This window comes from Rosa chinensis, chromosome 4 (assembly GCF_002994745.2).
Source record: "Rosa chinensis cultivar Old Blush chromosome 4, RchiOBHm-V2, whole genome shotgun sequence".
Taxonomy (NCBI): Eukaryota; Viridiplantae; Streptophyta; class Magnoliopsida; order Rosales; family Rosaceae; genus Rosa; species Rosa chinensis.
The window spans coordinates 45,277,315-45,335,783 of NC_037091.1; the positions used below are offsets into that span (position 1 = coordinate 45,277,315).

Genomic DNA, 58,469 nt, shown 5'->3' on the forward strand with positions numbered 1-58,469 from the left:
TACATTGACTAACTTAGGCATCGGAGAAGAGAAGACTGCCCAGCGCGGTCTCCCTCTGACGCCGCTTTGTATTTCACTTGACAGGTAGCGGAAGCTCTGAGAACATTGTAAGTAGTGGTTCGCCCATCGGACTAGCGTTAACAAAGATTAAGCTACCGCTCAATCTTAAATATTAAAACTTAGCTTAGCTTACTTTACTTTCTCTAGTTGTTTCAATTTGAATCAAAACTATTCCCAACATCAAATCAAATCACTACACACCATCTTGCACATACTCAACATGAACTTGGGTTCACTTGTGAGCCTTTGTTTGTGATTGTACATTTGCATATTATTTCTAGTTTTCCTCTATGTTTTCTCTAGCTAGGAAAGGATTTACCAATCCTCGTGGATTTGACATCCTTACTTAATCTCCTATTCTATAACTTGTACCTCTTGTAGTTAGCGGTGCCTCTGATGCTAACAACCCTCATCCTAAGATTTGCAAATCTTAGACACCAGAACTCTCATCTACACTCTAATACTACTCTACTAACCAAGGCATCAGAGGATCTTTAACTGGCACGGTTACACCACACCATTGTCACCCTTGATAGGTTTTGTTTGTCTTACAGGTTCTAGTAGATGATCAAGGTGGTCACGTCAATCTGATTCGGAGGATTTGTGGACCTTGATCTTGAACTGGTCACTAATTCATTGACAATAGTTTTGGATGTCAACAACTAGAAAGTGACATTGATTGTGCCACACTTGCCTAGTTAGTAGCTTGATGTTAGACATAGTTTTCCTCAACAAGGATGAGCGCATGCTTTGCTTTTCGAAATAGGATTTAGTGTTTTTAGATGGAGAGTAAGTGAAATATCATGGTTAATTTTGTTTTGGTCAGGGTCATGCATTTTTTTTCACCGTTTCATTCAAGGATTCTGCCTCGTTTGCTTTGATGCTCTTTATCTTCATTTTCCATATATGCGTTTAAGCTTCTCAGTTTATCAATCACCTCTACGAGTAGTAGCTCCAAGATTTAGAACAATCTACTAGTAGCCTCGTCCACTCATTTGCTAAGGTACACACAGATTAATCATTTTGAGACTCAAATATTGCAAGATTTAGAGACGTATTGACGGATTCTCAAGACTTGTTCAAGGGTGCCTTTGTCCATCAAGTCATAGTTTTTAGTGCCTTCGATGCAGAAATATTGGCGATCATTGAGGTCTTATATGTTACTTCAGCTAGAGGCTGGACTTGTGTTTGGCTTGAAACAGATTCCACTCGAGTAGTTAATTATTTCAAGTCGTGTAATTTTAACTCTGTAGAGGTTGGTTTTAATGGTCTACAGTTGACACGATCTATTCACTTTTGACCTCTCTTATTTTTCATGAAGGAAATTCCTTAGACGACAAGTTGGCTAATCATGGTGCTACAAATGAAGACTCTATTAGGTGGGAATTGTTGCCTTAATTCATCGCTGGCTTATATGGGCGTGATCTCTCCTCTGTTTTACAACACAGGTTTTCAAAGCTTGCTGATTTTTCATATGTGTATGTACTACTTGCAGTTTAAATCTAGTTGTGTACTCTGCATGTTGTTTCTTATGAGGCCTAAGGTCCATTTTACTTTCTACTTTTTGTTTGCTCCTTATGTGAGGCTTTTGGCTGGCTTAGTATCTCTTGCTATTTGTACCTTTTTCATCCATTTTATAAATTCAAGCAAGAAAAAGCTCTTGTCTTGCTTCAAAAAAAAAAAATAGTATTGGACTATTGGCAGTAACGAGTGGTATTTGCTTAGCTTAGTATCTGATAGAGAAACTTGTTTTTTTTTTTGAATCAAATTCACAACGATTGTCATTATCTCAGGCCAGAGTGGCAACGCTACAGACCTTTCCACTACATAGTTTGCAAATAGGAAATAATGGCACATACATGGCACCGCTTATTTAACATCAAATGCTCACTTATTCAAAGTGAGCCTATGAACTATGAATAAAGCATAGTAAATTGGCTAAGTCTAAACAAAGAAAAAACTTAAATTTTCTCCTTGCCCTTAATGCTAAGTCTAGGAGGTTTTGTAAGATAGGCATAGCAGAGTTCCTGCGTTTTAGTCACCTTCTTTGTCTTAGGCGAGTTCTTGTTTTCGGATCCCAAAGGTCTTCCTCTCTTCTTCTTTGGAGCAGCATGCTCAGCCAGATGCTTCTTGGGTACCTAAATGCTACCTGGTGCCTCAATCATTCCCAGCGAATTAGCCGAGAACCTAGTAGTGAATTATGGCATCTTCACTTGGCAGGTGGTATAGTAGGATCAAGTTGCTAAAAGAGCTCAGAAAGGAGAATCTTCAATTTTTTTTTTAGAGGAGTAAGGGGAAGGGGGTCTGCTTCTCTTGTTTCCATCCTCCAATGGTAAAGATTCAAGTTCAGTTTGTTTCTCCGAGCTTGATGGATCAATAGGAACAATTGCCAGAGAATTATCAGGGATAGCATTGTTGCTTTGTCCACGACGCAATATAGGTTTACGACCACTGCTACTCTCCTTTCCAAAGAGATTCTTCCCACTGTCGGTAGAATAGAGGTCTGCAGGCCTTGAAACTTGAAGGTTCCATCAAGGTTCTAAAAAATACTAGGCGCTAGTCGGGCAGTGACCCAGGGACTAGCGTCTAGGGGCCTAGGCGGTTTTTTTTTTTTTTTAATTTTTAAATTATTTTAATGACATATAATAATATAAATGACAATATTTAAAGTCTAAAAATTAATTATAAATATAAAAATAGTCAAAATATAGAATAAATTAGGGTTTATGACCGCCTAGGCTCCGCCTAGTAGCCCAGCGCCTAAGGGAAACGCCTAGGCCAAAATCGGAGCAGTTCCTTACCACCTAGCGCCTAGGCGCCGCCTAGGCCGTTTTTTAGAACATTGGGTTCCATTAACAAACTGATGTGTTGTGAGGCTAATAGAAAGGCTTGAAATTTCCAATCTTTTTTTTCCCCTGGATTAGGCCTTGGTGTAACCTAAGCAATATTTGCAGAACCCGCACATCTATCATTCTCATTCTCATGTAAGATCAAATGGCACACATTACACTTCCCCACCAGATTTTTGAAGAAGTATGAAATCTCAGCCTCCACCCTAGGTGCTAACTTTAGTTATGTAGAAAAAAGGGTTTTGATATTTCATGAGAAACCCTAACGCTTACCTTGCCAAGATTCGCGAACAACTTTTCATCATATTCAATATATTCTCCAGCCACCGCAGAAATGTCAGGGAAGTTATTCGGTACCTCGAACAATGGTGGAATGTTGGAGATATGAACCCAGAAGAAGAGTGAGTTCAGATCCAAAGAGTTGAGCGGTGCTACTCCATCATATTCCTACAGCACAATGGGTGATTGATTGAAACGTCAAGGTCCTCCCTTCAGTACCTTGTTGCGGTCACGTAACAGATCAAAAGCCAGAATGAAACAATTGTTGTCCCTTTCCTATATCTTGAAACTACAATCAAGGACCCATACACACTTGAAGAAGCATCTGAGATCGTTCAGAGTTGTTAGCTTGGAAGCCAGAAGTCGTGCCACAAGGTAGGATTGTGTCGCACACCTCTGTGCTCCTCAATCTTCCGCGAGATATTGACGACGTTGGAGCCAGCTAAGGCCAAGGAGGTAGCGAAGGAAGCCGTTACATCATCTATCAATGACATGGTGAAATTGGAGATGTGAGGTCGGCGTAGATTGACGCTGTTTTAGGGTTTTGGTGCGACGCAAGCAGAGCAGCGCGTTAGGATTTATAAAAATAAAAAATAAAAAAATAAAAAAAATAAAAATAAAAAAATAAAAAATCTCATAATTGACTAGGGATTCATAATGCAATTGATAAATTGTTCAAAAAAAAAAAAAAAAAATGACATATCCATGTATATTTTGCTTATGAACAAAGAAAGAAACATATTCACCAAAAAAGAAGAAGAAGAAGGATGGCACAAGGATTTAGTTCTTTTCCCTGTTTAAAAGTGCTTGCCTTCAAGTCTTCAACAGATAATAAAGCACTGAGATTATTAATTAATTAAAATTAGAATGTACTTTATCCATCCATCCATCAACTCCTTTAATTACCATCAAAAGCTAAAAGATTAAGATGGAAACAAAAGCTAAGCATCAATATTTGAATGACAGAATATAGTGGGACTTGCGTTTGGTCCCCCATATTTATCTTGAAATTTGAAATTGTTTACTAAACCCTAACCTTTTTTTGAGTAAGAATTTTTATTGCTAACAAAGTTCAAGGGAGGAGATGAGATATTGTCCCATCGTAATTTATATATTCTCATAAGAGTTGAAGGAGAAACTTCCAAATTAAACAGATAAGGGATGCAACTAATCTTACCTTATATATTTGTAAGGTGATGACTGATTAAGTGTAGGATAGCACCACAGATTGGAAACTTGACTTTCATAGTTTCATATATAGGAAAAAAAAGAACATGAATCACCATTAATTGACCAAATATATATGCTTGAATTTTGAACTTGGCCTAACTCAAAATTCAAGTCAATATGGACATGCTATGACTTGTCCTTAACACGTTATTCATCATCATATTTCAAAATTACCAATTAAAGAACAATTTAAAACATAATTAAATTCAGTTTCAATTTAAAAGTTCAAATCATAATTTAAAAATTATATAAAATATAGTATATATGATCAATTATAATGTCTTCAATACAATTTCAAACTTATTTTTAACGAATGTATAATGTAGCAGCCGAAATGTGACAGAACTGAAACTAATATTGAGAATAACTTATTCATATCTATCATGAGTAATGACCGTTCAGAATGGAAGATCATATTTGCACATCTTTTTAGTTTTTTGTACATGAAAGCCCAAAAATAGAAGAAAATCTGGCAACATGGATAATGCAATAAGATGCCTAATTGATTTATTAAACCTTTCACATATAGTCTTAATGTCTTATAGATATAGTGATGTGATCATAATTTCCAAAATATTATCATATAGATTAGAATAAATTGGCACATTTGAGATTAAGGGAGGGTGTATTCATTTAAGAGTCCACAAGATTTTTTTTGTATTTTGAAAGTCTATAAGTATTCAATTGAGATTTTAAATAATCCTTTAGAATCTTGATGTATTCAATTAAGATTTAAAATTATCCATTCAAATATGCAGATATTCAAAAATATACGGATTTTTAAGGATTTCATTAAATGTTGGATTTTGGAGGATTTTATAGTGCTTTTTATACATATCAAAACTCAAAAACAATCCAACCACTTTCCAAGAGATTTTGATGGATTCTTTCTCACTCAAAAAATGAAGAAGCTCTCCACCAAAAAAAAAAAAAAGAAGAAGGAGAAGCAGCTCTCAATAGGTGACACTCATCCATTTTGTCTTCCCACTATCCTCCTCTGCCTCTGCCTCGGCTCTCATCTAATAATTTTTTTTTATCAATATAACTCTGGAAGCCTTAATCCTTCTAGCTAATTAAGCTCACTTTCAATGGTATTGTTAAGATGATACATACACACATTTTTTTTTTTTTAATCAAACCCGAAGCTGGGTGCCGATATATATACATATATTCATCTAAAACCAGAATAGGCCGTTACATACACACATGTTTCTTTTGTAAATTAGATATGAAATAAATTATGTCATTAGTTTACTACTTTATTTTTTGTGTAAGATTTTGTTGATTAGTTTTCTCTTATTATTCATATATCATTATACACAACATAAAGAATGGTAGATTGCCACATATATACATATACACACACACGCACATTTTTGTCATTGATATAGCATTATAATTGGATCCATACATCCATTGCTTTTAAAGAAGAAGAAGAAGAAAAATTAATCTACCAAAAACATCATAAGGACTTGTAAAATCTAAACAAATATTAGTAATCAATCCATTAGAATCAATCAGAGTCCATATAGAATTTAAACAATCCGTGGATTAAGTAAATCTATGAATTATAAAAACTCAAATAAAATCTTTTAAAATCTGAATTGAATACACCCCTAAATGACGAAAAGGTGAGCACCTTTCCCTTCCATGGTTTGGTTGATTTCTTGGAACATGGGTTTCTTTCAACACACACACTCCCCACACCCATGCACACATAGAATCCCATACCTCTCTCTCTCTCTCTCTCTCTCTCTCTCTCTATAGAAAGAAACCCCATTTTCGTCACCATTTTCAGAGTCACAGACACACGCAGAGACCCCATTCTATTTTGGACTCTTGTTTTTTTTCCATTGGGTCGCTCGCATTTTCTTGAACATTTCTTGTGCTCTGTTCTTCTCGAGCCCTGTTCTCTTTTGCCCATAAAGAGAAACAAAGCGGCCAAGTTTCTTTGTTGCTTTCTGTCAAACTTCTGTGCAAACCCCATCGCGCGTGTGACCATCAGCGAAAGACCCACAAAGCCTCAACCTTTTTTCAGGTTATTCCTCCTTTTAGGGTTTTGCGTTGGATTTCGTTTCTGGGTGCAGCGATTTGTTCTTGCTCAAATCCATTCCCCCAAAACCCTCTTTTCTGAGGGTGAAGACCAAAACCCACAAAGCAATTCTCACCTGGGTCTCTCTTCTTTCTCCTACTCCAAAATTGCTTTTAGGGTTTCGTCCCAATTCCGCTACTGTGCTCAGAACCACCGCCTCTCATGGGCAGCAATGTCGAATTCGAAGGCTACCCATTTCACTACTCCCACCCAGAATCTCATTTCATTTAGGCATTTCGTCGAACACCTGGTCTGCACTTGAGCTCGAATTGGATTTCTCACATGGGTTGTGTCCATGGCAAGTGTTGCGGTCGTTTTCCCAAGTCCTCCGACGGCGATCCCCGGGAATTCAGAGACTCCGGACCCTACAGCGCTCAGAGGAAGCAGCACATACTCACAGAGAGGTCATTGGAGTTGGTCCCCGTTCCTTCACACAGCTTCAATTTGGAGTACACTGTCCTAACGCAGAGGGGTTACTATCCCGACTCGCCGGATAAGGATAATCAGGACAGTTTCTGTGTTAAAACACAGCTTCAAGGTAACCCAAATATCCATTTCTTTGGTGTGTTTGATGGGCATGGTCAATTTGGTACCCAGTGTGCTAATCTTGTTAAGGATAGACTGGTAGAGGTATTAGCAGATGATCCCACATTGCCTGATGACCCTGTGGAAGCTTATAATTCTGCTTTTTTAACCACGAATAGCGAGCTGCATAGTAGTGTAATTGATGATACTATGAGTGGTACCACGGCGATTACTGTGCTTGTGGTTGGGAATACGCTGTATGTTGCGAATGTGGGTGATTCGAGAGCAGTGATTGCAGTGAAAGATGGTAATAGGATTATTGCGGAGGATTTGTCTTGTGACCAAACGCCGTTTAGGAAAGATGAGTATGAGAGAGTGAAGCAGTCTGGAGCCAGGGTTTTGAGTGTTGATCAAGTGGAAGGGCTTAAGGATCCAAGCATTCAGAGTTGGGGTGATGAAGAGAGTGAAGGGGGTGATCCTCCAAGGCTGTGGGTTCAAAATGGTATGTATCCTGGGACTGCATTTACAAGGAGCGTTGGTGATAGTACTGCTGAGAAGATTGGTGTTGTTGCAACTCCGGAAGTGTCAATGGTTCAGCTGACTCCCAATCATCTTTTCTTTGTCGTTGCAAGTGATGGGGTTTTTGAGTTCCTCTCAAGCCAAGCTGTTGTTAATATGGTACGTAACTTGACCCATGACATACTGCTTTAAAGATCTACTTCCATCTTCTGTTAAGCATATGAACCAGTGATTAATACAATTCAACTTTTTGTACATTGGTATATCAATTTTTTGATTCACTAGTTGTTATTAAAGTTCTCATTATGCTAAGAAGACCTTAATCACTTGCTACTTCTGGTGGCTTATTGTTAGTTCATGGTATTTAGAGTTCTTATAATTTTGATGGGGTAGATCTGATAGCCCGACATTCTCAATTAACAAGGCAAACAGTTGTTTGTCTGCATTGATGCTCATATAGTTAGCTATCTATATGACAAATTAGGATTCGCTAGCTCCCAAATCCTGACATAATAAATACGGAAAATATGGAAAAGATTGCCATAAAAAAATAAGTGATTATTTAGCATTTTAGATTTGTAGATTTTGGATATGAATATCTTTGTGGATGGCCCTTGAAAAGGCTATCTTGCTGTTGATGATACGACTTTGGTCTTTGAGTCTGATCTCCAGATAAACATGTATTCTAGGTTGTTCATTAATAATTCATCTAATGCTCTGTTGCTATATTTTTATAATAAACATATACCAAAAGCAGCAATTGCTTATATGTTTTCCACTTTTCCCTTTTCAGCATGTGTCAATTGCTTGATCTTTCAATCATGTACGGTTTAAACCTTTCCAGCAGTTAGCATTATTAATTGTGTTTCTTTATCATCGTAGGCCTCACTGAAAGAAATAAAAATTAACAATCTCTTGTCCTTTTACTTTACTCAATCTGCTGCTTTATTACTCTTTGTTTTTTTCCTGCTTACAAATTGGATGCCATTCTTCATACAGGCAGCAAAATATTCAGATCCTCGGGATGCATGTGCTGCCATTGCTGGAGAATCATATAAGTTATGGTTGGAACATGAAAACCGAACAGATGATATAACAATTATCATTGTTCACATCAAAGGCTTGTCTAATGTATGAATTATGTAAACCTTCTTCCAGTTTTAGTTTTTGTTATCTTCCTTTTCCTTTTAATTTGGACTAAATCCAGTATCCTTATTCACTGTGAATCTCTTATGCCCATTATGATACTATGTGGCAAGAACTCATGGCAGTGTGATATGTCTTCCCAAGATGGGCATTGGCTGGTTATATTTACATGTTATATGTTTCAGTAATTACCAGCACTAGTGGTTGAAGAATATTGTTCTTTTTGTTTTGACTACCATAATAAAATTTGACATTTTAATGGTATTATCCTGATCATTTGATTTAGTGGGATTAAACCTCATGTAGGACACATGCCACCATGTCCAAAAGACCAAATTTACAAGTTTAGTTAACTTGCTAGTATCCGTAGCATGAAGAACAATTCATGTTACACATATTGTTTACCTGTTTGTTGCTCCTACACACATGCCACCATGTCCAGAAGCAGTTCAAATTTACAATTTAACTAACGTGATAGTATTAGCTGTAGCATCAAGGGATAGACAAATCATGTTACACTGTTTTCCTGTTTGTTGTTCATACACACATGACACTTGCAGAACCTAATATTAGCTACAGAGGATATTCTTTCCTGACTGCACATGCAGGAGCCAACATCTTGTTTACGAAATTTCTTTTGTGTGTTATAGTCAGCTGGTGGTGCTACAGATGGAACAGATGGGAGCACTAATAGAGCTGCAAGGAGGAGGAGAAAAGGGAATTCTGGGTCATCATTTAACAGCGGTTCGGAAGTTTTCCGTTCAGTGAGAAGTGATTCCTCAGAGATACAGTCTTGTCAGCTTGTGCTTTCGATGAATCGAAACCCAGCTATTGTTGTTCCATCTCCTACATGTCAAAGCCCTAGAAATAGGTAGGTCTGTTAAGCTGGCTTATATCATTTGGTGACTAGTATGCTATCAACTAAGCACCATTTTCTCTCCATATTCTGCAGTGTTTGAACTGAAAGGTGTTGCAGAAGTTGCCACACATCTTCTTGTTATTTTTCTCAAGTGGTACTTCCCTACTTTCTTGATGTTGCCTCTACTCTTTCAATCTCTTGTACAATCACCATCAATCTTGAAGGCACATGGGTTTTATGTTTCTATCTTTTCTGGTCAAATTATTATGGTAGATGTCACTTTGGAGAGCTTTTGTTCCAATTCCTAAATCAACTTTTGCTTATGGCAGGATGCGGGTTAGTGGTGCAATTCAACCAACAACAGAAGCAGTTGGTTCTGCATATACTGTATAATCTTGGACCCTAATCTTTGGGTTCTCTTGCTAATCTCACTAATGACACTGTTTCTGACCATATCATATCGAACTTGGAGGAAAACGTATTCTTCTTGAGCTGTAGCTGTGCATCTGCTAATCCAGAGAGGGAGGAATGGGATTGAAGTAGGAGGATCATCATATATAGGAGGTCTCTTTACACGTATTTGCAGGAGCATATTCCTTGTACTTAATATCGTAGAAGTTTTAGCTTTGGTTGTAACTCTTCATCCTTCAAAACCTTAAAGTGGATGAGTAAGTAATATATCGTCAATCTTGTCTGCACTATCCATTTTATGATTTCCCTTGGGCTTTGAATTGAATTGTCTATGTTGCTAGCTGATTTAGGCAATTATCGATTGATGAGCAATAGTACTAATGCAGTAGTGAGAATGATGCTTCCTGTTTAATTTTGTCGAAGATGAGCAGTTGCAGCAATAATGGGGAGGTATGAAATTGTCATTGAATGTGACCTTATCGTGCTCTTTCCTTCTTCATTTCCTTTTGAAGTGACAGAACCTTGAGTCTGAGAGTGGCTTTGTTGTCTCACCTTTCTTGGCCACCTGAGAGACTTGTCCAAATAATGACTACTTCCTTTTGAAGTGACAGAACCTTTGAGTCTGAGAGTGGCTTTGTTGTCTCACCTTTCTTGGCCACCTGAGAGACTTGTCCAAATAATGACTACTTGGCTACTTGCCCATGACTATTGTAGTGTCACCCAATTATTGAAAAACAAGTTGGAGCTGCTCCTTTTTGGACCATTTCCATGGACTACTCTGTTGGCCAAAGAATAAAAAAGGATAGAGAATTAACAAATAAGCTAGCAATGGTGTATCACAAGATTGAAGGCATACACTATTGCCCGTCTATTGGTGGTTATGCATGCGGTTGTGGAATTATGGGTAACGGATGAAGATGAAGAAATACTCGTTAATTTTTTGTACTTGAGGAGATGAGGATTGAATGGAGTAAACCAAAACCTCAGTTCAAATGATCCAAGGCTAACTTAGAATTCCTAAGATCGGTCTCAACATTTGTTCAAAGACGGTAGTCTGAACCTGAACTATTAAGTAGCAGGCTCTTCATGCACCCAAAACTTTTGATTAGTGCCTAATTGTAAAATAAATGAGCCACACTTCAACTCCACGCTGGTAATAACTCCTTTGCTCCTTCACTGTTCCCTCTCTACTAGAGAGCATATAAAATAGGCAAGGGATCCCAAATTGACATTCATAAAACAAAAATAAAAAATGGAACACACTCCTTAATTGTAAGGCCAAACCGAGGAATAGAATGGGCATTCCATAAGAATAGCATATGTTAAGCAATGTTGATTTCAATCCATTTCATAGAAATAGAACATGAAGGACTAGATTACCAAATGTTCCTCTTTTAATCACTCACTTGAAACAAAATAAAAGTAGAGAGAACATATCCAACCAAAACACTGTAATGTCAAAAACACTAAATTGCCTCATGCATATTGCTACAAGTCAATTGAACAGGAATACTTAAATCTTGTTGAAGGCAACAATGTCACAGCTCTGGATCCACTCATCACACGGCTCAACAGTAAGACGCTCCTCGATGAGAGTATCCACAGACACCAGATCATCGACAATAGTGAGCATGATCTGGAGCTTCTTTATCCCATAACCAACTGGCACCAGTTTTGCTGTATCAATTCAATGGGGATTTAAATATATCAGGAAACATTCGTGTATATGATTTCATTTAGGTAAAGCAAAACAATATATTGATAAAAGGCCATACATGCACCCCAAAAGAGACCCTCCATTTCAATGCTTCTAACAGCCTCTTCAAGCTTCTTCATATCTGTTTCATCATCCCAAGGCTTCACATCCAGAAGAACAGAGGATTTTCCACCTACACAATTTGATTTAAAATTAATATAGTTAAAGATATAATAGCAATCATACAAGAATTGAACAGAATTTTGTACAGAATCTTGGAAGTTAATTTTTTTCAGCACTAAAGAGAATTCACTCTACACTCAGTTTGCACTTAAATTGCAAGTACGGAAGTACTACAACATTAGCACTGGAGTGCAGATTGAATATTAGGTACTGAAATGATGACATCCTATTAAAATAGTCTAGATTACATCTGACTGTATTCTTAAAAAATTAAATAATAAAACAACTATGCCAGTGCCAGTCTACATGAAGGTAATTAGCTTACTCTCTTTCTTCTTGGCGGAAGGTTTCTTAGCTGCCTGAATCTCCTCTGCTGCCTTCTTGTCCTCCTCTGTTTCATCACCGAAGAGATCAAGGTCATCATCATCCTCTGCTGCAGCCTGAACAGGTACAAAAGAAACCATTCTAAGTAAAAGCTTCAAGGATACACCCCCCAGCGCAATCTTGAAACAAACTTGGCAGTTACTCTTGCTTCTGATTTTCATTAGTACGATAGCCCATTGATTTACTACAGTGGGTAAGAAAAATGCTTGGGATTGCAAAACATGTACGATAAAATTCATAATTACTACTCCATTATAACGACCTAAATCCTGACCAAGTAAGTTTTCATAATTCAAAATAAGTTTTCACTACCATAGGAAAGTAAAACGTCATCCAAGTGTAGCAACTGAAATGCAGAACTTCGGTAAATTTCATAATGACTAATTGCAGCCCAATGAACTAAATCTAGAACAAAAAAATGGGGTAACCAACTTAAATCTAATCGGGACAGATTAATTTTCGCTTTGTTTTACAGTTACTGAATCCAAGAAATCAAAGAATGTAAACCAATACCCATTTTTGACTTGTGAAACAAAAATCATATCGAAAATTTGAAAAAGAAAGAAAGCGCAAACCTTTGGTGCCGCGGCGGGAGCAGCAGCTCCTGCTGGAGCAGCTTGGTTGCTTACTCTGACACCAGCAGCTTTACCGGGGAAGCTATATAGCAAACAAACAATCGCAATTACACACTACTTCGACTGAATCGAATTTACCAATGTTTGAATTGAGCAAAGTAAACAGTAACAATTGAAAAGCAATCAAATTTACAATGTTCAGACAGTAACAAATTGAAAAGGCAGACGAACCTTTTGGCGAGCTGGGACGAAACGCAGTCGTACCACTTGCTCACATTGGGGAAGGAACTCGCTGGCTTCTCCAACACGGCTGCGTACACCTTGATGTCATCCTTCGTCAGCTGATCTCTGCGTAGTGAAAAACGTTGATCAGAAAACCGAAAAAGAAGAAGAAGAAGAAATCGAGCGATGAAAATCTGAAGGGAAATCGGAAAGTTACCCGGAGATGTAGGTTTTGCCGGAGAGGTAGGCCTCGAGGGACTTGAGGCCGGCTTCGGTGTAGAGATCTGTGAAGGTGACGGCCATGGTGGTTTAAGCGAGGGAGTGAGAGAGATTCAGTGAAGGGCAAAAGAAAGAGGAGTGAAGGCAGCTGATATGGATCTATATTTATATCACACCACAAACCCTAAATAAGCAGAGACTTTAGGCCAGACTGTTTTTTTTTTTTTTTTTTTGGGGGATCCAATAAGAAGACAAATGGAATATTGGGATATTCTCTTCTTTTTTGAAAAATTTATTCTTTTAAGTTGAAAAAAAAAAAAGATGAAAACAATTGGAACAAGATAGAAAATATTCTCATGCATCATATAACAGTCCTTCTCTGCTAAGGATATCCTTACCTTAGCTTATGGAATGGATTTCCATATTTTAACCACTTTTCGATCGCATATTCACATCTTAATCGTTCAATTTTTAGGTCTTAATGAGTAGGTCATCTCTGCAAATTTTCAGCTAAATTGATTATCGTTAAGGCATTCAAAACTACAATTGACAATTATGAACATAAACGGTTCCCGTTGAACAAATTCGGTTCGTTCATTGCTTTAATCGAGTTCGATACCTTAACGATCATCAATTTGGCTGAAAATTTGCATAAGTCAAAATATGGAAATCCATTCCATAAGCTAAGGTAAGGATATCCTTACCCAAAGAATCACTTGCCCTTCCTCGAAGCACGTTTTACTTCATGACCTTCCATTGTTGACTTCGGCAAATGGTGGAGCTCCGAACGAACCCAACCACGCCATAGTCAAAACACATCGATATCCAGAGTCGAGCCGTTTGGTTCACGAAATGAAGTAGCCTTGTTTCCTCATATGTATGTCAATCTCGACGTTTAGAGACTCGAGTCAGTTATAGCCATAACTGACACGGAGTTCTCACCTTACATACGAGTGGTTTGAAGAAACATAATTCGCAAAGCCGCTACAGAGGTCGCATTGTGGACACACACCTCTTCTCTTTCTTCCTTTATGATAGACTTTCGGCCTCTGTTGAACGTGCACTAACTTGCTAAAGCATTCTCAAAGGGGTCTACACTCTACCAGGTGTACCATAAGGTGACTTTAGTCAAACCTATAAATTCTCTAATCACGTAGCTTCCTTGGCTACCCCAGAGCAACGCTTATTATGGTACCACTCGCCAAAGTCATGCTTAGATTCCAGGACGAAGGCCGATCAAGTAGTGGTGTGCACTCTTCTCCGTGCTTTCGGAGTTTACAATCCTAAGATTCCACAAGCAACGTCAATTAGCAGGTATTAAAACACAGTTAACTTCTCTCACTTCACCTCAGAGTCGAGACTTCAAAGCGGAACTTGATTTTGTCCTGTTCAGTGGATGAAGTAGCTGAAGATTCAATTTTTCAAAACTTGCACCTCAAGCAGAAGGGGTATCAACGAGTTACGCTCGTCATGATCTTCTTGAGGTGATTCGAACTCTTCGGGATTCCTTCCTCAAACGACATTTTAATTTCGAAACAAGAACAACAATCAACACCACTCAGACAACCAAAAGAAACTCACAAGACAATTTCCAGGTCCAAACATCAACTTTTCTTATGGGGACTCAAAGTTTGTCGTTCACATACGTTTTCTTTTTTTACTTTTACCTCATACTGGGCCCACGTAATCTTTGTCGCAGTCTGTGCACTGTGGAGGAGATTTAGGTGGCAATACTCTTTCAAATTTTATAAACAAATAAAAGGATGAACAGTAACTGGACTCGATAAAGATTACAAGACAGACGCAACATCGAGTCCTACCAACAATATTTCAATGAACATGATTCACGTGCATGTGCACAATTTGAAAGTGAATCCATAAACCAATTCAACATAATGTATAAACATATAACAGTTGGACCTGAAAAGAATTTAAGACAAATCACAACAATCGAGTCTGTGGAAGCAATCAAGTAAACTAGACTTGATAGGATATCCAAAGAAGAATCAATTACCAAGTCCAACAACAATAGCTCAATTACCAAGTCCAACAACAATAGCAACAAGCACAATTTTTAACAAACCGGACTGTGTCGAGCTTAGCGAAAATCGTGCGATAAATTATTCATCTATCTCGATAAATGTCAAGGTGCTCGAGGAAATTTTCATACAGTGAAATCCTCAATCTAAGAGTTGGGTAATAAAGTACACAACACGACGAGTTTGTGAGAATTTTCAGGGAATTTTTCGGACACCCGGAGTGTTTATAATGAATTTCCAAAAATTTGGAAATTATGGAAATTCATTTAAATAAAAAGAAACTATTGTGGTGCAATTATAGCCGTTGATCTATCCACTGCTTCATCCTAGCCCTTGATTACGATATAAGTTGGGGCATTTATATTCCTTGATCAGATCAAGGATGGGAATAGTTCCAGAAAACACGAGAGAGAGAGAGAGAGCTGGGAGCTCTGACCCGGACGCCACCGCGACCAGAGAAGGAAACCCCACCAGGGGGACGCCGTCCGGACACCCCACGACGGCGCGCGGCCACCAGCGGCTTCGTCTCGGTGTCTTCTACGTCCCTGTGGTCCCAAATTTTATATGCAGCAACTGGGAACGGAGAATTGACGATCCAAAGCTTGAAGAACCTCCGGCGAGTTTCAACTAATTCCGGCGACTCCGGCCACTGTTTGGGGTGTATTCGGTATGGAAATGCATCCCCTCGTGATGCTCTACATGTTTATGTAATTATTTTTGAAATTGGATCATGTTTTGACAACTTCGTTTCTGGGTTCATCTGATCTTGGTTGCCCCTGAGGATGCAGCGTCTGAAACTTCCACTACGGTTTCCCAAATCCATTTCCTATGGTTACAGAGCCTTCCACGATAAGACGCAGCTGGAGAATGTCGGGCCGCTGGCTTCAATCCTCAAGTCCCGGGCAGTGGTTCGGTTCCGAGGTCCAGATACAGTTAAGTTCCTTCAGGGGCTGTTGACGAATGATGTAAGGAGGTTTGGTGAACCCTTGAGTGAGAAGACCTCAGCATTGGTCACACCCAATTTATCCTCGGCGTCCATACCACCTATGTATGCCGCGCTATTAACGCCTCAGGGAAGATTCTTATATGATTTTGTCTTGTATGGCCTGCCTAGGCCGGATGCCAAGCTTAATAGGGCTGGGTCGGGACCTGGGGCAGACCCAGATGAGCCGTTGGAGGTCTTTGCTGACGTAGATGCTTCAGTCTTGGACGAACTCTTGAGCACCTTAAAGAAGTGAGTTTGTGTTCACTCTACAGCTGTGCTTTCACTTAATTAAACTACTTTTATTCGGGTTTTTTTTCCATGCTTTGTGGTTTGTCATCAGTCTTGATTTGTGTTCACTCTACAAAGCAAAACTTGATTTGTTATACTGTAACCAAAAAAAGTCTGTTAAGAGGGTTTGTCATCAGTCTAATCTCTTCATTGTTAAGTTTTATTGAATTTCGCCTCATCCAATATAGCTTAGAGCTAAATAATGATTACTTTTAGTACTGATTAAGTCATGCCCTATGCTTAGTACTCTAGCTTAAATACTTTAGAAATATGATTCAAGCCAATTCACATCCGTTTGATGCTTCTGATTTGTGAGCCTCATATGCTTCCCTATCTTTTGCAGATACCGTTTGAGGGCTAAGGTGGACATTGAGAATGTGGCAGACGAGTTAGATTGCTGGCAGCGTTATGGGGGAAAGCTATCTGAGAAGGACTCCTCTGTAGAAGAACCAGAAGCTGCTAGTGTTGGCTGGGGTGCTGGTGTTGATCGCTTAGGCATGTCAACTTCACGTGGAGAGCCTTGTGGATGGCAGTGGTTTAAGGATCCGAGATTGGATTGCCTTGGTTTCAGGGGGATCTTCCCGTCTAATACAACACGTGAGCTTTGTAAACCTTGATGCTTTGTAGAGTTGATGTTTTTAAACTTTATAGCATCACAAGCTTGCTTATTGGCTAAGCTACTCTTTTTCCCTTTCATTACAGCACCTTTCGTTGAAGCTGACAAAGAAACAGATGAACAAAACTACCTTCTATGGAGAATAGAAAATGGTGTTGCAGAAGGATCAACCGAGATCCCTAAAGGTACATTTTTCACTTTCTGTTGAGGATGTTCTTGATTTTCCAATAACTGCAAGATCTCTAACTTATTGTGCGAAATGCAAATATACTATCATTCTCAATTTGATTGCTAACTGTTTGGTCCATGTTCTGTGTCTCCTTGACATACTGTACCTGGGATTATTCTTTTGTGTTTGAAATTGTCTAGCTAAGTTCGTCTTAACTACATATCGATATGTTTGCTTGTTACCAGTTTCTGCTTCTACTTCTGTTTGCTATGCAGTCTGAATTTGTTATCATCATGATTAGGTGAGGCAATTCCTCTAGAATATAACCTGGTGGCTCTAAATGCAATTAGCTTTGACAAAGGGTGTTATGTGGGCCAAGAGCTTGTTGCTCGAACACACCACAGAGGGGTCATTCGCAAACGCCTGCTTCCTCTAAAATTTCTCAAGGATAGCGGAGAAGGTAATCAAACTTCCTGTAAAAAATTTCAAATTTTTATTTTGTCCGAATATCCCAGCCCTTACCTGTATATGTTATATGTTCTTCAGAAGCAGAGCAGAAGGTTGCCCCTGGCTCTGAAGTGATTGATAGTGTTTCTGACAAGAAAATTGGTACTGTCACAACTCAACTTGGATGTCGTGGACTTGGTGTCTTGCGTTTGGATGAAGCTTTTAAAGGATCAAGTACGCTAACCATACGAAGCCAGGACGATGTGAAGGTCGAGCCTATTAGACCCAATTGGTGGCCGCCTGAATGGTTGCAAGGACATCAGCGTCGAAGTGCAGCTGCTTAAAATTAGTCGCTTTGTATGGACTTCCTTGATCCTGCAAGTCGTTGTTGTGGTTCTAATACCTTCATTGATTTTGTTGAAAGAAAATAAGGGACATGTTGTCATGTTTCAAGAAAGATGATGTTGTATATTTAAGCTTACTCATCTTTAGAGCTTACAACAATGGAGTTTTGCTGTCGATATGCCACTAGTCAGTTGATTTCAACTCCTTTGTTGACTACACGAGGTTGTTAATGTTCAGTGCTGTTAGTAGTTTGTAAAATGCTAGTTTGAAAACCCTGATTCTCTATTTTTGTATGCAACTTCATATAAAGTGGTATCTGTACATTCTGATCAAACTAAGCCACTACCTTGATAAAAGCATGAAAAATTATCCCACATACAGTAGGAAAAATTTCTCCGTAGCTAGCAGATCACGATTCTATTAGTAATTATTTAAGCACAGTGATGCATACAAATTGGGCCATAGGAGCACCATCATCCACACCGATCCTGGTGCATCTGGCCAATTATGCGATTGCAAACGTTCCCAAGCTTTTTCATCTGGTCCTCATATTCTTTGCATTCAGCAAGTCGGTTTTCGTTCTCGTCAAGCCACCGGCAGGTCTTTGCAACCTCATCCTCATATTTCTTCTTGTCCGCTCGGTTGAGCTTTCTGAGACTAGGAATTTTTTCCTCCATGTCATGTGTATAGTCCATCAATGCAGCCTTAGCCTCCAATTTCTTCTTATTCTCCTCATCTTCAAACCTGTATTTTTCTGCCTCCTTGATCATCCTCGCAATTTCCATCTTAGATAGCCTGCCTTTGTTGTTATTGACGATTGTGATCTTGCTTTTCTTCTTCGTTGATTTGTCCTTGGCAGGGACAACCATAATTCCGTTGGCATCAATGTTAAAGCAAACGTTAAGCTCAGGCACTCCCTTTGGAGCACATTGGATGCCTTTGAGCTCAAATACACCCAACAATCTGTTCTCTTTGGCTATTATTGATTCACCCTCATGCACAGGAAACTCTACACATTGTTGCCCACTTTTGACTGTTGTGAAGACACTCTCTTTCGTGGTGGGGATGGTAGTATTTCTTGGGACTACAACACTCATATGTCCATTATCAATCTCTATACCAAGGGAAAGCGGAGTGACGTCCAACAAGAGTACGTCTTGAACCTTCTCAATATATATTTCCCTCACCGCCCAAAATTGCGGCTTATACAGCGGCACCATATGCCAAAGCTTCATCAGGATTGATGCTCTTGCAAAGCTCTTTGCCATTAAAGAACTCCTGCAATAGCTGTTGTACTTTGGGAATTCTAGTAGATCCACCAATAAGAACAACATCATGAACGCTGCTCTTGTCCATTTCAGCATCCTTCAAACACTTGTCCACAGGCTCCATGCATTTCTTAAAGAGATCCATGTTCAGCTCCTCAAATCTTGCTCTAGTTATTGTGGAGGAAAAGTCAATTCCATCATAAAAAGTATCAATCTCAATAATAGTTTGAGTACTGGAAGAAAGAATTCTCTTCGTTCTCTCACAAGATGTTCTCAATCTCCTCAGTGCTTTGGGATTTTTACTAATGTTCTTTTCGTGTTTTCTCTTGAACTCTTGTACAAAATAGTTCACCATTGTCTTATCAAAATCTTCACCCCCGAGATGAGTATCTCCAGTCGTAGCTTTCACCTCAAAAATTCCCTCTTCAATTTTGAGAAGGGAAACATCAAAAGTTCCACCTCCCAGATCAAAAATAAGAACGTTCTTTCCTCCAACAGTGGTGTATTTTCTATCAAGGCCATAAGCAATTGCAGCAGCTGTAGGCTCGTTAATAATACGTAAAACATTCATACCTGCAATTATCCCAGCATCTTTTGTAGCCTGACGTTGAAAATCATTAAAGTATGCTGGGACTGTTACAACAACATTCTTTACTGTCGATCCAAGATAAGCCTCTGCTATTCCCTCATCTTAACAAGAATCATGGATGATATCTCCTCAGCAGCAAACCGCTTCTCTTCATTATTGTAGTTGACCACAATCATTGGCTTGTTGTCGACACCACGAACTTTGAAAGGCCGAAACTTCATATCACTCTTGACAGAAGCATCGTTGAATCTCCTACCAATCAAGCGCTTTGCATCTAAAAAGAAAAAAAAATTATTAAGAACAAGAAATTACAAAAAGTTGGATAACGCCAGAAGTTAGTTTAGTTACATCAGTTAATGCAGCATGCAGGTATGCGAGGATATCAAAGGTCAATGCATTCACACAATCACACATGGATATTAACATACTACATGAGTACATGCATATCTATCAAATCAATGAACCTACGTTGATTATATTAGTTTACATATAGTACTTAAGAATATGAAGAAACGTACCTACCGATAAAAGTGTTAATGGGGTTCATGGAGGCTTGGTTCTTGGCAGCATCACCAATCAAACGCCCAGTATCCGTAAAATAAGCAACGTAAGAAGGCGTTGTTCTGTTGCCTGGTCATTGGCTATGAATTCAACGTGACCGTGTTGCCAGACGCCAACACACACCAATAGCTGGACCTTCTCCTTTTCCAACCATTGACATTGTACGTATGAAAAAAAAACGCTTAACAAAGAAAAAACGTCTTAAGTTGTGTTATTATGTGTGTGATGGACATGATACAGGAATTAATGAATATATACACAAACACACACGTTGAAAAAGCATGCTTAGTCCAAAGGAATCCTAATCGACATTGGGGCAGGGGTTTTAGGAATGCCTTTTTTTTTTTTTTTTTGAGAATGAAAAAAAAAATTTGATTTACATGTTAATCAACTCCCAATTAACATGCAAGTGTTGAGAATTGGGACACTTTACAAACTTCCAAGTTAATTGGGAGTTTGTAAATTGTCCCAAACTCCCAATTAACTTGGAAGTGTTGAGATGCTTTCTTGGTTCGAATTCTTCATGATTGCAGAAACATTTGAATTCACTTGATTATATGTAATGTACCTCATTGTTTACAGTTATTCATGTTCTTTGGTAAACCGTCCAGCACAAAGCTACTGAAGGTCTCAACTCTCAAATCTCTTGGGGCCACCCCTTAGTCCTCACAGTGACAACTCACACGCACCATACATGAGATCTGTTTTAGCTGGCACAGCTCGTTGCTTCAGCTGGAGAATAATTCCCTGACTTCTTTCAGTCACTCGATCAGGAACTGAAGCCCAGGAATATATGTTTCCGAAGGATTTTGTACTGCCAAGTTTACTGAGATTTTATGCTTAATGCATTTTACTAACCAAACAAACACCAACGGAGGAGCTATAGTACGTGCGGTAGTAGAGTGAAAGACAAAAAGTGACTATGATATATGCTAATCTCGGAAGGTTGTATTATCTGCCTGCTTAATAAAACCAGGACTAGCTAGCCTCTCTCGCTCTCTCGGCCTCTATTCTCGATCTTAACCTACCGTACTCCACTTGTTATCATCTCTCTCTTGACAAAAAGCAGTGCAACAAAGATTTGAATTCACGTACTGGAACTATTTGAAATGGAGACTGGTCGCTATCCTTACTCTATATAGTCCTCTTCCCCTTCTTAAGATCTGATTTGACGCAGTTAGCACAGACGAAGCTCTCTAGAGAAAATTTTTGGCACATAAAACCCATAACTTTTTCCAAATTAATTCACTAAGCTGTGATCAACCTGACTTCACAATATATTTTTCAAAAAACTGTGCTTACTATTCAATTCATGGCTACTGGCTAGAAATCGAAACCAAATATCACCCCCTAAGAAATATCAAGCTACGTACTAAGAACATCAAAATAAACGTACACGTACTAAGAACACCATAACTCATTAAGACTACTTTTATCGTCATCCAATATCCATAAGCAGCCTAGCTACTACATATTCTTTGCAATTATTCGATTGTAAGTGTTTTCGAGCTTTTCCCTCTTATCCTCATATTCTTCACATTCAGCAAGTTGATCCTGATTCTCTTCAAGCCAATGACGAACCTTTCTAACCGCAACTTCAATTTTCTTCTTGTGCCCTCGACTGAGATCTTTGAGCTCATCAGAAGAAACCATGTCCTTAATTGTATGCATATAGTCGACCAATGCAAACTTAGCCTCCATTTTCTTCGTATTCTCCTCGTCTTCTTACTTGTACTTCTCTGCCTCCTGCATCATCCTCTCGATCTCCTCCTTAGATAGGTTGCCTTTGCTGTTATTGGTAATTGTGGTCTTGCTCTTATTCCCTGTCGATTTTTCCTCAGCTGACACAACCAGAATTCCATCGGAATCGATCTCCATGCAAACAGTGATCTGAGGTACTCCCCTAGCAGTAGGTTGGATCCCTTCGAGCCTAAATGTACCCAACAATCTGTTGTCTCGGGCTCTTGGTCTTTCACCCTCGTACACTCTATAATTTATACATGTTTGTCCATCTTGGACGGTTGTAGAAGCTCTTTCTTTCTTGGTGGGAATGGTACTGCTTCTTGGGATCACAACCTTCATCTCTCCGGTAAAACGCTCTGTTCCAAGTGAAAATGGAGTGACATCCGACAAGACCAAGTCCTGTACCTTCTCAATATTGCCTTCACCGCTCAAAATTGCAGCTTGTACGGTGGCACCATATGCAACTGCTTCATCTGGATTGATGCTCTTGCAAAGTTCCTTGCCATTAAAAAAGTCTTGCAATAGTTTTTGTACCTTCGGAATTCTAGTAGAGCCGCCCACAAAACGACATCATCAATAATGCTCTTGTCCATTTTAGCATCTCCCCAATTTCCTGATTTGTAGAAATTTTGTATTCAGCGTTAGAAATAATGTCAAGTAGCTACAAGGGAAGGGAAGAAAATATGTTACTGATTAAAGAAATACAACGAATACACCATGCATTTGTCCAGAGAAAATCTATCAGAGAGAGTTACGAGGTGTGATGTTATCCCTTGTGTATAAAAAATAATCTCAAGGTAACGTTACAGAGCCGTTTCTTATGCTAAAATACACGAAATACAAAATTGTTACAAGATTATCAACAGGTTAGAAATAAATGGACAACTTCTTATCTATCACATTTTGTAACATGTTACAGTGCTCCAACAATGTACTCAATTTATCATCTTCCTTGGTCTCTTTCCCAGCCACCACCAGTTCTCCGCCACCATTTTCTAGTCCCCTATTTACGTCAGGCACGTCCTCTATATCATCGGTTAAGCGTGTCTCATCATCCATAAAAACATCTGTGTTCAGAGTCTCAAGAATTGAACCATTTGGTGATGTCTCAGGAAGAGTCGGATCAGTTTCTTGCAAGGACTGACCTCTCTGAAACATTAGAGGGCTGCGGCAAACTTCAATGACTTCATCCAGAGTCGGCTGATTGAGATGATAAGCTGAAGGTTCACTATCTTCAAGCGTCAACTTACCCAGGTTTCCAAAAGTTGCATTGAGATGAGGGCATTCCAGGATATAAGCTGAAGAGAATGTCCCATTAGCCAAACCCATCAACCGCCAATTGAAGATTCGTCGAAAAATCATAGTCCATTTGGGCACAATGTAGCAGCATGAGTCGTGGCACTCAAGTCGACAACTTCTTTGTAGCATTACATATGCCTCCTTTATAGCAAGTTCAAGTCCCATCATCTTAGAATCCGCAAGGTATCTGATCAAGCCATTTTCAAGTTCAACTTTCAGGCTCTCAATCTCCTTCCTTGCATATGAACATCTGGGCAACCATGAAATAGTATTAGGAAAAGTGGGAAGTCTACAATTCCCCAGAGCTGACATTAGTGGTTCTATTTTTGCTACTGAGCTCCATCCTATGCTTGGCAAGCACCACTTCACCAGCCTGTGTTCTTCACTGTACTCCTCTAGCAAAGCAATTTCAGGGCAAGGGAAACTAGCAGGATTTGCTTCGGCAGTGGCAGCAATTTCCCTCTGTGACTGATCCAAAGCTTCATTGAAGGATAGGATACAGTTGTTTGGACCTACTTCATAATCTTTCATTTTCTCTAGTGCCTCCAATGAGGAATTCCAGTGGGTCAGAATCAATTCATGTGTTTTCACATGATGAAGAATGGGTTGAGGAGGTGATTCACTTGCAAGCCATCTGAGCCCCTCCCTCAGTCGGTTGTCACTATAGAACCCGTCCAATTGCTCTCTTTTCTGGTTTTCAACAAGGGGAACAATCCGAAAGCTGCTTATTCGGGACTTATCCAAGTCATGGAGACTCATATTATCAACTATAATGGAGGAAGGATCTGCAATGTCATTCTTGAATGAACCAGCTAGGATCAGAAGAGGTAAGCAGGAACCATAAGGTACTGACATCAGAAGGTTATGGAGCTGGGCTTTTTGCAATTTCCAAGGGATGCTTTCTGATACAAGAAACAATAGCGCACTCATACCAGATACACACTCAATTAGAATATCACTATTTGCATCCTTAACTACAGACAAACAGCAGGTAAGGTCTGAACCAGATTGGCCTTGAACCCATTTCTTCCATATGGACACGCCAGGAGATGAAATTAAGAGATCTTCATGATCTTTTTTTGAAGGCATGATCTTTGAAAGCAACCAGGGTGCTGCTTCCAGGGCATGGTTCCTCTGCCAGTGTTCATCACCTTCTACATCGTTCATCTGATAACATACAACAACTTTCCAACATAGGCATCTAGCATCCGGGTTTCTTGTGCTTAATGTATCTGCTATTACATCTGAAACATTAAGTCTGGACCAGGACTGGCCGTGCTTTTGATGTCTTTCTCTCAAAATAAGATCAATGTCAAAGTCACCAGACATGCGTGGTTGCTGCAAAATACAGCATTGAAAGATTTTAAAATCATCAATTAGATTTCACAACCAGTAATACATTAATTTCCAATAGGTTAAACTACTCGTAGGTAAAGAACCAAAAGTAAAAAATTGTACATAACAACAAACATGGAAGAATTATAACTAAACAAATTTTCAGGTTGAAAAAAGGAAGAAGGGGGACAATTGAAAACTTGTCCTCTGATTTTTAGCTTTTACAGTACTCCGTAAAGATTGAAAGACCGAAGTGAACTGAAACCTTTTCACCTATACAAGAATGACAAGAGACACTAAAATTGAGGCATCAAAAAAGAAGAAAATCACAATATAGTCTTCTTGTATTATATATATATATATATATATATATATATATATATATATATATATATAAAACAAGAAAACACATTGTCTTGTTAAGCTTCAAATTTTTTTTTTAATTAAATTTTTTTTTGGAGAAGAAGTTAAGCTATTTTCTTAAAATTACAAAGCACACAAAAATTGGCATATCAATGTAGGCAGGTATATTAATTTCAAATTATTTGAAAAGGCTTACATCTCTCTTCAGTTGAATTGGTGGTCCCAGTGATAAAGAACTCAATGCAGCATTTGCTGCCAACTGCTTTTGCTCTCGCAGTTCCCTTAGCTTCATAGAACGCCGCCTCCATAACCTAATGAGAAAAGAAGTGGGGACGTCAAGGGATATAATAACAATATTCTTAACACGCAGAAAAAAGTGAAACAACAAGATAAAGTACCTTAACATCAACTTCAGTTTTGCCTCGGCAATTTCCTCATGTTGATAATCTCCCATAACATCATCATTTTCATTGTCCTGACAAAGATCTGTAGGTTCCTCATTTTCCAAGTTATTAGACACAATTTGGCCTACTGAATATTGCGCATCATAACTATATGTACCAACTGGAGATTGCGGAGATGTTTTTGATCCAATCTGCAATGGCGTTGCTTCCACGCCAAAATGCATGCTTTTCACTGGAGAGCTACTGTAAGGAGCATCTTTGTTGGGCTTCTCATTTAAACCAACTTTATCAGGCTGGGGTTTATATGATGAGAGATCCCACGGGGAAGGAGACAAAAAAGCCATCTGACTATCATCTTCATGGCGTGGACCAAGAATTGGCATGTTAATCACCTGCTGCTTTTGTCTAATACCCTTTGGGGACGGAGCTATTGGTGTTTGAATCATATGCTGCTTTTGTCTGACATCCCTTTGGGGTGAAAAAATTGGTGTTGGAATTATTTTCTGCTTTTGTCTGACATCTTTTGGGGATGAAACGACTTCATAATTAGCCATTTCTTCATCAACTTCATGAATGGAGTTTGCTACTTCTATTGATAGCACATCATGGACAAGACTTCCCCTTTCACCATATGGAGCAGTTTTTGCTCCAAGCTTATTTGGTTTAGTCAGCTGAATTCCTTTTGAAGCTTCCGCAGGCAAGGATACGACTTGACCAGAAGCTAAAACATCCTCGATTATCCTTCTTGATTTTTTCATTTCAACAAGTTTAGAACACTTGGTAGGATATTCCTCATCACCATTTAGAAATGGACCTTCCTTTACCATATATGACTCTTTATTGTAAGACTTCATTTGGAATCCATGATACTCTGAAAGGCTTTCAATTTCCTCTTCCTAATTTCAAGCATCGAAGTGTAAGCATAAGAGAAGTAGAGAAGTTCCTCTTTCTGCAGAGGGTGCAAAATAGAATTCTCATCAAAGAAAATGAAGGTACCTCCATAGCTAGCCACTTGGCAACATCCGCAATAGGAAGACCTTGGTTATTCTGGAGCCCTGCTTGTAGCGAAGCAAGTGCCAGGGTTCTTAACTGGTCAAAACACAAAACGTTGTTAGTTAGATGTACCAAATTTCGATCAGAAAATCTTAATATTTGCGCTAAATCAGAGACCCTATGGTCAAATCTAACTATCTCCCACTTGGTTTCAGATTTTGTTCTCTGGGCTCACATTGAGGGTCATTAGATTCCATACAAGCGAAGGAATGCCGTGAAGGAGGGGAGAGAAGAAAGCACAGTTACCATTGAATACATGTATACATCAAGACATGCAATGAGCGTGCTTCAATTAACCAATACTCAAAGCTCAATCCAAGCTTCCATTGACCAAAGCATTTCATGTGAGTACAGTGTGTTTCATTTGAGACTACTTCCCTACTTTGAATTATAAAACTCCAAGCAAACACACTGTGCTGGCATAAACAAAACGCTTTGAAATTTGAATACTTAAAATCCAAGACAACAATAGAACCCCCCTAGGAAACCTTTTTTCTTTACTATGTAGCCCTGAAAATCTGTACAGGTTTAGTTTTATTTTAATTATCAGACCGTACAGGCTTAGTTGAAAATTAAAATTCACCTGCAAATAACAAAGCCCATAATTCTTCAAATAATAGCTGAAATTCAAAAATTTTCTACGCCCTAGACACACTAAGACACATTGTTCATAGTTTTGTTCACGTCATTTCTCTTGGATATCACATACATAACTAATCACATGCATATATATGTGATGTAAAGGAGCAAATTCTTTAATACTGTTCTTCAATCCTAGAATCACTGCAAATTGTCTACTACTTGCTGCCTTGGCAACTGAATTCATTGCTGATAGATAGAGGCAAGTTTATAATTATTAATTATGAGGTCAGGATCCTAAAGGTAGTTGTAAATTGGAACACAAACCACAAGCAGCAGTTATTCATACCTTTGCAAAATGAGCATGCATTAGGCATGCTTGAAGATAAGTTGCTTTCCTTGCAAGTCGAAAGAAGGCAATAAAATTACCAGTTCTACAAGCTCTGCAAGACGAAATCAATTTAATATTTATATTGCAGTCAAAACCAAAACCAAAAATTATATTCAATAAGAATACCTCGCTACATCACGTGCAAATAGCACCTCTGAAGTTTGTCTTATTTCTGGGGTCATCTTTGCAAGATCAAGTGAGAGCTCTGCAGGTTCAACCTGACAGGAAAACCTTATTTTCATAGATGGCACAAAAATGAAAATCTGTATGACAGTGAAAAATCCAGATGACTCACCATATGCCCAGGATGTTTGTCCAGCTTGAGAAGCGCATAATAACCCCGAAACTCTTTTTCTGTAGGAATGCTTATTCCTTTCTTTCTGTGATCATCATACATTTGGAACAATTCTACTGATGTTTTATTCATCTGCTCAATATTAAGGTGAGCATCAAATCCTTCCGCAAACCCCTCTCCTTTTGAGTATTCACATAATTCATGCATGGCAATTATGTGAAGTCTTATCTGAAATAAAATACGTAATTATCAGCCATATTATTCAATCTTGAGATGATCAAACCGAGCTTTGGATATATCACCAACCAGATGCATATCTTTGAAACAACAATTCAAGGAATAACTTGAGTTGCTGAGATAATTTACTTGAAACAGATGGATGGTTAAAGAGTTTATAAATTAGCAAGATTTGCACTCCACTTTCAGAATTGTACTTCACTTTTAACTACCTAAAAGTGAAGTGCACGTGGTAAACCATGTTGAAGAGAGGTGCTAAAACCTCTCCAAATAAATTGTCCAAACAAAAACCAGATAAGAATATAAAAGTAGTAATATTTAATAAGCGTTCAAATACAGCGTGAAACTAGAAACTGTGACGAATCTGAGAAGACCATAAGCAACAAGAAAAAGAATCATAGAAGTTCTAAACTACCATTTATTCCCACCTAATCATATACCTCATCATATAAACAAACTCTCAAAGTCATGTTCATGATAAATGATGATGTAATTATGTAAATAAAAAAGATAAATAATGCAAACAGGAAAAAAGTTCAGAAGATTCACCATTTGCTCCAACATATTAATAGCCTCTTGGTTAAAAATGTGTTGCATTCTTAGGTCCATTCGGATCGCCCGCATTCTATCCCACAAGAAGTTATATATGCTAAGAAACCTATCGCTATAAGGTGTATCAAGCAACTTGAGCAAATAATCCATTGTCTTCTGCAGGATCGGCATCGGTCTTATCAAGTTTGCATCCCGCTCAGCTGTCCTGTTATACTGTACAAATTCATATTAGCATCTATCATTCTTGATGTTAAAAATGGATTAATTTCTAGGGGACAAAAGGGAATGGCCTCATTCATGTGTAATATATACCTTTTTAACAGCAAGGAACAAGCTGGTTTGATTTCTATCCCCATCCACACGCTCATGCCGATCAAGATCCCCTTTCCTTTCTCGCTCCGCCCTTTCTGAATCTGAAATTAAGGAAAAGTCTTGGTCAGATTGAAGGATTCCACGTCTTATACTCTTTGAGCATAAACGAGGAAAACCAAAAAATAGAAGTTACTAAAAATAAAATGGATAACCCCAATTAGCTTTTCTCTTAGGAAATAAGTTTATAGTAAATAGTATACAAAGACAAGAGGAGATGGCAAGGAATCCATGTACACCGAGAGACAACATGCAAAATCAAAGAAAAATAGTAGATTATTGATCATATAACTGTCTCAAAGTTTCATACAACACTTCCACCATTTCTCTGAATTGTAGTGATGCTAATATATTGTTGATATTTCCTCAACTATGGACCATCAAAATTTTCATAACACTAATATCTAGTATCTTGGATGAAGGGCGTACCTGGACACATATCTGGGCATACACCAATAATGATACCAGACGATTCTACACCTTCACACTCAGATAAGGCATTGCCATCAGTAACATCCCTAGCCAATTGAGTAGAACTATACGCAACTGATCTGTTCCTCTCAACATTAGACTGTTCATTTCTAGTCGCAGAAACCCCCCGCTCTACAATATCAATACCACTTTGTGGACTTTTACTTAATTCAACCTTGAAGCGGGCTAATCGCTTTGCTTTGGCTTGCATTTCTCTGAAAAATTACATCAGGAACAGATTAGAAAATCTCAAACTTTGAGTAAGCATGTAAGAATATAACTAATGCCCCCTAAAATTTACCGTTCAGTACCATCTTGAGTGGCATATGAGTTTCCCTTGAAGACTTGATCATCAGGAAGTAAAGGAGGTGACCTCATTCTTTTGGCAACCGGTATGGTGGTCAAATTGTTTGCAGCAGCTTCAGAAAAAGTATTGTTTGAAGACTGCAAAGACTGTTGATGAACCCGAGAATCACGAGTACTGAAAACTGCACTTGAAGTAGCATTTGACCCAATAGGAGATACAGAAGGCCTGAAAGGGAAGCAGATACCAGGCTCAGTGGCTAACTCAGATCTCTTCTCCCTTGTTTTGGATATGCTAATGCCATTAAGAAAAGTCATATTTTTTTTTTTAAGTGGATCCAATTAGAGTTCTCATTTCACGAACCTGAAGCTAGCTGCTGTAACACCCCTCTTAGTTAATTTCTACATGATTGTATTGACAAAGGCCCTTTTATACAAGAAACAGAAGCTAAGAACTCCTTTACTTTCTCTGCTTGGGCATTTAGAAATACACCTTCTTTGCCCCTTTTTGGCTTCCCAGCAATACAAAAGCTCACCCCCAATGTAACTTAGGAATCTTAGGTATCTCCAAATATTATGTTATTATAAACTTTATAGTCATTCTGACGAAAATAAGAACTGTCATGGATAACTTCATTAAAGGATTGTAGAAGTAGGAACCTAGTTCGTTTAAGGACTTGAACATCATCATAGTTGACCAGAGTTCTTCTACCAGAGTCAAAAGTGCTGACAGAAGGTGATACTCGAGATGGTTCTTGATAAGCCTGCAATCTGGTATGATCAACTATCAACTTCGGCGAACTATTCAGTCCAGAAGAGGAAAATGCATGCCTGTATAGCAAACAACAGCATATTACAACAGAAATCACTACAGATAAAATGGGGGGAGCAGAATAAAGTTAAAACTGTCTATAGATTGAAGCTATGTAGAAATGTGACACAGAAACAGCAACCACGCGAGCAGTATTAATGGAAGAAACATGCGCTTCAGGAAAAACTGTTCAAAATAGAGTTTTATATTTTATGATGATTCCATAACAATGTACAGACACGAAAAGACATAAAAAGATCATTATATTTGAAGATAGTGTAGTCCACATATGATATGATCACATCAAGCCAAAACCAAAGATTTAGTTTCCAAGTACCAACAGAAGATCAAGAGTGTGAAATAATTAGATCGCTTGACACACACAGAAACACAGAGTAGTACTTAGAACCTACCTTTCAACTCCACCAGAATGATCAAAGTCCTCAACAGGATGATGGTTATAGGAGCCTGAGGGAGGTGATTGTGTTCTTGAAGTAACCAAGTGACTGCAGATATTTACAAGAAAATCTGAGCAGCTATTGGATTTAAAAAAAAATGAAAGCATCAAACACAGTTTAACTTAGAACCCACCCTTCAACTCCACCAAAACGATCCAAATCCTCAACAGGATGATAGTTATAAGATGCCGAGGGAGGTGACCGTGTTCTTGGAGGAACTAAGTGACTGCACATATGTAGAAGCAAATCTGAGCGGTGATTGCATTAAGCAAATTAGAGCAGGACCTTTGAAGATGCAACATAGTGTAGCGCAACTATAATGCACTTGAATCAAAGTCTCGACCGAAAAGACACAGTTTCCAAGTACCATACATGGTGGTAGTGTTATGAAAGCACCCAATAGAATATCTCTATGCAGACGATTGATAGTGTAGAAGTCACTAGCTCATTTGAGACTCACAGACAGAGTTGAACATAGATCTCAGAACTTACCCTTCAACTGCACCAACATGATTGAAATCCTCAACAGGCTGATAATTATATAAAATCGAGGCAGGTGATTGCGTTCTTGGAGAAACTACGTGACTGCACTTAGTTGTTGGAACAAGAAAGTTAAAGCAGAACTAAGAAGGCAAAAACTCAAAGATATAGTTCAGGAGTTTATGTTCATGGAAAAGTTTTAAAAGAAGTTGAAAAAGAAAATTCCTCTTCTATTGTGATGTTTAATCATAATTGCCTACATGATCACAAGAAGGTAGAAAGTACATATTATGAATGAACAGACAGAACAAAATTCATCGTTAAAATTCAAACCACTGGGCCAAATCAAAGATTGAAGTCATAATACAGTTGTAGATTCACAGTTAAATAAGCGTAGTGGACAGATGGAGCAAAATACATGGAAAAAATCAGAAAATACAGAGAGAGAAAAAGTAACATATTGCTGTGTCATTAATACTATACAATAGAAAGACCATACCTTCTAGGAACACTTTGAGTGGAATTTCTTATATTTACATCTCTTGATAATAAGGGAGGGGATCTGGTGCCTCGCGTGTCTTGGAATCTGGCAACCTTGGCTGTAACACTAGTTCCAGAATTACGAGAAACAACAAATGATGTGACGGCAGATGGCCTTTGATGAACCTTGGTATCATTATTTTTTAACAAGGGTCTCTGCCCACCATTCCAACTAGGAAGAGATTCAGGGGACCTGGCAGAAAACAATAGTTAACTATACGAGTTATGACAATTACTAAGCATGAAGACCTGAAAATGCAATAGAAAATAAACGTAGATATGGTAACAAAGACCGATAATAAAGTACCTTGACCTCACAAACTATTCCACAGACTGCCTATTAAGGGCCTGGGAATATGATGTAGACAGATACTTATTTATCAGAGTAAAAACAAAAAACATCTAAACAGTGATCTTGAGGTGTTTGATGCTTGAAAAAAAGTGCACAAACAAGGTAGTCAAAAGCCAAAAGGCAATCTTAAGGTGCCTGAGGTGCTAAGTGCCACAAAGGCACTTGCCAAAGTCAAGAAAGATATGTTAATTGATGTCTGTGTCCAAAACTGAAAGCAAAATTAGTATTAATATGTATAAATACAGATGTGATTGCAACTAAAAGCGAATTAACAACCCGAGATTCTAGATCTAATTTCAGAAATCATCCCATAGGACGTTCAATGATTTCTTTTTCCCTTCAAAGTAAAAGATCCCATTTGTCAACGTCTCCTGCTGGCTCACCACTTCAACCAATATATCTCCTTAAATAAAAAATAAAAGCCGAACAACCTTGTACATTAGTAGACCAAACATGTGCACATACACATATAGCCCTTAGGTTCTAATCTACAGGAACCTTAGTAACTACAAATATGAATTGGGCAAATGTCTTGGGTGCTCAGACCTTTTCTCCAGCACAGAAAAATCACAAAATCAGGAGTGCAAGAGACACTCATTGGTTTTCTTTCCTCATCTCACTCTACACCTTTTCTAATACACTGAAAACAATGACCACAAGAGATGAAAGAAATCACATCTAGGAATACATTCCCACAATTCCGAGCATAATTTGGGAAGTTACAACACTAAATTCTCAAAAACAATGTACTCAGGACAGGTATTAACATTGGTTCTTATGCCTACCAAGGAACATCTGTAAACAAGAAAAAATATTGCAGCATCAGATAAACTCTGATCTCCACAAAACAAAACGAATCCGTGGCAGCATTTCGAACGATAGCAATGGCATCAAAAACCATATATACAACATGAAAAAACACAGAACAACTGTATTGACAAAGAGTTGTCTTTACCTTTGCACTCCTGCCAATCGATACGAAGGAGTTCCACCGGGATGAGAACTTTGAAATGCCAAATGCGGTTGCCCTAGAGCTTCAGGTCCACTGTGATTCAAAAGAAAATTGTCAATCTTGCACCCAAACCCAACTAATTACTCTTACACCACAAAAACGCAAACCCCAATGCTCAATCACAACCTAACTCAGCTTCGAAAACTACCCTCTAAACCCAAAAATGCAGTAACTAAACATAGATTCAATAGGCTCTCAATCAGAATCAGAATGAGAATCAACAAGTATCTAATACGGGCGCAAATTCAATATCTGAAATTCTAAAGGAGGAGGAGGAGAAAATACAAAGATTGAGACTTTGAGAGAGGATCGAACCTGGAAGGAGATCGCAGAGGGGCAGAGTAGGGAAAAGGAGGGGTAGTCGGAGAAGGTGAAGGAGGGCGGCGACCGGAAGTGCCGAATTGAACTGGAATGGGTGATTCTCCGGCAGGTCCGGTGGGTCCTGCCTGACTGGAGAAGCTTGAGAACATCTGTTACTTGCTCTGCTCTGCTCTGCTCTTTCTGTTTCAACTTTCTCGAGTCGCAGAAAGAGAGAGAGAGCCAGAAAATATTTGAGCTTTGGAAGCTGTAAAGTTTCAAAAACTCCAAGACGAGGGCTTTAAACGCTGTCGTTTGCTCCGAATTAGGGATTCAAACGAGTCGGGTCGGCGTGGTCTTGGATATGTCGTTGTTTTATCGGGTATTCGATTGTACCCGATAAAAAACCATCTTTAGTTGATAAGAATGGGCAACGATGTGTACACTGTATTATTTTTTAGAGCAACACAAACACACAATTTAGTTTAGTTACTACGCATGATTTAATTTGTTGATAAACTAAACTGTACCGATTTAATCAGGAGGGTGCGGCTATTGTCATCCTACTAACTACTTTATTCACCCTATAAATTTTTGATTTATTAAAATACTAAAATATCCTTATATGAAATTACAATAAGGGACAATATCTTATTAAAAATTACAATTAGTTTTTCTTATGAGTTTTTTCCGTATACCCAGAAAACTCTTGTATTGTGCCCACTAACACCAACAATTCTGTATTCTACTATTCTCTTAGGAAAAGACTAAAAAGGGTAGTCTCTTTAGAGTAATGCACTTGTATCTTATGTTGACCTTTGGGTTTTGGACCTAACTGTCTACCTTAGGAACTTCATTTCGAACTTTTGAAAAAAAACAAAACTAGCTTTCAACATGTCCAAGTTTTTCACCTAACGGTTACTTTAACAGGCGAAATCACTACTGCTTGTCTTAATCTTAAGTTGAAACTAGTTCTGCTAGTGAACAGTAAATCTAAAACTTTGGATTTCTACAGGATGTATGCATAGAACAGATAAACAAACATGGTATATATAGCTTAATTTGATAATTTTGACGAAGTGAGCAATCTGAAGTATTTATTCAAATATAAATACATACTAGACATTCAGAGCCTCATTCTCAGGTAAACAGCAAAAGGCTGTTTAGCTATCCATAAGAATGATTACAGATACTTACTTGAAAGGAAAGCATACTACTTCACACTAGACAGGAAGAGAAGAACACACTGCTACTATGGCTTTCTTACTTCTTGAGAGAAGACTCTTCTACTCAATTTTCTGATGCCTTACAAATAGAACTTAGGCTCCTTATATAGGGAGCGGACTCCAAATTGGAATTCAAAACATAAAAATGTACAGAAAGACTTCATGATTTTCTGCTTTTGTGAGTGCTCCTGATAATGGAGGTCGGATGGGCAAAAGCAGATTCTTCTGGTGAAATGTTTCACCTTCCTTTTCCTTTTCTCCTTTTTGAAAAGCAAAAGTAGCTTTTGGAAAAGTCTACAGTTGTCATTTGGTGTTTTCCTACACCTTTTGTTTTACATATTCTCGTCAGTTTCTGAGTTGTGGCCAAGGATGAAGGAGTCGCTATCCATCTCAGCCATTCTGGCAGTGGTTGCATTATCTTCTACATCTGTATCTACATACAGTTTGTAGTGGTTGTCCTTTTCCAACTTTTCCACCCAGCATAAGCATGCTAAGGTATAGTCGATTTCTCTTTTTGTGAGAGACAGGAAATGGTTACTGCTGATTACTTCAGAATGGTCGTAAGTAGTGATTAGTATCTTCTCTCCTGCTGCCAGGAATGTATTTCTGGTATCTTCTTTAATGATCTTTTTGATGTATTCAAGGGACATGGCTTTCATCCATGGAATGCTTGAATTTGGCTGGCCATTGTAGCCAACACAGGCGGGCTGAAGATATTTCCTTTGAATGATCCTGACATAATGATATGGAGAGATATATACTATTTCTCCGTTTTCTTTTTGAATCCATTCAGGAGGAGTGGATCTGAACTTCAGTCTAAGAGTGCAGTCATTTTTTCTGACATTTTTTACTGTGTTGACGATGATGGGAGCAAGGCCTTTTAGATCATCATTTGTTTTGGTCCATAGATTATGGACAAAGCCATTTTCAACAAGCCAGAACTTGTGTTCTTGAGGATGTTCACTCTGAACATTTACACCATATCTTCCAACATAAGGTCCTGCAATAATGAAGAGGGTTGGAGGAATGCAGTTTTCAGAATTATGGCTTCCAATCAGATTATGGAATTCAAACCAATCTGATTCTTTTAGTGCTATAATAGGGACTTTGGCACTTTCTGGATCTTCAAGATAGTGAATTTTTTTCACTTCTAACAGCACTCTGCTGTATTTGCATTTCCTCATGCTGTGGTCTAGCATTTTCATGGAGTTCTTCAGCTAATGCGAACAAAGCTGGGAACATAATTCCATTGTTTCTTTCCTGAAAGGCAAATAAGAGGTTGTCCAGGATTGCCTTCTAATGGTAAGCTAGCCTCCTGCCAGTTCTGAACACAGGATCAACAAAGGTTCTTAATTCATAATTAAAAACATTTATTACTCCAGTTGGAGTGTGTTTGCTTTTTGGCAAAGCAACAGCCATCAACGGTCTTGATGAGCCTTTACCGTCTGCCGTTTTAGACGGGTTAGCCAATCATTTACCCTGGGATTGATCAGTTGTGGCTAGTCCTTTTGGACTTAGCAAGAATCTTTTGAGGATTTTTTCTTTGGGATCCTCGTTGGTTTCATGTTCTTTCCCAATTCTTCTGCTTCTGGGATTACGACCTTCGTCATCTTCTTTTCGGTAGAACATTGCTATTTCTCTGGTTAGGGCGTCTAGAAGATAGTTCTTGTTTCCTGCAATTAATTCCACTTTATAATCATATTGGTTAAGAAATAATTGCCAGTTTGCTAATCTTCCTCTATCAGCAGCTTTATCAAGTTTAAAATTTTTGAAATTTTTTACTCTGGCACAATCGGTGTGGACAGTAAAGGGTTTTCCAAGAAAAGCTGGAGAATTTAAAATCGTTCTCTTGCACTAGGCCAATAACCTCAATATACAACACTTTTTACACAACGAAAAAAAAAAATATTGTGTGATGATGGAAAGTCAATCATACAACACGATTAAGGACCTTACGTTGTATAAGGCCATAAAAATTTTGAAGTTTTTATGTAGAAGTTGATTGCACAACACTAACAAGAATATTTTGTTGTGTGAATGATAAAAAAAAGAGCGGCAAATTTTCCTCTTAGCTTGACTCAAATTTGGCTCCAAATTAGTACTACATTGTACAACAGAATAGTTATATCTGTTGTATGAGAGTAGCATGGAAAATATCATACAACTGTTTTTTACTTTGTGTTGTCCAAGTGAAAACGATATATTGGGAAGGTTTGGATGTGCAAAAAAATGACACTCATTCCCCACCCCCAATGCGAACAAATTTTGATTGACATGTATGTAATGATACTAAGCTCCTAGCCTCCAACAACCAAATTATTTATTTGTGTTGTCTGAATGAGAAATGTCTATCTCTACCGCCAAAATTGATACTTTGATTGCACATAGGCGGGGAACTTTCCCTCTTTGGTCCCTCAGCTCAAATTTAAAGTGTACATAATCAGACAACATAACTTGATCTATGTGTTGTCTGATCCATGAATACAAAAGAAAAAAGAGCACGTCTTTGACAACTTAATTAGGGCTATTGACTTTGTCTCCAGTCACTTTGACAAAAAAGCCATTTCCAACACTTGCCAAAATAACTTCTCTTTTCTTCGAGCAACTCCTCAAAGCACCTTCTCTTGAAAATGGTCATCTCCTCGAACCATCACCCAAACAGCCGTCACTCATCTCACTCAAACCATCACTCAGTTGAGATTAAGGTTCTATTATCTCGACTCAAATCATCACTCAGTCGAGGTTAGGGTTCCATTTGTGGAATTTGCACACTAGGAAAAAGGAGGAGGTTCTTTAATCTGCTCAAGATTAGGGTTCTTCACTCTCTGGGTTATTCCATTTGTAGGCTTCTTGATATGGGGGTTTTATGGATAATCAATTCTTCACTTCGACAATTCAATCTTGATTAGATCCATTCACTTTACTTTGACATCCATAGTTGGTGAGTTAAATTCGAGATTTTAGATTAGGGTTTCGATTATTTGCCAAAATTTAAGAAATCTGGTGTTTTTGTTTGTGTTTTATCCGAGAGTGGACATTGGGGTTTGCTAAATGATCAAATTAAATAAATTTTGTCGGGGTTGTAAAGGATGGCACTGCTTCGGCTACTGCACGAATGGGTAATCCTTCTCTCATTCTTAATTTTTCTATCTTTTGTGCATAATGGGTAAAACCAAATTGGTTTTTCTTTCTGATTTTGATTTTGGGTTTTCATTCTGATTTTGATTTTGGGGTTTCTTTTTTATTTTGATTTTGGGGGTTCTCACTCTAAGGATGAACACGCACGAGGTGTTCTAGAGCCTTGGGACTCACCATCGTCAGGCTTGTCGTTTTTTCTAAGAGGCTTTCAGGCTCGAGCACTTCCGCCACCGCAACTTGATTGATTAATCAACCCAGAAGCGAGATTTATAGGTTAGGCCCTTGATTCCACTTTTTCATTAATTTCAATACGAACAGGAATCAGTTGATGCAATTTTCTAATTATTAGGGGTTCTAATATTGGGTGCTGGTGAAAGGTAGCTGAATTAGCTGAATCTGAGGGCATAGTCATGTCTTTTTAGATGTAGTATCTGAGGAAACACACAGAGGGCAAGTAGTTTTGATTTGATTGCTCTTGAGTGGTTTTGTTTTTAGTTTGGGATTTTCATCAATTGGGCTTGTGCTTATTTTTTTAATACTATCAAGCAATTGGCAAGGGATTTGTAGTCCGGCATACTAAGTTTACAGAGAATTACAGACTTTACTTCTGCACTCATTTTATCCAAGGGATTGATTCCTGTTCTTTCTCTTCGCTCTTCTCTTTTTGACAAGTTGCACTATATAATGGTGAATTATGAAATTCTATATTGCTATAGCATCTGGGAAGGTTGGGAAGTAATAAAATTTGGCAGATATGTTGGGCTATTTCTAATTTTTTACTTTCAAGTTTATTCAAGTATAATCTCCCAGCAATGTTGTTTCACAACAGACATGATCAATTATCATGTGCAGTTTAGTGATATATCAAGAGATAATGCATTAAAAAAAAAGGTATAATCCATATTTTTCTTTGTTAGCAAAGAAATATGTGCTTCCTATAAAAGAAAATTGATTTAGAGGTTTTGTATGTGTACTGATCATTTATTTTCCTTCTGGTTTGCAGGTTGGAAGTAGTTCTTAAGCTTTAGTGTACCTTGCTTATGGATATGATGATGGCAGTGCTCTATCATACATTCTTCTTACAATGACCAGTTGGTTCATGGCACTTTCTTGGCTTTTTGCTCCCTATTTGTTCAACCCATCTGGGTTTGAGCGGCAGAAATAAGTGTCTTAAGAGGATTCCTATCATTTTAAGGGTTTCAAAAGAATCCCATTTTGGGCAGTTTGGTAATCAAATCTGGGAGTTAACACTGAGTACTAATGGAATTGATATATTTGTCTTAAGCTGAAAGATTGGTGGGCATTTGGGTGGAGTTTGCTTAGTCTACGTTACGTGTAAGTGATCTTCATCTTAGTTGGTGTTTGCTTTTCAACTACCGATCGGTAAACTGCTCTTAATTGCTTCTTTGATTTGCTACTGCGTTTGATTTGTAATCCTATTTTGTAATGACATTCTTATCCCTCAGTTTTTCCTTAAAGCCAATCTAACTGTATGTTTATGTGATACCCCGAACCCAAAACAGTGGGGTTTTATTTTTTATTGTTGTTGTTGTTGTTTTGTTTTAGTATCACTTATCTAGTGCTACTTTAGTCTTTTCTTCTTTTATTATTACTTTGATATAAATGTTTCAGATATGTATACATACATATATATATATATATATGTTTTTCTATATTATATTTTTATCTATATTTAGATATTGATTGGAGGAATTGGGATAAGTGTTTGGCTGGCCAACTAAGGAAAAAAAAAAAAACAGAGGGAACACGGGGGAGAGAAAAGAAAAGAAAGAAGGGAAGGGGAAACAGCGAACAGAGGAGGAGAAAGGGGAGTGAAAAGAAGAAGGGATTTGAGAAAGGGGGAGAGAGAGAAAAGAAGAGGGAATTTAGAAAAAAGAAAAAAGAATGAAGACGGGGGAGAAGGAAAATTAAATGTTTAGGAAACAAGGGTGTGGGAAAGAGAGAGATTCGTAGCTGTGAGAAACCGAGAAAGGAGAAGTGCAAGTATTATCAGGAAGTTTGGGAGAAGAATTTCGAGTTGGGGTGTTGTTGATGTCTTGCGTTTTTGAAAGAGAGAGTTGGAGAGTCTGAGGGCTTTTGTCATAGACTGCAACCTGGGTACTTCCGGTTTTGAGGGAAGTAAAGCAAGAGGGTTTCGATTATTATTCAGAAGTGAAGGGCTTCCTTTTGGGTTGTCTACTGTCTTGATTGTTTTGCCTTACAGTGAGTGCCTCTTCTGATTACAATTTTTCTGCAAATTTGTATTTCTCTATTGGTCTTGTTTGGATTGCTTGGATTTTTAATCATGGTCTTGTGAAATGGTTTCCGTTGTGTATTACTTTTCATAGTGAAGTAAATTATTTCCAGAAACTTGATGCTTTTGTTAAATTGTATAGTGGTCATGTGACTTCCTTATTTGATCTTATTTTTCTCTTGTTATCGATTGCTATGGAAATTAGGGAAGTTCCTATTGCGAAATTGTTCATATTGTTATCTTTGGTTGTTCTTGCTTTTTCTTTTACTTTGGCAAATGTTTTAGACCTATTATCAAGTCCTCTGATACCTAACATGGGGTAAAGTTGGTTAGACTTTCATTTTGTTTAAATGTCAGTTTACCAAATGTGTGTGCTGTTTTATGGAGGGCAATTTATGTTCTGTTATTACTTGGTTGGTCATACTATCGATTTGATTGTTTTGTCAATTGGTTTTGGGTAGTTCAATCGTGTTAGTTTTCCATCTTAGTCTTTGATTTCCTGTTATTGTGACTTCTAGGTTTCTCTTTGAAATTGGTATCCTCGTTGTTATTATGTCTCTTGTTTTCACAATTCCTGAACTTTGGCCTTGGCTTGCCTACTTGATGGACTATGTAAATTAGGTTGAGTTTTATCATTGGTGAAATTCGAGTTCTTAAGTGTGGTTTGATTCCTGAATTTTTGTTTTTGATGAAACTGGGTTACATTGCTATAAGAAATTGACCCTCTTTGTGATTTTTGCAGTGTTCTATTAATGCTCTTTGGTGCTTGGACGAGCTGAGCTTTTGCAAAGGAGGTGAAGAATTTCTGTCTCTATTTTGGTTTTGCTTCTGATTTGGGTTCATAAACAATGCTTATGTAATAGAACCGAAACCCTTTTATGTTCATTGTTGGTGATGCTACATATGCTATTCTTTGATTAAAGTTGCTTTCAACTAAATACATAATTCTCTGAATATATGTGCCATGAAATCTGATGCATTTATAAAACATGACAAGTCTTGCTGTGATGTGATGGATTTTGGGTTTAAGTTGATGTACTGTTGTACTTTTGTAATGGTAATCTGTTTCCTTGGGAACTCATGATGATTGTACTAGAACTTTGAGAGAGTATTCACACTTGTGTTGGGTGAGCAGTTATTGGGTGTTCAAGTAAAAGAGTTAAATGCAAGAGCATTGGAGTTTGGATTCTATGTTTGATCACATTGCTTTTATAGATTGTCAATTGTCTTAATTATATATTCTATCTTCTTGCATGTGTAATGTTTCTGTTTCCTGGTAGGTTGTTGAGGAAATCATATTGCAGAATAAGAAAAAAGACCAACTGGAAGCCCAAGCAAGGGTAGCTGAGCAAAAAATCTAGGGATTGAAATTAAAAGCAGAAGATGTAAGAACTCATTTCTTCTTTCTTCTAAGGCCTACGTTTCTATTTTTGTTTTAGTTTTTTTATTGTATTCTATAAATGTACTTTGCTTTTCAGTTTCTCTGTTAAGACTTTCATCTATGTTTTGCAACCATAATTTGTGAAATGCAGAAAACATAGCTTTACTTGTGAAGGATTCTTTTGTATGGTTGCAGCTTTATAAGCAAAATGTGCTTTTGACTTTGGTTTCTGTTTTTTTTATGATAGACTTTGGTTTATGTTACCGGTTCATATGTTTTTCAATGCTGCATGTACCATCATGTTGTCACATGGAATATTGGAGAAGAGCTCTTATTAGGGATAGCAGCTTTTCTAGCCATTATAAATTTGATAGTATCTTGGAATTGATAAGAGAAACTTCTGCTCAGTATTACAGATCTCTGCCTTTACTGGGCAAGTTTTTCCACCAAAATTATGGAACCTTAATTGTTAAGCTTTCAGGGGTTCCATTAACCAATTAATAAACTCAAATCTGAAATATTATAAATTTAGGTTATAGCTATAGTGCTTTTCATGTAGTGGGAAACAAGTATGGCAGGTCTGGGACACATCTATATATATATATATATATATATATATATATATATATCTCCCAAAGCTATAAAAATTAGTCCCAAGCACCTCGCTTCTTCCCAAAATTAATTACTTGTGGGTTTGGTATTTGGTTTTCTTTGTGGATTGAATGAAGATGGTGATGGTCCTGATGGATATGTACATACAGGTAAATTTTCCTATGTTAAATTCTAATTACCTTTATGGGCTTGTGTTTAGGAGTACATATTAAAGGAGCTGACTATTGTTAGACAGAGTTTTCTTGTTGGCTGTGCTGCTATTGCTGGAGTTGTAAGGAGCTAGCTTGACTGGTGAGTGTTGCTTGACTGCTACTCTTTGCCTTTGTTTTGTTGAATGCATTTGTTGAAGCTGGAATGCATTTGCTGATATTATGAGTTGTTTATTTAGTGGGAGAGGAGAGGCAACAGTCAATATACCCAAGCAGACATAGATATGATGCGAAATGAATGGGCAAAGTATGTCGTGAAGGCGTATGTGTAGGAGCTAAAGGAAAGCATAAGAGGAAGTAGGTTGTTGCTGAAGGAAAGCATCATTTTTGTGCTTCTCTACTGGTACAATATTGATGCACTGTGTGGCATGTTTTGTAACAAATAGTTTGTATTTGTATCAGCTTTTGATGTCCCAAGTAGATGGGCATGCATTTGAATGCTTTTCTTCTCTCAATGTTGGCTTGGATGATTGGGAAATCTTCCCTTTTAAAATTTGAATGCTTTTCTTCAAATAGTATGAGTTGGATTACTCATTTCATAGATTCCAGTGTCTTTTCTTTACAATTAGTCACTGTTCATTAGGTAAAATGGAGCATTATTATCAATGCACAAAATCCAGAAAAGACGATTATCACACAACAGAATTTCTAATGTTAATAATGTTGTCTGAAGTAACAATTTGGATGTTCACACAATGAATCCTTATATAACATGCAACGGTTCTAATAAACATACGTTGTCTTATTTACAATCACACAACTGTAATAACTAGAATACGTTATCTAAAACTAACACACAACAATAAAATTTCCAAAAGTGAAGTGTGAGGATAACTCATACAACAGAGAAAATAAAATGCTGTTGTCTGATTTGCCTTTCATACAATGGCTCGGAAACAACTTTCGTTGTGTGAATGATGCCAATGACATGTGCAGCATGACTGCGCGGCAACTATGGCTGCCATCTGCCGAGAGAAGGCACAACAGTTTTAACCAAATAAGTGTTGACTGTTGATGATTCACACAACGGGTTTCCACCGTTGTGCCATTTTTCATCACACAACGGAGATCGTCCAAATCACACAACGAATTTGGTCCGTTGTTTGTTAGCTTTTTTGGCCTAGTGTTGATAGCCAAAATTTCCTTTTCCCTTGTGGGATAATTTAGTTTTGCAGGGCTGAACTTGCCACTACAAAATTTACAGATCTTTTCAATGTTGGTTCCAGGCGTTTTTGCCAGAACAACACCGGACCAATAATTATCACTCGCATCTGTTTGGAGGATAATTTCATCATTTTCCTCTAGTTGTTGTAGAGGAGGGAGGTTTTTGCAGAGATTTTTTATCTGCTTCACAATTTTCTCATCATCTATAGTGAAGTTCCATTTTCTCTTGGAACTTGTTTTAGGAGATAATATTGCTGTTAATACTGAGATTTTGGGAATGAAATCTCTCCCATAATTTATGACTTCTAAGAATCTCTCTATACTCTTAGCATCAGGAATTCTATCTGGAAACTTCCAGATTTTCTCAACGATGTGAGGTTGGAGTTTTATTACTCCATTTTTAATATTTATTCCTAGGAAATCAACTTCATCGAGGATAAAGAAGATTTTCTTTTCTCCTAGGATAATTCCATGCTGAACTATTAGCTTTACAACCTCATAGAGGTGTTTCATGTGTTCTTCTCTGTTTTTGGAGAAGACCAGGATGTCATCAATATAGACGACACAGAATTCAGCCACATGTTTGAAGATGTTGTCCATCTTTTGTTGGAAGATTGAGGGGGCTTGTTTTAGACCAGAAGGCATTACTAACCATTCGTAATGGCCTTGTGGTGTTCCGAATGCAGTGAGAGGAACACTCTGAGGATGCATTTTGACTTGCCAAAAACCCGACTTTGCATCGAATTTTGAAAAGACTTTAGCTCCTCTGAGCTGGTTGATCAGTACTCTTACTTGAGCAATTTGATAACCGTCTTTGACAGTCTTCTTATTCACATCTCTGTAGTCAATCACCATTCTAGCTTTGCCTCTGAGGTTTTCTGCATGCTTTCTCACGTAAAATGCTGGAGCATGATGAGGGCTAGTGGATGGTTGAATTAATCTCTTGTTCAGGAGATCTTCAATATCTTTTTTGAATTCTTTCTGGTCTTCTTCTTTGTATTGAGGAATAACTTTTACATGACAGATGGCATTCATATCATGTAGTCTTAATTCACAGACCATTGGGTCTTTTTCCCAAAACTTCTGAGGGTCTACATCGATATTCAGCTCGAGTAGTTTCTTGATTTTATCAAGAATGGGAATTTGCTGAGACTCAAGCTTATTCTGGAAGTGCTTGAGGTTATGCTCGTGGATGAAACTAGCTTCTTCATCTGCGCTAGTTGTTTCTTCTTCATCTTCATCTTCAGATGATTCTTCAACAAGTAGTTCTTCTTGTTGTTTGATTTGGATGATGGTTTCAAATTTGGGTTTGTAGGGGGTAAGATCACCACTATTCTGTTGCGATCTCTGATATTGTGTAGTCATTGCTTCTTCATCCTAGATGAATCTTTGTTGGAGAATAAAATCATTTCCGAACAAGAGATCTGATCATTGGCCTTCAGATTGCCAAAGAGTATGGATGATAAATGTTCCTCCACCAATGGTGATATGAACATTTTTAGCTACCTTATTCATGGTTAGGTGGCTTCCGTCAAACTGGACACCATTAGCTATTCATTTCTTATCTTCTTTCCAGAGTTCTTCTAGAATTGCAAATCTTTTTGCAACTGTAAATCCTGATCCATTATCCACAAAGGCATGTAGATGATATTTTTTGTGATCAGAGAATTTGAATCCTATCTCTATGTAGTTGCTGTATCTACTAGTAGAGACGACTTTCGCTTGTTGTAGCTCATTTTCTTGAGCTTGTTCCTTAGGTATAAATGGTTTACATTCTTCTGGAACCTTTTCTGGTATTTCAACCAGTTCAATGGTTGCATCGAGTTTTTCTTCCTCGATGTTTTCTTCCTTTATTTTTGAGGAAGATGGTTCCATAATTTCTTGGAACTTAGTTTCTAATTTTTTCTCCTTTTTCTCAAAGAAATATTCTTCATACTCTTGTTCTACCAATTGGCTGACAATGCCATTTTTGGTCTTTCTTCTTGCTTCTGCTATGAAGTATTCTTTATGATAAGTCTTTTTAGACCTTTCACAGAACATAGGAAGTCCATTCTTTTCGTGACATAAGCAGTAGTCACAAACGAATGTATCAGGGTTCACCTGATAGGAAGATGTTATTGCTTCCATCTTACTTTCTTTCCAGTTTTTGACATGTAGAACATTCATCTATCTAGATTCTAAGTACTCTACTTCAGAATCTATTTCAGAATCAGATTATTCCTCTTCTTCAGACCAGGCAGAGTAGACTGACCTGTCGTCATCTTCATCATCAGAATAGGCTATTTCGTAGCCCTTCATGTTTGCCGTTTCTACTATAGGCTCATATTCTTCAAACAGAGATTTAGTAGATCTTTTACCCTTTTCCGGGCATTCATTGGCATAGTGCCCTTCAGCCTTATTACATAACCAGCACCTGCAAGCTTTCTTGCCTGATTGAGTATTCTGAGTAGGGTTGGGAATCGGAGACCGAGAAACCGATACCGATACCGACCGAACTGTACCGATACCGATCGGCTCGGTTTTGTTTATGGTTTCTGTAGTACCAAACCGAAACCATACCGAGTGCATTGGGCTCGGGTCGGGATCGGATTGGACTTTTTTAATACCGGGATGTTACCGACCTGGCCCATTAACTTGGTCCAAATCGATGTAGGGATGCAGCTCGGGTAGGTGACCTAAACTCCTAAAGTCCTAAAGAAGCCGCATTCAGTCCTTCACTCTCAAAGACTCAAACAACCAAACCTCCTTTGTTCGATTCAGCACCACGATTCCATTGATTGATTTGATTCCATACAAATCGAAGACAAGAACTCAAGAAGTTAAAGCTCCGATTCCAATACCGGCAATACTTCTGCAGCTTTCACGAACTGAAGAAGGCTCTTATTTGAATCATTTGATTATCAATGGGAAAGCTAGGAGTAAGTCTAAGTATTGGGTTTGATTCTTTTGAATTTCAAATGATTATCAGATTATGAGATGCTTGTTAGTATGTGATTATCATGGATGATGGTTGACTGGTTGAGTCGTTGAGAACCATCCACAGATTAACTAAATGCCATTTATCATGTACCTTTAATGAATTTATCATGCATGGCTAATGGCTTACTTGCAAACTTGAGCTTGTTTGAGATCTGTTGGTATCGTTAAAAAGTTGAAGAGGCTTTTGAACATTGAAATTTTTTTTAAGGCTAATAGCCTAATACTCTAAATCTCTAATAGCTGGAGACCTGGAGTTTTAGAGGACATGCCGGGAGGAATTAGTTTAATTATGAATCTATGATTGTCAGATTATAATCAATTTGGGATTAGTTTACAGTTTGCTTGTTTATCAGTTTATGACTTTATGATATTAGTTTACTACTTTACTTGTTTTTCAGATTATAATCTATGATTGTCAGCTTATCAGATTATAATGTATGATGTACTGAATTGTTGTTTTACACTTTTACTTGTTTATCAGTTTATCAATTTATGACTTTATGTGCTCACTGCTCACTAATTATTTTTAATTATTTTTATTCCAGTTTAGAAGAAGTAAGAAGAGAGGTGAAGTAGGCAAAGAAGGAGTAGACCGAGCAGTGTTACCCCTCCCTCAGTCCAGCTTGGCTGTTTCGAGCAGTGGGACCTCTCCCTCAATCGAAGATGCCACTCAATCAGCAGCAGGGGCAGCAACTCCACATTCGTGTGAAAAGGTACATGACGATCCTCGAGCTGATAGGAAACGTAGTTGGGTTTGAGAGCACTTTGAGGAATACACTGATACGAAAGTGATTAAAGTTAAGGGTACAGAAGATATTATACAAGAGTTTAGGAGGGCTAAGTGTATATATTGTCCTAAGGGTGCTGTAGGAGACTATGCTTGTGATTCTTACAAAAATGGGACTCAGGGTATGATTAGGCACATAAACAACTCATGCAAGTATTATCCAGGAAGGAGGGTTGTCGATAAGAATCAGAAACTGCTTGTTGGTGATAAAAGTAAGGGTAATTCATTGAAGGCTGTAGCTTATAATCCTGACGAAGTGATGCAAGCTTGTGTTGAAATGGTTGTAGTTGATGAGCTTCCTTTTAGCTTTGTTGAGAAGCAAGGGTTTAGGAAGTTTTGTTATGTTATGCAGCCTTTGTTTAGGGTCCCCTGTAGGAAAACTTTGGTGAAAGACTTTCTGAAGTTGTATGATAGGACAAAGAAGAAATTGAAATCTGATTTGGCACATTATAGAGTTTGCCTAACTACTGACACTTGGACAAGTGTTCAGAATTTCAATTACATGGTGCTAACAGCACACTTTATAGATGATGAGTGGGTTATGCATAAGAGGATTTTCAATTTTTGCACTATCCATAACCATAGTGGAAATTCGATAGGGATGTTGATTGAGTCTTGTTTGATTTAGTGGGGAATAACCAAGGTTTTAACCATTACAGTAGATAATGCAGCTGCTAATAAGTGTGCTCTTGAGTTTGTTAGGTCCAAACTTAACAAAAGGGAAAACTCGGAATCAATCTTAGGGGAAAAGTTCATGCATGTTAGGTGTACTGCTCATATTTGTAACTTGATTGTTGGAAGTGGGTTGAAAAGGTTGAATAGGGCAGTGCTAGCCATTAGAAATGCTGTAAAGTTTGTTAGGTCTTCGGCATCTAGGCTGGATAGTTTTAAGGCATGTGTAGCAAAGGAACAAGTCCCTTGCAAAGGCTTGGTGGTTATGGATGTTCCCACAAGGTGGAATTCAACATTCTTAATGTTGGAAGCTGCCTTGAAGTTCAAAAAAGCCTTTGGAAGGATGCTAGAGGATGCTGACAGTGGCTTTGCTGCATATTTCAAGGAGCCTGAGGAAGAGTATGATGAGGAAGGGAATGTGGTTCCAGTCAAAGGCAATAGAAATAGAGTTGGGCCACCGACAGATGAAGAATGGGATAAGGCAGAGGTGTTTGTTCAGTTTTTGCGGGTTTTTTATTAAGTTACTTTGAGGGTCAGTGCAAGTAATCATCCTACAATTCATACTACTTTCCATGATGTGTTGTCCATGGAAACTGAGATCAACAAGCTGTTTATTGCTCGTGAATTGCAAACAGGGAGTGAAACTGAGAAAGTGTTGATTGATATGGCAGGACACATAAGTTCTAAATTTCTCAAGTATTATGGCTGCTTCAAGGATCTAAATCCTTTGGTGTTTATGGGGCTTGTTCTTGATCCCAGATTCAAGCTACTTAATATCACCCATTTGTTGAAAAAAGAAGGGTATGATAATGACATTGTGGAAGCAAAAGCCAAGGAGTTAAGGGATGTGTTGATGTCATTGTATGAAGCTTATGCACCAAAGGATGCCACTGTAAAGAAAAAGGAGGTTTTAACCTCAAGTTCACAAATTACAGGAACAAGCAGTGACAGCAGAGGAAGAGCATCAATCTTGAGTGATTGGAGAAAAGTTGTTTCAGAACTTGATGAGCAAGTGGTTGCACATGAAGTGGACAAGTATCTGTTGGACCCTCTTAATACACAAATTTAGGAGAATCAGATTTCCCTATTTTGTTATGGTGGAAGCTGAATGGAGCTAAGTACCCTGTTCTTGCAGCAATAGCCAAAGATGTAATGGCTGTTCAAGTGTCCACAGTTGCATCTGAGGCTGCTTTTAGCACTGGAGGGAGAGTAATCGACAACTTTAGGAGTTCATTAACTCCTAAATCTGTAGAAGTTTTGATATGTTTGCAAAGTTGGTTGAGAGGGAATGATATTAGCTGCATAGAGGATGCTCCAGGCATCAAGGAAACAGAATTCTATGAGAAATGTGAGAAAGGTAAAGTTTTCTGATTTCTACTCAACTGCTTAGTTATTTTTTTTATCATTACATTTTTATGTTTTTCAATTTCTGATATTGTGAAAATCATTGTGTTTGGTGTAGATCATATAAACTCAGTATCTTCAAGTGTTAACTCATGTCCTCCTCCAAAACCAAAGGGAAAGGATGCAATTAAGTGATGAAGTTGTGGAGGTGATTGAAGATGAATCTTAAAATTCTAGTTCTGAAGACTCATAAACAAGTTGACTGTCCTCATTGAGTCATTTCTATAATTTCATGAACTGTCCTCATTTCTCAATCTCAGTTTCAGTTTTAAACTTTTTAATTTTTTATGGTTTCAGCCTTTGTGCAATACTTCTATGAGTTTATTTGGGTTGTAAACTTGTAATAGTATTAGTAAGCCTTTGCTGTAATGCTTAGTTGCTTACTGAATTACTCAGTCATGCCTTGATCAGTTGATTGCTTTCAGTTTACCAGTTTGTTTATGAGTTCATTGCTTACTGTCCTACAGTCTTAAGGGATCACTGGATCAGTTTGTCATGCCTAATGCGTTGATTGCTTATTGTCTTACTTAGTCATGCCTCCAATGCTTAGTTGCTTACTGTCTTTACTTTCTAGTTTCTATCATGATGAAGGACTGCATTGCTTTGAAAGTTGTAAGTTGAAACTTCACAGGATTTTTGAAAGTAGAACTGGTGTACCGAATGGTGCCAAACTAGTTCCGAACCGATCGGTTTCGGGTCTGTTCGGTTTTGATAGGCATTTTGATGAGTACCGAGCCGTACCGAACCGAGTCAAATAATCGGTCTCAGTTTCGGTATACCTTATTTACCGAACCGTACCGAGCCGATCCCAACCCTAATTCTGAGGGTTAACTCGATGATTCTTCTTTTTCTTGAAGAATTTCTTTTTAGGATCTTCATCCTGTTGTTTCTTGTAATTGGAACTCTTTTTGAATTTCCAATCTTTTTTCTTGTTACTCGTTTTGAATTTTTTCGAGTAATATTTTTCTTTTCTTTTTCTATGGGACTTGGATTCATGACATCCCCAGATGGTTGGCATATCCAGTATTCCATAACAGAAATTTTCAACTCCTTTGAGTTGTTTCTTGGCCATCTTATCTCTAAGATTGGCTTTGCACTGTTCTTTCACTAATTGCCTAATTCTGTTGGCAATTCCTCCAACTGAAAATCTTTCAATTGGTTTCTCAGCTATGCTTTCTCTCACAGCTGTTCTCCATGGTTCAGGGAGTTTCTAGTGCAACAGGTTGACTAGATCAGTATTCTCTAGTTCGCCAATTGTACAGTAATATTCTTGAAATTCATTCAAGTATTCTTCAAAATATCTCATGTCACAAATTTTGAGAGCATAGATATTTGATTTGGCCGTTTCTTTAGCCTTCTCACTTAAATTTGAGAGATCTCCACAAAACTTATCATATAGGGGTACTGCAAAATCATACAGAGATTTTGAATTTTTTATTTATTCTAGCCAGTCTTTCCCTCTGGCAGTTTCCTTGAAAGAGAAGTAATATTTTTTAGCTACTCGAGTAAGAGTAGTTTCATAATACACCTGCAGATCTGGTGCTTCAAATTTTCCAAGGGTTAGAGCAGAAGCCATCATCAGGCTATCAACCCATTGGTCGAGAGTTTTTCTCTTGTCTAGAGCTTTGTCTAGATTTAGCCAGATACCATGAGTAGAAATTGGTATTCTGGGTATGTTGTCTTCTGGGACAAATCTTTGAGAATTTCTTTCTCCAGTTTTGCCCGTAGGGGCTTTATGTAAAGGGAGTTTTATTTTTTCTTTCTCTCTTATGATGACTGTTTTGGAATTTTCTCCTTCTTCCATTTCAATATCATGGTAGGGAAGGAGTTTTCTTTCCTTTCCTGGTTTGAAAATTTTCATTTCTTCGATTAGTTTTTCTAATCGTTCAGGATTTTCGCAAGATTCTGCTTCATCATAGAGGTCATAGAGCTTTTGTGCTCTAAGCATATTTACTAGTCTGTTCAGATCAGCTTCTAATTCTTCTTCAGTAATGGGTTCTGTTGGTTCTTCAATAGAGAATTTGGTACCACTAACACTAGCTTCTCTAGTGTTGTAGCTTCTTCTAAGAAGATTGTTGTTTATCCTGACATTTTTAGGACAGACGTCACTTTTCCTGTGATCGTTGAATTTTAGACTGATATCTCCAGTCTTTCTGCTTTCATATATTGCCGCACGCTTTGGCATTTTCTGCTAGTTTTTTCGGACCAGAAAGTCTCCATTCAATAGGAAAATTCACTTCATTCCAAGTAACTTTGTGAATTTGTTGAGAATGGTTCTTCTGACTGGTGAGGAATCCAGTAGTAAGACCTGGAATATTTGATATCCTTGTCTTGGGCTCTATTGTGGTACTCATCAGTTTATAGTATATCCTGTATACTATAGCTAGTTCTTGCATATCTTTTTTCATTGATATGCCATATGTCTTGACCCTCAGTCTTAGATAGTGAGCTGCATCTTTCAAGCTGGTTGAGAAATTTGGGAAGCAGTTGAAATAAGCTACTTGATTGCATAAGGATGCTTCAAGGGTTCCCAGCAGACTAGCTTGAAAATCTGTTAGTCTATTGTCTTGTAAGACGCATAGAACTGAACAGTTTATGCCTTCTCGAGCCAGAAGTTTTATGCCTACTTGGACTACTCCAATATGCATAAATTGATAATTTTTTGTTCTTGCTCGGGCGACTTCTGCAAGAGTGATCATCAGTAGATCGGTTTCTCCTGTTGTAGAGGGGGTTGTAAATTCTAGTAATTTGAAGTGATGGCTATCCATCAAATCAAACGTTCCCCTTTTGTAGATTTGTTTGAAATCTAACTTTGGAAATGAGGAGTTTTTTACCTCATGTTCGATTTCATTGTATTCGAACTCTTCAGCATTCAGGAGTGTACTCCTTTCTTTTTCCCGAAGATGTTCATCATTTTGACATCTCTTGTATCTTTCGGGTTTTCATACCGAAACTAGTTTGACTAGTAGATGGACCAAGAAAAATCATGTTTCAAACAGGATTCTTCTCAGGTTTTTCTAATGGTTTGAATCCATTAGCTTTCTTTGGTTTTACTGTAGGCACTTTTTTGTACTTCAATATGTTTTTCATAGAATCCAGCGTTTTTTGCTGTTCATTGATTTTTCTACTAACACTTGTTAGCTTTTCTTCTTCCGTTTTTGGAAGTTCCTTGATATAATCTATTTTGTTTTCCAATCTTTCTAATTGGTAGATTATAGCAGGTAATTTTTCTAGATGATCTTGACATCTAGATAATTCTTTCAGCACGATCTGATGTTTCTCATCAGAGGATTTTAGTAGAGAATTCAACTTTTCTAATATTAAATCAGACATTGTCCCCATTGGGGATTTCCCTTTTGAGCTCTTTACAAGCTCTGATACCAGTGATTTGCGGATCTAAATAATGCTCAAATAATCAAGAGGTTTTTGTTCCTCTTTAAGAATATATAAGATATTTTCAATATCTTGTTCAATTTTATAAATTCTAGTTTGAATTCTAAAGATGATATCTCAGTAATCGGGAGTTTCTCTATTAAGATTATCTCTAAAGGTTTTCAATTTTCTCAACTTTTCTCTTTCTTTTTTCAATTCTTTGCTTGTATCATTACAGATAGCACGTAACTCAAGTCTGTCTACGATCGGAATTATGAATAGTAAAGCGTACTGTTTACCTTTGAAATAGAGGATAAAAACTGCTGCACTTATATTTAAACAAATAGTTTCATGGGCCCACCACGTTTCATCAAAAGTATTAAATAGTAAATATGCAAAGAAACAATCAGAAGAAAAGGGGTACTGATGGTATAAAAATAGATAAGATGGGTAGGTAGGAAGAAAAGGAGTAAAGACTTGTGTAAAGAGGAACAGAAATAAGTTGTTGGGTTGTATGAGAAGTATTCTGACAGATTCGGAGTGTATGAGCATTAACCCTTTTTCTTATTACCCTCACATAATACGTAGTTAAACTTCATTCTTAATCTTTTCATTCATCGTTAAACCCGGTGAGACTGATTGATTAAGAGACGAGAAGGAAGCTAAAAACAACTGAGAGAGATGCGGGAGAAGCCAAATAGAAAAAGAATTCGAGTTAAACATTGGAAAAGGGTATTTGGAGTATTGCAAATGGGTAAAAAAAATATGTATAGGGTGATAAGAGAATGTAGGGTGAACAAAATAGTTAGTAGGGTGACGATAGCCGCACACTTTAATCAATCATTTAGATTGATTTCAATTTTGCACAAATTCTTATATAATTAATAAGAGAAGGAACAAACGTAAGTAGAGAAAGTAGCTTTCTCACAGTAGCCATACTACGCGGACAAGTTGCTCTGTGACCGGCACGGAACATCAAAGACTTAAAGTTTTTTTTTTTTTTTTTTCTTCGGATATGTAAGAACTTGAAGTTTGATAATGAGAAATTCATGACTCATTCCTAAAAATAATCGATATTACTGGTTTTTTTTTTATAATTCAAAGCATGTAGCTTTCTTTAGATTACGGTAAACGGTCACGATTAAATTGTATAGCATCCATTATAATCACCGGAGCTTAACCAATCCACTGGGGGGGTCTATTGGGGACCTTTTCCAAATTTGAACTCAAACTGTTGACATATAGTACACAACACTAAAACTCTTTCATGAAAATTTTATAAATAAATAAAACCTACAATTGATCCAATGGCCGTCACGTTCGAATAGGGTTTGAAAACTAGGATATCCACAGCCTAACTAGAATTTAGGCATCGAACTGTACGTTCAACTCTTAGATCATGGAATATTATTGGCCGCAAGGAATGCCGATGAAGATGATTACATGGTTTAGTATTTTTTTTGGCCACAAACAGGAACATGTTTGCTACATGATCATGACAAGATGTGGTGTTCCAAATGATACCATGTGATTGGTTTTGCAACACGCTGCCGCGGTCCTTGGCTCCCAATTATTGGAATGTTTGATATAATGGTGATTTCTCGTATGGTATTTGTAGGAGTACAAAAGGCAACTACTTATCATAGTAGGGACTAGAAATGAGGCGCACCATGTGAAAATGAACACAGGATCCTAGAGAAATTTAGAAAAATAGCCTCTTGAATTGATTTATAACCCAATTTTGAAAAAATAGTTGAATTCTGACCTTTTTAAAGTGTCAAAAGACATAAATAATTAAATACCCCACAGTTCATCGTATGGTTTTGTTTGGAACACTTCCGACTACTTTTTTTTTCTTCCTTTTCTTCGACGTACAAGTTCGGTTGAAGAACATCATGATAGGTCGGATCGAAGGAGGATCTGAGCGGCAGAGGGGGTCGAAGTTGCAGGTCTGGTCGCCAGAATCAGAAGGTACCGGTAAATTACTCTTTTCCATAAAGACAATGTATTCAATGATCACTATGATGAATTGAGCATGAAAAAACGAGTCACAGTCACACAAGAAGTAGTGAGCTTACCTCCTAATCTTGCCTTCAAGATCCATTAGGCGTTTAGAAAAAAATGACTAGTATAATTAGTCTGCAATCCGGCCAGAACTTATTCCCAACTGTACGTAGAAGCTAATTAAACACGAATGACGAGGAAGTAGAATATGTAGAACTTGATTCTTAGGGGCGAAATAACGTACGGTACGTTGTGGCCTTAGGCCAGATTATAATCAAGGTTGATCCGGTAAAAAAAAAGGCAGTAAATTAATCATGTATAATTAGACGTCAGCTAGTCGTGCAATATTGCACTGCAAGTTTATCCCTGTAGATTCTACACAGAAACAATCCGTTGATCTATGAAAATCCTGTTTTCTCAGAACGCTGAGGGTATGCTTATAAATTCCAATAGTATAGTGTGCTTAACACATCCCAATTGACGTCAATCGAAGACTACTGGGTTTACCAATTAGTTATTTGCTGTTGATCGTATGACAGCTTTCAAAAGGAGCTTAATTGGAATGCCACGAATGTGCGGGCTGTGGTGGTAGAGATCGATGCAAGGGAGAATAGGATCAAGAGACCAGGATAGAGAACTCAAAATCAATTAGGGAACTAAATAACCAAGAGGTTTAGACCCTTGTTCATCCTGTCACCACCAAAACTTTGCAAGGATGGAATTAATATATTTTTACACAAAAAGGTAGGAAGAGAATATCTACAGCTCATTGAGAAGTGGGGATGGCTAGAGTCACCGACTTATTGACCAACCAGAGAGAGATCGAGTAGAACACCAGAATGTAAACCCCTCACTTTCCTACCAACTCTTCCAAGGATGTAGGAAATCTCCCCCATATGAGTTTATTCTTCATTTCGTCCAAGGGTTTAAGTTTCAACTACTTGAAATTAAGTCCTCCATTCCCCGCGCGCACATACACATTACACACACATATATAAGGCTAGGATATCCCACAATTTGCATGCATCTGTCAACTTGCACAGAAGCCACACATGCAGACTACTTCCCTAAATGCTCCAACTTGTAGCCATCAAAGCATTCAAATTTTCCCTAATCTAAGCAATTAGCGGTGATCAAGTTCAATTTTAATAACCCTTAACAACGGTGAGGCTCTTTATTTTTCTCATGCCCCCTCTTTTTTCTTGCTTCTGATAAAGCAGATGAGAAAGAAAAATGCTCCAGCAAAGATGTGTAGTCTTTATTCTAGATTGTCCTTATACATATGCATACATAGAAAACACATCATTCCATAAGTTTTGATTAACTAAATAGCATACTAATCTTGTCCGGATGTCATTGCTTCGATTGATGTCGTTAACTGAATACAAGATCTTCTAGTCTCTCCAGTCTCCTTATGCTATATCTTAATGGGGCAGAATGTTTTAGCGTATCAACTGTGAGCCTAGGGACCCTGTATTTATATGGTCATATGTCTTAAAGTCCGAACCCATCGAGGATACAATTATAAGACACGACTTTACGTACGACCAAGTAACCTTAATAGCATATCTTCAGGATTACATAAATCCTTTATTTAATTGTTAGGTCTCCAACCAATATATTATATCACATAAATAATATATTGTAACCGAACAATCATTATTATATTCCTAACTATTTAATCATTGACTAATTGATTTCCTTAGTATCATTATAATACACGATATGTCCAATAAAAATATCTTACAAGATGTTGCCTCTAGTCCTAGCAGACTTCCTCTAATTCGGAAGCTTCACCATCTTTATGATGGTTTACCCATTTTGACATTGAAAAACCTTTCTAGCCAACATGGATCTAGGGATGGCAATGGGGAGGGTAGGGTAAGGGGATTAAATTACAATCCCCATACCCGACTTCATTCTTCATCCCCATACCTCCCCAATCCCAGTAATAAGATACTGGAGATTCCCCGTCCCCATCCCAATTGGGGATTAGGTCCCCATACCCGCCTCAATCCCCATTAACAATATTACCAATTTATTATATAAAAATTTATACAAACAATTATGGATTGTAAAATATGAAGTTAAAATTGAACATCAAAATAAAATAAATTTCTTATTTCAATCAAGGAAAATTAACATGTTGATAAAGATCTTTTATTAAAAGAATATTTTTTTTTTAACATATTTATTAACAGAATTTAAATATTGACAAAAAGATGAAGTTTACATAAATATTTATTTATAAATAATATCAAAAATATATATATAACAAATAAACAAATATATATATATGTATTTCGTATAATTCTTATTGGGTGGGTATGGGGATGAGGATCAAAATATCATCCCCGCCCCGTACCCGATTTCAGAATTCGAATACTGGGGATCCCCATCCCCGTTACCCGATTTTTCCCGAATTTCTCCCCATTAGGGTCGAATACCCTATGGGTACCCTACCCGATGGGGATTTTTGCCATCCCTACATGGATCACTCATGTTCTTACGATTAGGCTCACAATTTACTAGTAGTGTGACTAGTTTCAATTCTCAACCATAATGGCAAATGAAATTTTGAAAACTTATTTCCAGAAATAGATGACAGTTAGAAGAATATGTACATAGTATGGAAGTAATTTTTTAGAAGAACATGATATTGATAGATCCTCGATGGATACGGCTCCTCTAAATTTAGGGTCCGTGAAGTTACATGAAGTTAGTAAAATCTAAGCCATTTAACTGATCAAATGAACCGAAATTGTCCATGTCAGCCAAATTAACCTAGGTACCTTTATTTTTGTAACTGCCGTCAAATCTCTTTCCAAACAAAAACAATTTGCCGTCAATCTCCTTGTTTCATGATCGATCTCCTCTATCTCTCATCGTTGTTCAACATTCTCTGTCAGGATATATCTCCTGCTATCAAATGAATTGCTTCCTCTTCTTAATTCTCACGTAGTCAATTTGAATATCAGGATACAAAGACCAGATACAGAGAGCTATAATTTGAATGATTTGGCTGATTTTGATGGCAACCACAGAAACTCAATATGATCAATCGATTCAATATGAAAGGAGTCATCAACTTTGATAAATCACTATATATAAATTACTCATGAGCTATTCTCTTTTAATGGCACAGGAAGCCAACTTACCAAAGCTTTTAATTTCTTATTTTAATTGTTAAGGTTTGGTATCTTAATTCTAATGGAGATTGAGCTGCTCTTCCTTTTACTTCTTTCTGGAAAACGAATGGGAAAATCATTCAATAATAGGACCTGGACTCTATGTTGAGAAAGTAACTTGAGGATTGAACGGCAAATGCCACCATCAGTTATGCCTTGTTGGTTGTGTCAAAAAAAAA

The 58,469-nt window shown here is 37.7% G+C and overlaps 4 protein-coding genes, 1 long non-coding RNA gene and 2 pseudogenes across 8 annotated transcripts; 3 read left to right on the forward strand and 4 right to left on the reverse strand.

The window, feature by feature from the left end:
• Positions 1–6,122: 6,122 nt before the first annotated feature.
• On the forward strand, positions 6,123–10,324 carry LOC112197178 (probable protein phosphatase 2C 35). Of its 2 annotated transcripts, XR_005809827.1 has the most exons (5): positions 6,125–7,713; positions 8,554–8,685; positions 9,351–9,571; positions 9,653–9,713; positions 9,889–10,324. XR_005809827.1 is itself a non-coding variant. In XM_040518159.1 (4 exons), the coding sequence occupies exons 1-4, from the start codon at positions 6,793–6,795 to the stop codon at positions 9,950–9,952; spliced, it is 1,338 nt and encodes a 445-aa protein (XP_040374093.1). In that variant the 5' UTR covers positions 6,123–6,792; the 3' UTR covers positions 9,953–10,324. The 2 variants fall into 2 exon arrangements, 1 of the variants encoding a protein (XP_040374093.1); XM_040518159.1 differs by lacking the exon at positions 9,653–9,713 and having other exon boundaries at positions 6,123–7,713.
• A 934-nt stretch (positions 10,325–11,258) lies between these two features.
• Positions 11,259–13,410, reverse strand: LOC112197179 (elongation factor 1-beta). Its single transcript, XM_024337759.2, has 6 exons — positions 13,248–13,410; positions 13,040–13,156; positions 12,809–12,890; positions 12,175–12,289; positions 11,746–11,859; positions 11,259–11,647 (listed from the first exon to the last, which is right to left on the reverse strand). Exons 1-6 carry the CDS (start codon positions 13,331–13,333, stop codon positions 11,484–11,486), a joined length of 678 nt encoding a protein of 225 aa, XP_024193527.1. The 5' UTR covers positions 13,334–13,410; the 3' UTR covers positions 11,259–11,483.
• Positions 13,411–15,678: 2,268 nt separating this feature from the next.
• On the forward strand, positions 15,679–18,354 carry LOC112198149 (putative transferase At4g12130, mitochondrial). The gene is made up of 5 exons (XM_024339213.2): positions 15,679–16,522; positions 16,905–17,158; positions 17,264–17,362; positions 17,648–17,806; positions 17,893–18,354. The coding sequence occupies exons 1-5, from the start codon at positions 16,071–16,073 to the stop codon at positions 18,135–18,137; spliced, it is 1,209 nt and encodes a 402-aa protein (XP_024194981.1). The 5' UTR covers positions 15,679–16,070; the 3' UTR covers positions 18,138–18,354.
• Positions 18,355–18,555: 201 nt separating this feature from the next.
• Positions 18,556–20,710, reverse strand: LOC112198148 (annotated as a pseudogene).
• Positions 20,711–21,875: 1,165 nt separating this feature from the next.
• Positions 21,876–23,022, reverse strand: LOC112199395 (annotated as a pseudogene).
• LOC112198147 (SAC3 family protein B) lies at positions 23,022–34,290 on the reverse strand. 3 transcript variants are annotated; one of them, XM_024339211.2, is made up of 18 exons: positions 33,919–34,290; positions 33,547–33,636; positions 32,199–32,432; positions 31,712–31,804; positions 31,353–31,445; positions 31,175–31,267; positions 30,611–30,781; positions 29,949–30,179; positions 29,606–29,862; positions 29,120–29,220; positions 28,805–29,020; positions 28,019–28,246; positions 27,850–27,941; positions 27,682–27,775; positions 26,697–26,789; positions 25,695–26,596; positions 25,493–25,607; positions 23,022–24,936 (listed from the first exon to the last, which is right to left on the reverse strand). In XM_024339211.2, exons 1-18 carry the CDS (start codon positions 34,071–34,073, stop codon positions 23,167–23,169), a joined length of 5,028 nt encoding a protein of 1,675 aa, XP_024194979.1. In that variant the 5' UTR covers positions 34,074–34,290; the 3' UTR covers positions 23,022–23,166. The 3 variants fall into 3 exon arrangements, with proteins under 3 accessions (XP_024194979.1, XP_024194980.1, XP_040373845.1); XM_024339212.2 differs by lacking the exon at positions 31,712–31,804; XM_040517911.1 differs by lacking the exons at positions 33,547–33,636; positions 33,919–34,290 and having other exon boundaries at positions 31,353–31,467; positions 32,199–32,337.
• Positions 34,291–41,806: 7,516 nt separating this feature from the next.
• LOC121052588 lies at positions 41,807–43,075 on the forward strand. Its single transcript, XR_005809548.1, has 3 exons — positions 41,807–41,903; positions 42,711–42,802; positions 42,900–43,075. It is a non-coding gene; the product is annotated as an uncharacterized LOC121052588 (long non-coding RNA).
• The last annotated feature ends 15,394 nt before the right edge of the window (positions 43,076–58,469 follow it).

Bases quoted from the DNA above. Each gene is read 5' to 3' on its own strand.
- LOC112198149 (XM_024339213.2), top strand. From the start codon at position 16,071: ATGCAGCGTCTGAAACTTCCACTACGGTTTCCCAAATCCATTTCCTAT. The intron at 17,159-17,263 runs GTGAGCTTTGTA...CTTTCATTACAG, and splicing joins CTTCCCGTCTAATACAACAC to CACCTTTCGTTGAAGCTGAC. The intron at 17,363-17,647 runs GTACATTTTTCA...CATCATGATTAG, and splicing joins ATCAACCGAGATCCCTAAAG to GTGAGGCAATTCCTCTAGAA.
- LOC112198147 (XM_024339211.2), bottom strand. From the start codon at position 34,073: ATGTTCTCAAGCTTCTCCAGTCAGGCAGGACCCACCGGACCTGCCGGA. The intron at 29,221-29,605 runs GTACGCCCTTCA...CCTTAATTTCAG, and splicing joins ATGCCCAGATATGTGTCCAG to ATTCAGAAAGGGCGGAGCGA. The intron at 27,942-28,018 runs GTGAGTCATCTG...TTTTCCTGTCAG, and splicing joins ACAAACATCCTGGGCATATG to GTTGAACCTGCAGAGCTCTC.
- LOC112197179 (XM_024337759.2), bottom strand. From the start codon at position 13,333: ATGGCCGTCACCTTCACAGATCTCTACACCGAAGCCGGCCTCAAGTCC. The intron at 12,891-13,039 runs GTTCGTCTGCCT...TTTGCTATATAG, and splicing joins TCGTCCCAGCTCGCCAAAAG to CTTCCCCGGTAAAGCTGCTG. The intron at 11,860-12,174 runs GTAAGCTAATTA...CAAATTGTGTAG, and splicing joins TTCCGCCAAGAAGAAAGAGA to GTGGAAAATCCTCTGTTCTT.
- LOC112197178 (XM_040518159.1), top strand. From the start codon at position 6,793: ATGGGTTGTGTCCATGGCAAGTGTTGCGGTCGTTTTCCCAAGTCCTCC. The intron at 8,686-9,350 runs GTATGAATTATG...TGTGTGTTATAG, and splicing joins ACATCAAAGGCTTGTCTAAT to TCAGCTGGTGGTGCTACAGA. The intron at 9,572-9,888 runs GTAGGTCTGTTA...TGCTTATGGCAG, and splicing joins TGTCAAAGCCCTAGAAATAG to GATGCGGGTTAGTGGTGCAA.